Below are 71186 nucleotides of genomic sequence, written 5' to 3' on the forward strand. Positions count from 1 at the left end.
CAAATGAACTAAATAATTTCAACATGTTTAGTATGAAGATTTAGCAAATGAACTAAATAACTTCAACATGTTTAGACTGAAGTTTCGGATAAAATTCATGATAAACTGTAGACTGCAGTATAAATAACTTCAGCATGAACTAGCATGAAGTTTTAGCTTCAACATGAAACAACTTCATGCTACATTTAGCATGAAGTTGTAGTTTCAAGGTGAAATAACTTCATGCAAGTGTGATTCTGAAGATGAATTTAGACGAGTTTCTGATTTTTTTATAAAGTTGCTGAGAGGAGAGGATGAGATCGTTTTTATATCTTTTGTTATGGGTGTAATTGTCATATTATTACAGATTTTTTTATGAAGATGACTATCAAATCAATAATTTTTAAAAATATGGTACAAGTTAAAATGTGGCACAAATATAGGGTATAACTGCAAACCCCGAGACAATGGGGTGGGCTTGAATCCATGATTTAATATAGGGCTCAAACTAAATATTCTTGGCCCAAAGCGTATCTAGGGCAACCCTTTACCCTAAAAACCCTACGTATATCATCTCCTTTGCATCATTTCCTCGTCTCCTCCGGCGAGAGAGAGAGAGAGAGAGACGGCGAAATGGGTCGTGTAATCAGAGCACAACGTAAGGGAGCAGGGTCCGTTTTCAAATCCCACACTCACCACCGTAAAGGTCCGGCCCGATTCCGTACCCTCGATTTCGGCGAACGTAACGGTTACCTAAAGGGAGTAATCACAGAAGTGATTCACGATCCCGGTAGAGGAGCACCACTCGCGCGCGTGACATTCCGTCATCCGTTCCGTTACAAGCACCAAAAAGAGTTGTTCGTTGCTGCTGAAGGGATGTACACTGGTCAGTTCGTTTACTGCGGTAAAAAAGCTACTCTTATGGTCGGCAATGTATTGCCGCTCAGATCTATACCAGAAGGAGCTGTTGTATGTAATGTGGAGCATAAAGTGGGAGATCGTGGTGTTTTTGCTAGATGCTCTGGTGATTATGCCATTGTTATCAGCCACAACCCTGATAATGGTACCACTAGGTATATTGTTAATCGTTTTCTGAAACAAATTATAGTTTTGTTTGATTTTTGTTAACTGTTATTTTTGTTTGTGTATAACTGTTTGGAGCCTTATAAATGCTTTCTAATATGATTGAAAATGTTATTTTTAGTCGACCCAACTAGTGTGGGGTTGATAAGTGGTAGTTGATTAATCAGATAACTTGAAATTAGCTTGTATAGATATGATTAATTCATGGGTTGATAATTGCTGAACAAGTAGCTGAGTCAAGATAATGGTTAAATTTGTGGTAAAGATGATTTAGTTTTGACCAGTCTTACTGCAATGACACCTATAAGCAGAAATATAGTTTGCTGGTGTAACTAGGCAAAGTTTGGACTTTTGCAGCTGGTTGCTATCCCGAGTTATCTGATCTAATGTTGCATTTGTATTTAATATGTGGATTAGACCACTTTAATGTGAAGTATGAGCTGTTGGAGTTGAGGAAGGAGGTTAATTGTGCCATTATATTGTCTTTGTGATGAAGCTTTATGTGAAAAAGGGCATCTTTTTGCTAAATTATATCCATTGCTATTATGCTTGTTTGGGATATTTAGCCTTACGGTGCGAATAAGTTTGTTACTGAGGTTCATTGCTGTGGTGGTGAAGAAAGAGTGGGAAGTGTTTTCTGTAATCTTATTTTGTATGTATGTGCTGTATCTGGAAAAGATTGCACTTAGTAACATGTTTTTTGGTTTGGTAAACTTACCTTGTTACATGTTGACCCAAATTACTTGAATTTCCACATGTTATTTCGTTAGCTCTTTTTTTCTGTGATGAGTTGGTTTAAAAACATTCAATTTAGCTCTTCTTGTGATTGTTACGATGTCAGTTTACATTTTCAGGCTTTGTCCCATGCTTTTATCCAGTACTCTAAACAGATTTGATATACATGTTGTGATGATATTATGGCCATTCTGTCGTTTGCAAGTATGTTCAGATGTTTACTGTAATGTGCTTCATCAAATTTTGATTTTTTTGATCAGGGTTAAGCTTCCATCAGGAGCCAAAAAGATTGTGCCAAGTGGATGTCGTGCCATGATTGGTCAAGTTGCTGGAGGAGGACGTACCGAGAAACCAATGCTCAAAGCTGGTAATGCTTACCACAAGTACCGGGTGAAGAGGAACTGCTGGCCTAAGGTCCGTGGTGTTGCTATGAATCCTGTGGAGCATCCTCATGGTGGTGGTAACCATCAACATATTGGTCATGCCAGCACAGTCCGTCGTGATGCACCTCCTGGGCAGAAGGTCGGTCTTATTGCTGCAAGGAGGACTGGTCGTCTCCGTGGTCAAGCTGCCGCCACTGCTGCCAAGGCTGACAAGGCTTAAGACAATTTGCTTGTTAGTACTTTTTATCTTGTCATTGTGTCCTGTTCAATTTTTGAGTATTCAGCTACACAACAATCTGGTAGTAAAGTAAGTAACATGCTAAATTTTGTTGGCATGTTTAGTAAGTTTTGTTTTCATGATCTTTCGGTGGTGCATTTTACTTTTATCAATGTCATTCAGTTACCTAAACCTTTCGCTCATCCATTCTGCCCGTCCAGACGCGGCGCCCTTTCTCATTATCATCTACCGCCCTTTCGATGCAGCGGGGACGAGACGACGTGACATACCACGATCACATACAAAAGTGTTGTCCTTTGTCTCTGGAACCTCTCAACAGCTCCCGGTCTTTTATGGGATCCTATCGGGATAGAGGTAGCCCCCTATCTATAGTAAGGGGGCCTTTCTTGCTCGTTAGAGCTGTTTTTTGATTCTGTAGTGCAATTCGTTTGCTTGTTTGTGCACCAATTTGGAACAAAGGGCGAATATTTCATGCTTTACCGAATAGCTCAAGGTGGAAGGAAAGAAAAAGTTTTTCAAAGCAAATTCATGGATGCAAGACTTAATCAATAATATCAACAACATAATTAGGGACTAAGATTGTGGCTAAGATTACTTTAATAAAATTAATGATCACTAAATAGATCTGAATATGTGCAAATTCTGATATCACCACTCTAGTATCAGTACCAACGGTAAACGTGTAATGTTCAGCGTACAAGTGTAAATTGAGACTTTCTACTTGTCAGACTAAGATCGCGAAATTCCAATTGCTCTAAGCTAAGCAAATCTGCAAATACTTCTGCAAGTTATTTCAAGTAGCAACAGCAAACCACGACATTAATAACTTATTTGGTAGTACTATTTATTTATTTATTTATTTATTCTGCCTTGTAATTACTTTGACTTGTTTATGTTAAGCAAATCAATTTTAAGTACTTTTAAGCCAAAATAGCTTTAAAGTCATTTTGTAGTGTTTGAATAAAGTAAAAAAAAAAGTGATTTGAAGCACTTGTTTTTAAGCTGAAATGAAGGAAAAAAAATAAGTCAAAAGTTAGAATTTCTAATTTATGACTTAAAAACTATTTTGACTTAAAAGTTATTTAAAATAAGCTCATCCAAACGGGTTCTGCCACCGGACAAAGTGCCAATGATGTTGTTTGTTAATGTACTTATATGGTATAGGTGGTTAAAACGTCTTTGAAAATCCAAGCATAAACCATTTAGGAGATGAAAAGATTTAGACATGTTTATTTCGTATTGGTTGGCGATAATATTGGACATCCACTAACTCACACAAATTAGAATCTTGCCCCTTTATTCAATTAATTAACTGTTATTATTTTTCCTGTTAGCCGGCAAGTTGATATATAATTGGAGAAACGTTATAATACTATTATTTGTAACGTTAAACAAATTAGCGTGCCTTGCGTGTGACATTTTAAATTTAACATTATTGTTTCACATTCTAATTCCTAAGAGTGAATCATGCTTTTGAAATTGGGAAACGAATTTACAATATACTAAGATCGATGGAGAAAATAAAAGATTGATTTCTATCTATTGATAAGACTTTTGACACGCTCACTGAAATTTGAATTAATTCAATAGAAAAGCTTTAATCTCATTATCAGTATAATTTGAAACTTTAGTTATTGGTTACTAAACTTCGTTTATTTTCTTAAGTGTCTCTTCCTTAAAAACTTACTCATACTCGATGTTTACACAAATCTAATAAATACATGATACATATTTCACATATATAGTCAGAGGTGGGACCTATAGCGCATGCTTTTTATGCGTTATAGGTCTTTGGATAAGGCCAACCTCCCTTAGAGTTGGTAGTTAGCCCAGAGACCTATTGTGCACAAGGGGCTAGCGCTATAGGTAATCTTGTTTTGTTTTTTTTTGCCATTATTTTTGTCGCTTGGGTCGAATTGTGCATTACTTTGGTTCTGGACTCATCAAAGGTAGAGGTAGAATTTGAAGCTTATGGGTGTGAGATTCCAGTAGCCTTAAGTTATTGAGTTCTAAATTAATAATTTGTACATATTCAATGAATTTCTTAAGACAAATATAAAGTTTAGACCAAAACTATTGGATTTGGTGGAACTCATAACCGAAAGGCTGACTCCGTTCTTGTACATAATTATCACTAAATCATACTAGTTAATTAATACACGTTCTCACCTCAATTTATCACACGGATAAGTATTTACCAATGTGATTGTAGACAAATTTACACCATAGGTGGATAAGCTCTTTTGGGAATGGATAAAACGTCAAACTCGAAAACAATAAAGGACAATAATGTTTCCACTGTCCGTACTGCTCGCAAAACCTCTTACCCCAATCTACAATAAAGAGCTTCAAAATCCGGCAGAAAGAGATAGACAGCTGTAGAGAGTCGGAGAAAAACAGAGATGTGTAGATAGAAAAAAAAAAAACCAAACTACTTCTATCATACACATTTTATCAAACACCTTTCATACAATCTTTATTTTTCTGAACGTGACTCTCCTATCCTAACATTAGTTATATATATCTAGAGAAAAACAAACCACCTCTATCACACATTTTATCAAACACCTTTCGTACAATCTTTATTTTTCTTAAGAGAGAGATCAAACCACTTCTATCATAGACATTTTATCAAACACCTTTCGTCCAATCTTTATTTTTCTAAACGAGACTATATATACGTTGCATACCCGGTAAATATGAAGTTTTTTGTTGAATTGGTGGCCTGCTGTGGCTGTTCTTCATATCGTGTGCGACAGGTTGAAGCAGAGGAGATGGGACCTCTTGTACCTGCAGCTGCTGAAACGTCGTCTGATAATAATAATAATAATAATATTATGTATAAAAGGAGGAAGCAAGGGAGACGAGTGAAAGCGAGATCGGCTGGTTCATTTCCTGATTGGAAACCGTCTCTTTCGTCTATATCAGAAGATCATGATGCTTTGCCTACAAGAATGGCTCTTAATTCCAACAGGAATCTGAAGAAGAACGCAACTGCTTCTCGTCATCATCATCGTGATAAAATCAGGTACTCCCTCGTATCATTTTATGTATTGAGTTTAGTAATGTAGAAAAAGCTTTTGATCTTGCAATATGAAACTAAAATGGGCATACAGTGGCACACAAATTCGGAGACAGGATTTAAAGTTTGTGGTTTCTGAATTTGTCGTAAAATTCATAGCTCATCTTAGTTCACAATCAAGTATTTATATATATTTAATAAATTTCTTAAAACAAATACAAAGTTTAAGCAAAAGTTATTAGGTTCGGCCGAATTCGTATAAAAAAGCCTAGCTCTCCTTGGATACACATCAATAATTTAAAGTTTATGGGTTCATACAATAGTGATTAAGTTCACAGTAAAATATTTATAGATATTTTAGAAATATCTTATATATATATATATATATATATATATATATATATATATATATATATATATATATATATATATATATATATATATAGAGAGAGAGAGAGAGAGAGAGAGAGAGAGAGAGAGAGGGGATCTGGGCAATGTGTCCGTCATAGCCGTCTTAACAATATTGGGGGTCTAAAGCCAAATTTCACATAGAAGCCCTAAGTAAGAATATCAAGGAGTGTACGCAGACCGTACCTCTACCTTGGGAGACAGAGAGATTGTTTCCGAAAGACTCTCGGCTCAAGAAAAAGCATGGCAAAGAAAAGGTTAGATAAGGACAATCAATTCAATGCAGTATGAAAATGAAAGTAACCAAGGCGAATAAGTCATGATAAAGCAGTCTAAAAAGGAACAGTAGCTATCACACATAAATAAGATAATCAAAGTACAAGAAACAATAGATAGAAACTATAGAGCAAGATAAGTTGATATAATGATATCGAAAAGTGTTGCATTGCTTCAATATAATGATTGCTTGTTGTAATGCTTGATATTTTGAAGAAGACAACTTGTAAGCCGCGGTAAGTTGCCGATTGAGAGTCTTTTCAATAGTGAGAATAGTAAAAGAGAAAATGAATAAGGTAAATATATTATTAGTTGTTAAGATATAAATGAGGCAAAAATATAGCTACCCTACCCCCGTAGGAAACCATTCTCTAATTATTACAACAATCCTCACATTAAAGTTATTGTACTTTTGCTCCAAAAATTCTTTTTAAATTTAAATGTACACACATTTTTTTTAATAATACATATACAATAATAAATCCTTAAGGAAAAAAGGGGCCTCCAAAAAGTTGGGGTCCAAGTGATTGCTTTACTGACCTATAGTCGAGTCATCCATGGTGCCCGTCGTCAATACTGTGGATCTGTCACTGTGTGCATAACAGATCAAAAACATCGACGAATGTAGTGTTACGACATCAAGTTCATCTCACTCCAGTATTTTTGATGCGAAGAAAAGATTTGTGTTAAAGTCCACAAATATTGCAACAAATATGTAGATATAAACCTATAATTTAAAAAATACAATAAATTCAATACCAAGAACCTCAATCGTTAAAGCTATAAAGCTTAAAATGGATCCCCCTCTATTTGGCTATGTGAATTCAACTAAATATCATATTGAAAAACAAAATATATATATACACATAATAAGATCCCGCTTTTTTTCTTAACTAATTCGCTTCCGTTTGGCTAAATCTTGCTTCCTCTTTGAAAATTCGGATTCAGAATTTCTTTTCTTTTTCCTTTTATGCATGTTTTTTCTTTTAAATTTGTTTATTAATTACTGTTTATGCGGATAAATATACATGTTTGCTTGGTCATAAAAGCTACTCCCTTCGTCTCAACACTTAAACTACAAGGTCCAAGTATTGTGAAATTAGATACTATTCCTGTTAGATTTATCAAGTTTTCCTAAAGAAATTTTATATATGTAAAAGCTACGTAAAATTATTACTGAGTTAATATAAATTCTTAATAAAAATGTTTATTCAAATGTTTAAAATTCATATCAATTTAAATGTTTAAAAGTTTCAAAAGTTTCCTCGTAAATATTGTGTGTCAAAATGAGTTCACATAAATTAAAACACATGAAGTATCATAATAAAGAATGTATTATTCCTTAGTGGGTTCATTCGGTACGAGTGAAAATTAATCGCACCAATGAATTTGGATATCGAATTACAACGTTAACACTAGACATTTCTGCATGCTTCTTCGTGTTTTTTTTTTTACCTTTGCCCAGGAGCTCCTTGCTTTTGACTTTACTCTTTAGTGACTCAAACCCGCAACCTTAGAATTGAAGGTGGAGAGTATTTACTGTTTACAACTTAAGCAACCCTCTTTTGTTACTTTCCAAATCCACAATCTCATAATTAAAGGTCGAGAGTGCTCACCATTTGAGCAATCATTTTTTGTTTCCTTTTTGTTTTTTGGTCTCCTGCTTTCATTGGTATAATTGTTTTTTTTTTATGTTCTACAGGATAGCCTGCTTTTCTGCAATGGGTCCAGCATTTGCTCCCACTCCTTTCTTGATTTGATGTTGGGACTAATCCAAATTACCATCCTGCTCTCTTTTGTTTTGTAAATTTAAATTCTGTATATCGTGTAAAGTTTTTTTTTTCTTTTTTCATTTCTCTTCAATTTCCATTATGTTCTCTCTCCCTATCTGTATTAATGCAAGGACTGTAATATTTGTAAAAATGAAAAGGAAAAAAAAATACTCCAAAACTATATTAAGTGTATATGGATAAACTTATTGAGAATGTTTGTTTAATAAGTACTGAATTGTGGATCTATGACACTTCTGAAAAATCCATAATGGACTTTGTCCCTTCGCCTATAGACGGCGGCTTGGCTTTGCTATCGCTAAGACTTGGTACAGAGTCGTGTAGTCATTTGTTTTTATCATCAGAATACCTATGAGATAGAGATCGGCCTTATAAAACTTGCTAAGCCTCACTTCCATCTCCCCTTCTCTTGTTAAGTGGAAAACGATGTGACCTCAGATGCTTAAACATGAAAGATACTTTGTGATGTATGGAATTTAGGTTAAAATGTTCTATATGGCGATTAATTTCTTGTTTTTTCCTCGGTATTTCGAAACTCACTTTGAGACTTGACTAATCCAGACTTGTATTTCAGATAATGGAACTATACAACTAAGTAGCAAAAAAAATGTTGAGAGAGACTAGACTGGGACATTAACAATACAACAAAAATAATTACGCTTCAATCCCAAATTGTTGACGTTGGACCTCGACAATAAACTAAATAAAATTGACAGTAGAAGGGCAATTGTATACGAGTTAAACTAATGCTACTTGTTAATATACTTGGAAAGTATCATATTTGGAAAATTACTATATTTGGATATACTTTAAGTTTAAATTTCTCGTTTTACTCTCAACGATATGATTTTGTAGTCACAAATGTCATACTATATTTAAGACCTAAGTTCCAAAAGTTATTCTATATCTATCTATCATCTATATTTATATTGTATTAGAAGAGCAAAGATCCTTAGTGTCACACCTCTTTTTTCCGAGGAAACGAGTTTTTCCAATTAAAATGACATTATTTGAAAAGAGATTGATTTATTTATTTTAAGAGTCGCCACTTGGAATTATTTATTTAGGGTGTTCCAAGTCACCAATTTTGAAATCCCAATTCAAGGAAGTTTGACTCTATTTACGGTCCGCGAACACAGAAGACCGGTTAAAGAATTCTGTTAACCCGGGAGAAGGTGTGAGGCACTCCCGGATTCTGTGGTTTTAGCACAGTCGCTTAATAAATTACACTCGGCTTAATTGTCCAATTATAACATGTTTTAGACATATTGTGCATTTTTGCCCTTTTACCGCTTTTAGCAAATATATTGGCCATTTTAATTATTTATGGAATTTATCTGAACAAGTTACGATGTCGTACACTTGTCGTTTTGTACACATCGCAAATCGTGTTGCGTAAAACGCACCCGCAATTTACGACATTATTTATTCTATTATTATTTGAAGTTCGGGTCAAGTCACGCGAACGTGCACTTGAAATTGGGGGTTACGTATCATGACTATGCCACGAAAACCGTACCCATAGTCATGATGATTTAATATTAATCGCGTCTAAAGTAAGCTACGAGGTTTATGAATGACTTAATCTAAGGTTTGAGGTTGATTGTAAAGGTCTGTGAGTTATGAAATTCTATTGTGCAAAAGGATATAAATTAGTTATGGAAAAATGGACTAGCTTATGAATTTTTCCTTTGCTAAACAAACAAATTTAAAACAAAAGGCTCAAATATTCGAGTAAACCATCTACTAACTTAGTGCATAAAGAGATGTAGCGATCAAGAAAGAACCTTCATTTGCGTAAATTTTACGAGTCATCATCACATGTGCTTATGAAAGTAGTAGTTGAATAAACAAACAATGGAAAAATGAACCTCAAACCAATTCATTTAACTTTTGTATATGTGTTACCAAAAAGCCATTCCTCCTAAGATCAATTGCTCAAATCTCGATTTAGTCCGTCCGGATGCAGAACTTCATAAACAAGCTTAACAATATTATCACTTTTAGCTTGAACAAAATTAACTCAAGTCAAACTTACTTAATCAGAACATATCTATCCTATGGAATCATTTATTTAAGGTTAAGATGAGAAGTCTTATACAATTGCATCAAGTAAATAAAACAAAAGTTCAAAACAAAACTTCAACAGCACACAAACAATAATGTATTCCAGTCATATAGGAATTTATTCCCATTTGATTAAAAGCACCTAAACAGGTTATGTACATGAGGCAACTTCATCAAACATTTACAAATTAAAGAAAAGGAAGAAAGAACCTTTGTGCAGAAAACTTCGACGGAATCAACGGACCTCCAAACTCGCCGGAAACTCTGGAAAACTCGACGATAAAACAGATTCGTACCTTTTACTTTGTTATTGGGGTGATGATTTAGTGGTTTATCACTACTAGAAAACGGCCTAAAATCGTCCAGAAATACCGACCGAAATCGATCGGAAAACTGAAAAAACCGACTGATTTCTGACCGACTTTAATCCGTCGAAATTAAGTTGGTCGGTAAAAAATAGCGACCGAAGTCAGTCGGTAATTAATTTTTACAAACGACCCAAAAAGAAAAATCTGCCGAATTCGGTCGGTATATTTAATTATGCAATTAAAAAATGCACCGTTTGGGATTCAACCAGGGTTTGTACTATGGCACGATACAATTCTACCACTAGACTATTGGTACATTTTGGTTTATAACCGCGGTCGGTTTTATTAAAAATATAAAACTATTGACCGAAGTTGGTCGATTTTTTAAAATGACTGGCTGAAACAATCGACCGATTTCGGTCGATTTTTTGAATATTAATTTTAATGTATTTTATATGAAAAAAAATAAATTTCGCGGGATGCTAAAATAGTTTTCCGTATTTTTTGCCCCAAAAACCAACCGAAGTCGGTCGGTTTCGTAAAAAAAATAAAAATATATACAACAACAACCTAGTATAATCCCACTAGTGGGGTCTGGGGAGGATAGTGTGTACGCAGACCTTACCTTTACCCTTGGGTAGAGAGGCTGTTTCCGATAGACACTCAGCTCCCTCCCTCCAAGAACTCCCCACCTTGCTCTTGGGTGACTCGAACTCACAACCTCTTGGTTGGAAGTGGAGGGTGTTCATCACCAGAGCAACCCACTATTGTAAAAAAGAATGGAATATAAGTAATTATATTTGAAGGAGGTCAAGCATCACCAGTGAAATTAGGTGCTCACACTTAGCGAAATTGTCACGACTCGAAATTCTCACCTTCGAGACCGTGATGCCGCCTAACATTTCACTTACTAGGTAAGCCAGCATTAGAATAATATTAGCCATTTTAAAATAATTTTAAACTAATCAATAACAAAGAAACAAATGTGAAAGTAAGGTCTGAAATGTAGTGAATAATCCATAATAATAGCGATGTCTAAATACCATCCTAGAACTAGAGTCACAAGTACACGAGTTTCTAGAATAATATAAATAAAGGTCTGAATAAAATTTAAATTGTTTGAAATATAATACACAACTGAGATAATATAGAAGAGAACTTTAGAACTGCGAACATTGTGCAGTTATACCTCTAGTCTCCACTGGTAGCTGTATCCGGGCAAATCTACAGTACGCCGTTGGGACCAACTCCGAAATCTGCACAAGAAGTGCAGAGTGAAGTATCAGTACAATCGACCTTATGTACTGGTAAGTGTCGAGCCTAACCTCGACGAAATAGTGACGAGGCTATGACAAGATACGTATGTAAACCACTTGTACAAGTATATACAAATACAAAGTAACAATAATACAACAAATAATAATTTATAAATTGGGAGGGAACATGCGAAAGGGAAGGATATAATAATTTCAGCAGGAGGAGTGTTACTTAGCAGCCAATTAATTTATCAACAATAAAATGAGCAAATGATAATATGAAAATGGCACAGCACCACCCTTCGTGCTTTTACTCTCATTTGACACGGCATCACCCTTCGTACTTTTACACTCTCAAATGGCACGTCAACACCCTTCATGCTCTTACACTCACAAATGGCACAACAACACCCTTCGTGCTCTTACACTCACAAATGACACGGCAACACCCTTCGTGTTTTTACACTCTTCCTTATCATAAAAATAATAATATAAATTCGGAAGAGTTTTTAAGTGCGGGGATATACACTTATCAATCAATTCAATACCAAATACCGACTTCACCTTCCAAATATTCAACAATAATTAAATGAATAATAATTTCACGAATAATGATCAAATAATGAATAATAAACTTAAGCGGGAATATCTTAATTAAATAAATAATTATTCACAATCAAAAAAAAAATTCACTCGCATGCTTTGACTCAAACACAACGTATAAGTACTCGTCACCTCACATATACGTTGTACCCGTGCATTAAATCATGTAGCAAATAGATAATTAAGTCTTACTCCCTCAAGTCAAGGTTAACCACGACACTTACATCGCTTTGCAACCAAATTTTAAGAATCCAATAAACCTTTGCCTCGTGAATTCGTGTCTGAAATCCTCAAATCTAGTCATAAACAATTCAATATACTCAATACAAATCGTAGGAATAAATTCCATATGAATTTAAAAATTTTTCAGATAAAAATCTGAAATTCATTTTAAAATTCAATAGTGGGACCCACATCTCGAATCTCGAAAAAACTCATGAAATCCGAACACCCATTTTGATACGAGTTCAACCATACAAAAATTATCGAATTCCGACATCTGATCGGCTTTCAAATCTTCATTTTACATTTTTGGAAAATTTTATAAAAATCTGATTTTTCTTCCATAAATTCACGGGTTCATGATGTAAATGAGTATGGAATCATAAAATATAATCAATATAGGATCAGGAACACTTACCCCACTGTTTTCCCGTAAAAATCGTCCAAAAATTATTTTACCCGAACTAAAAATCGAAAATGGTGGAAAATTAGTCAAAATCCCATTTCAAGAACTTAAGTTATATTTACCCAGATTTTACTCATCGCGATCGCGAACATTCACACGCGATTGCGAAGAATAATTTTTTCACTGCCCAAATTAACTCTACACGATCGCAGACACATTCACGCGATCGCGGAGCACATGATTCCAACTCTACGCGATCGCAGCCCTCATAGCGTGTTCGCGAGTCACAAACTCCTAGAGCTACGCGATCGCATCCCTCTTCACGCGATCGCATAGAACAAATTCAGCAGCCCCCCAGTTAACCCTACGCGATAGCGAATATCCCCACGCGATCGCATAGATCAAAACTCCACTGCCCAACTAAGCCTACGCAATTGCAGACACATTCACACGATCACGTAGAAGAAAAACAGAATTAGATATCAGAAAATTCCAACGGTTGTTCAAGTCCAAATTTTTGATCCGTTAACCACCTAAAACTCACCCGAGCCCTCGGGGCTCCAAACAAAACATGCACACAAGTCCAAAAATTTCATACAAACTCGCTCGCGTGATCAAAATACAATTTAACACCTAGAATTACGAATCAGATACCAAATCAAATGAAATTTTTAAGAAAACTTTAAAACTTCTATTTTCACAATCGAACGTCTGAATCACGTCAAATCAACTCTGTTTCTCACCAAATTCTACAGACAAGTCATAAATGACATAACAGACCTATAAAAATTTTCAGAACTCGAATCCAACCCCGATATCAATAAAAGTTAATTTGTAGGCAAATATTGAAATCTTTAAGCCTTTAGGCTTCTAGTTTTCGCCAACTGGCGATAATTCAAGTTAGGGACCTCCAAATTAAATTTTAGGCATACACCCAAGTCCCAAATCACGATACGGGCCTACCGGAACTGTCAAAATACTGATCCGAGTCCGTTGCTCAGAATGTTGACCAAAGTCAACTCAATTGAGTTTTAAGGCTCTGTTTCACATTTTAGTCAATTTTTCATATAAAACTTTCCGAAAAATTATACGGACTGCGCATGCAAGTCGAGGAATGATAAATAGTGATTTTTGAGGTATTAGATCATAGATATAATTATTAAATTTAAAGATAACCTTTTAGATCATCACATTCTCCACCTCTAAAACAAAACGGAGTTAGAAAAAGTACGTGGGCTGGTGAAAAGGTGTGGACATTTACTCCGCATGTCCGACTCGGACTCCCAGGTAGATGCTTCTATGGTTGACCTCTCCACTACACTCGAACTGAAGGGTAGCTCTTAGACCTCAACTGTCGGACCTGCCGGGGTAGAATAACTACTAGCTCCTCTTCAGAAGTCAAATCTTTGTCCAATTGGACTGAGCTGAAATCTAACACATGGGACAGATCACCATGATATTTCTGAAGCATAGACACATGGAACACCGGATGAACCACTGATAAACTAGATGGTAATGCAAGCTTGTAGGATACTTCACCCACCCTTTCAAGAATTTCAAAGGGTCCAATATACCTAGGGCTCAACTTACCCTTCTTTCCGAACCCCATTACACCTTTCATAGGTGAAACCCGGAGCAATATTCTTTCTCCAACCATAAATGCAATATCATGAACCTTATGGTCAGCATAACTCATGAACCTTATCCAGAGCATCTTGTACCAAATCGGTACCCAACAACCGAGCCTCTTCCGGTTCAAACCATCCAACTGGCGAACGACATCGCCTTTCGTATAATGCCTCATATGGAGCCATATGAATGCTCGACCGGTAGCTATTATTATAAGCAAACTCTGCAAGTGGCAAGAATTGATCCCAAGAACCTCCAAAGTTTATAACACAAATGTGTAGCATATCTTCTAATATCTGAATAGTGCGCTCTGATTGTCCGTCTGTCTGTGGATGAAATGTTGTACTCAACTCAACCCACGTGCCTAACTCATGTTGTACAACCCTTCAGAAGTGTGAGGTAAATTGCATACCTCGATCTGAAATAATAGACACGGGCACACCGTGAAGGCGGACAATCTCACGAATGTAAATTTTAACTAACCGCTCTGAAGAATAGGTAACTGCCACCGGAATGAAATGTGCTGACTTGGTTAACCTGTCCACAATAACCTAAAACTGTGTTAAATTTTCTCTGAGTCCGTGGGAGCCAAACAACAAAATCCATAGTGATACGCTCCCACTTTCACTCAGGAATTTCTAACTTCTGAAGCGAACTACCAAGTCTCTGATGCTCGTACTTAACTTGCTGACAATTCAGACATCTAGCTATATACGCAACTATATCCTTCTTCATTCTCCTCCACCAATAATGTTTCCACAAATCTTGATATATTTTGGCGGTACATGGATGAATAGAATGCCTGGAACTGTGGGCTTATTCCAGAATTAATTCATGAAGTCCATCCACATTAGGCACACAAATACGACCTGCATTCACAGAACTCTATCTTCCCCTACAACAACCTGTTTGGTATCACCGTGCCGAACCGTGTCCTTGAGGACAAGTAAATGAGGATTATCATACTACCACCCTCTGATGCGCTCATATAAAGAAGACCGAGCGACTATGCAAGCTAAAACCTTACTGGGCTCCGAAACATCTAACCTCACAAACTGATTAGCCAAAGTCTGGACATCTATAGCTAACGGTCTCTCACCAACCAGAATATAAGCAAGGCTGCCCATACTCACATCCTTTCTACTCAAAGCATCGGCCACCACATTAGCCTTTCCGGGATGATACAAAATGGTGATATCATAATCTTTCAACAACTCCAACCATCTTCTCTGCCTCAAGTTGAGATATTTTTGACTGAATAGATACTGCAGGCTACGATGATCAGTAAATACCTCACACGAGACACCGTAAAGGTAATGTCTCCAAATCTTCAAAGCGTGGACAATGGCTACCAATTCTAAGTCATGAACAAGATAATTCTTCTCATGAACTTTCAACTGTCGCGACGCATATGCAATCACCCTGCCATCTTGAATCAATATTGTACCAAGCCCAACGTAAGATGCATCACAATACACCGTATAAGATCCTGAACCTGTGAGTAATACCAACACTGGTGCCGTAGTCAAAGCAGTCTTGAGTTTCTGAAAGCTCAACTCACACTCATCTGACCATCTGAATGGAATACCTTTCTGGGTTAGTCTGGTCATTTGGCTTGCTATAGATAAAAATCCCTTCATGAATCGACGATAATAACCTGCCAAACCCGGAAAACTCCGGATCTCTGTAACTGAAGTAGGTCTAGGATAATTCTGAACAACCTCAATCTTCTTAGGATCCACTTTTATGCCTTCTGCCGATATAACATGCCCCAAAAAGGCAACTGAGTCTAACCAAAATTCATATTATGAAAATTTGGCATATAACTGATTATTCTTCAAAGTCTGAAGCACACTCCGAAGATGCTGCTCATGCTCCTCTCGACTGCTGGAGTAAATCAAGATATCATCAATGAATACAACCACAAAATAATCCAAACATGGTTTGAATACCCGATTCATCAAATCCATAAATGTTGCTGGGGCATTTGTCAACCCAAATGACATCACTAGGAATTCGTAATGCCCATACCGAGTCCGAAAAGCTATCTTAAGGACATCAGATGCCCTAACCTTCAATTGATGGTAATAATACCTCAAATCGATCTTTGAAAATACCTGGTCACCTTGAAGTTGATCAAATAAGTCATCAATTCTTGGCAACGGATATTTGTTTTTGATAGTGGTCTTGTTCAACTGTCGATAATCTATACACATCCGCGTAGAGCTATCTTTCTTCTTTACAAACAGTACTGGTGCACCCCAGGGCGAGACACTGGTCTATTGAATCCTTGATCAAGCAAGTCTTGTAAATTCTCCTTCAATTATTTCAACTCCGGCGGGGCCATACGGTATGGTGGGATAGAAATGGGCTGAGTGCCCAGAGCCAAATCAATACAAAAGTCAATATCTCTGTCGGGTGGCATTCCCGACAAATCTGCAGGAAATATTTCTGGAAATTCATGAACCACTGGTACTGAGTCCATAGAAGGAATCGCGAATATAAGCCAAATAGGCTAGACATCCTTTCTCGACCATACGTCGAGCCTTCATATAAGAAATAACCTTGCTGGTAGAATGACCAAGAGTTCCTTTCCACTCTAATTGATATAACCCCGGCATGGATAGGGTCACCGTCTTAGCATGATAATCCAATATAGCCTGATAAGGTGACAATCAATCCATTCCCAAGATGACATCAAAATCTACCATATCAAGAAGTAGAAGATCCACACTAGTCTCAAGACTCCTAATAGTAACCACAAATGAATGATAGACATGATCTATCATGATAGAATCTCCAACCGGAGTGGACACACACACAGGAGCACTCAGAATCACGAGGAATCACCAAATATGAAGCAAAATAAGAGGACACATAGGAATAAGTAGATCCTGGATCAAATATAACTGAAACATCTCTATGGCAAACTGGAACAATACATATAATCACGGCATCGGATGATTCGGCCTCAGGCCTAGCTGGAAAAGCATAAAATTGGGGCTGGGCCCCACCACTCTAAATTGTGTCCCTGGGACGACCTCTAACTGACTGGCCTCCACCTCTAACGGTCTGACCTCCACCTCTAGCTTCCTGACCCCTACCTCTAGCTAGATGAGCAGGCGGTGAAGCAACCGGTGCTGGAACCATAACACGAGAACCCTGTTGCTGCATGCTGCCCTGAGACATGGGGCAGAATCTAGCAATGTACCTCAGATCACTACAAGTATAACAGGACCCGACTGCTGTGACTACTGACCCAAACGGGCCGAATAACCATTGTAGTAACTCTGGAGTGGTGGTGCACTTATAGGAGCTGAATGTGCACTAATAGGGCCGTGACTCCCTGAAGCACTGAGAGATGCCTGAAGTGCTGAATGAAACAGTATGGGAGGATGATCCCTACCAAAATTACCCCTGCCTCCATACGAGGCACCACTGAAACCACCGAACTGATGAGGCCTCTTATCAGACCTCTGCCCTCTCTCATGTGCAAGAACCATCTCGATCCTCCTTGTGACATTAGCAGCCGCCTGAAAGGAAATCGCACTTCCGGCCTCCTTGGCCATCTGAAGCCTAATAGGGTGAGTGAGTCCCTCAATAAACCTCATCCCTCTCTCTCCCTCAGTAGGTAGTAAAAGAACAACATGACCAGCTAAATCCACAAAACGGGATTTATAATGAGTAACAGTCATACTGCCCTACTGTAGATACTCAAATTGCCTGCGGTAATCCTTTCTCAATGTGATAGGGAGAAACTTCTATAGAAATAGCCGTGAGAACTGTTCCCAGGTCAATGCAGGCAATCCAACGGGTCTGGTCAATGTATAATCTCTCCACCACCTCTTGGTGGAACCCGTCATCTAAAATACAACAAAATCGACCTCATTGGTCTCAACTATACCCATGTTCCGCAGCACCTCATTGCAACAGTCAAGATAATCCTGTGGGCCCTCAGAAGGTGTACCACTAAAGTGAACTGGAAAGAGCTTAGTAAACTTATCTAGTCTCAATAAGGCCTCAGAAGATATGGCGGGCCTATCATCGGCCTGTGCCACAACAACTGGCTGAACTACCTCAACTGGCGGGATTGCTGGAGCCTAATTCTGGGGGGCCATCTGCTCCGGAGCGGGAGTAGTGGGAGTCGGTGCTCCTCCCCCAGCATGTGAGATGGCTGGTGCCACTGGATATGTACCATTATGGGCCACGCCCTCCATAAGACTCACCAAATGGACTAGAGCGTCCTGAAGCACTAGAGTAGCTATAAATCCTTCTGGGACTTGAACTGGTCTAACCGGTACAGTCTGAACGGGAACCTCCTCCTGAAGATCCACCTGAAGTTCTACAACAGGTGTTGCTGCTCGAGCTCTAGACTTAGCTCTACCTCTGCCTCGGCCTCTAGCACGACCTCGGCCTCGACCTCTAACCCTACCCCTGGCCATAGTTGTCACTGGGGGCTCTGGTCCCTGTCCGTTGGTAGATGTATTACGTGTTCTCGCCATCTGCGAGAGAATAAGAATAGAATGGTTCAATTATCGATTATAGAATAAGATTGCACGACAGGATATGAAAGAAGTGATATTGTTCCTAAACTTCATAGCCTCTGAGAGATAAGTACAGACGTCTCTGTACCGATCCTTCATACTCCATAAACTTACCCGTGACTCGTGAGACCTATGTAACCTAGTGCTATGATACCTATTGTCACGACCCGAAATTCCACCTTCGGGACCGTGATGGCGCCTAACATTTCACTTGCTAGGCAAGCCAACGTTAGAATAATATTAGTCATTTTAAAACAAGTTTAAACTAATTAATAACAAAGAAACAAATGCGAAAGTAGGTTATGAAATGTAGTGAATAATCCATAATAATAGAAATGTCTAAATACCATCCCAGAACTAGAGTCACAAGTGCACGAGCTTCTAGAATAATACAAATAAAGGTCTGAATAAAATTCAAGCTGTTTGAAATAATACACAACTGAGATAATATAGAAGGGGACTTCAGAACTGCGAACGTTGTGCAGCTATACCTCAAGTCTCCACTGGTAGCTGTATCCGGAAAAATCTACAGTACGCCGCTGGGACCAACTTCGAAATCTGCACAAGAAGTGCGGAGTGTAGTATCAGTACAACCGACCCCATGTACTGGTAAGTGCCGAGCCTAACCTCGACGAAGTAGTGACGAGGCTATGACAAGACACGTATGTAAACCACCTGTACAAGTATATACAAAATACAAAGTAACAATAATACAACAAATAACAATTTATAAATTGGGAGAGAATATGCGAAGGTGAAGGATATAATAATTTCAGCATGAGGAATGTTACTTAGCAATCAATTAATTTATCAACAATAAAATGAGCAAGTGATAATATGAAAATGGCACGGCACCACCTTTCGTGCTTTTACTCTCATTTGACACGGCATCACTCTTCGTGCTTTTACACTCTCAAATGGTACAGTAACACCCTTCGTGCTTTTACACTCACAAATGGCACGATAACACCCTTCGTGCTCTTATACTCACAAATGGCACGGCAACACCCTTCGTGCTTTTACACTATTCCTTATCATGAAAATAATAATATAAATTCGAAAGAGTTTAAGTGCGGGGATATACACTTATCAACCAATTCATGCCAAATACCGACTTCACCTTCCAAAATATTCAACAATAATTAAATGAATAATAATTTCATGAATAATGATCAAATAATGAATAATAAACTTAAGCAGGAATATCTTAATTAAATAGACAATTATTCACAATAAACAAATTCTATTCGCATGCTTTGACTCAACCACAACGCATAAGTACTCGTCACCTCACATATACCATGTATCCGCATATTAAATCATGTAGCAAATAGACAATTAAGTCATACTCCCTTAAGTCAAGGTTAACCACAATACTTACCTCGCTTTGCAACCAAAATTCAAGAATCCAATAAACCTTTGCCTCGCGAATTCATGTCTGAAATCCTCAAATCTAGCCATAAACAATTCAATATACTCAATATAAATTGTAGGAATTAGTTCCATATGAATTTACAAATTTTTCGGATAAAAATACGAAATTTATTTTAAAAATCAACAGTGGAACCCACGTCTCGAATCCTAGAAAAACTCATGAAATCCAAACACCCGTTCCGATACGAGTTCAACCATACAAAAATTATCGAATTCCGACATTGGATTGACTTTCAAATCTTCATTTTACATTTTTGGAAGATTTTATAAAAATCTGATTTTTCTTCCATAAATTCACGGATTCATGATGTAAATGAGTATGGAATCATGAAATATAATCAATAGAGGATAAGGAACACTTATCCCAATGTTTTTCCGTGAAAATCGCCCAAAAATCATTTTATCCGAGCTCCAAATCGAAAATGGTGGAAAATGGGTCGAAATCCCATTTCTAGAACTTAAGTTCTGTTTGCCTAGATTTTTACTCATCGCGATCGCGAACATTCACACGTGATCGCGAAGAACAATTTTTCCACTGCCCAAATTAACTCCACACGATCGCAGACACATTCACGCGATCATGAAGCACACAATTCCAACTCTACACGATCGCAGCCCCCATCACACGTTCGCGAGTCACAAACTCCCAGAGCTACGCGATCACATCCCACTTCACGCGATCGCATATATTAAATTCAGTACCCCCCCCCCAGTTAACCCTACACGATCGTGAATATCCCCACGCGATCGCATAAAACAAAACTCCACTGCCCAACTAAGCCTACGCGATCGCAGACATATTCACGCGATCGCGTAGAAGAAAAACAGAATCAGATATCAAAAAATTCCAGCAGCTGTTCAAGTCCAAATTTTTGATCCGTTAACCATCCGATACTCACTCGAGCCCTTTATGTTCCAAACCAAACATGCACACAAATCCAAAACCCTCATACGAACTCGCTCGAGCGATCAAAATTTTAAAATTTTTATTTTCACAACCGAACGTCCGAATCACGTCAAATTAACTCTGTTTCTCACCAAATTCGACAGACAAGTCATAAATGACGTAACAAACCTATAAAAAAATTTAATACTCGAATCCGACCCCGATATCAATAAAAGTTAATTTGTAGTCAAACTTTAAAATCTTTAAGCCTTTAGACTTCTAGTTTTCGCCAACTGGCTATAATTCAAGTTAGGGACCTCCAAATTAAATTCGGGCATACGCCCAAGTCCCAAATCACGATACGGACCTACCGGAACTGTCAAAATATTGATCCGAGTCCTTTTGCTCAGAATGTTGACCAATGTCAACTCAGTTGAGTTTTAAGGCTCTATTTCACATTTTAGTAAATTTTTCATATAAAACTTTTTGAAAAATTATACGGACTGCGCACGCAAGTAGAAGAATGATAAATAGTACTTTTCGAGGTCTTAGATCACATAAATAATTATTAAATTTAAAGATGACCTTTTGAGTCATCACAGAAATGTCGTTCTCATTTTTATCCTTTAAGAGTATATTTTATATTGGACAGAGTAGTAATTTTTGTTATTTTCCTAAGGGATCTTTACAAAAATAGCCGGCCATAATCATTGTTTACCTTTTCTAGCCATATACATAGATTATACATTGATTATATACAATTATACACATATAATACATAAATTATGCAAATATTATACATCCAACGGCTATTTTTAGTTTAAGTGTTTGGATGTGTAGCTATTTGGGTTAAATCTTCTTTTCCCAATACGTAGGAATAGTCATTAATTAGTTTTCTAATATTTAGGGATAATCATTTAATTAATAACCTAATATTTAGGACTTTGATATGAAAAATCATATAATTATCGTTTTGTTGTAAAATATTTATTTAAGAGTCCTTGACGAGCTTCTTTTTTTTGTTAAAAAGTTTTAGGTTTAGTATTGTTTATTTTCTTTTTCTTTTTCAGAACTCCTTTTCTTCGTATAATTTATGTAATTTGATTATACAATGAGATACAATAATTTATTCTTTTTCTGACATGTTGAAAATAATTCATATAATATTTATTATTATTTAAAAATAAATAAATTGTATTTTATTCTTGAAAAAAATTATTATTTTCTATCAAGTTGTTAATCCTGTTTGTGTCTCTAAAATGAACAAGGGAATAACCTTTCAAAAAAAAAAATCAAAAAAGTCATTAAGTTTTGAAGGATTATATGTGACTGCTGAAATTAAAAAGAAGCACGATAACTTATGAATTTAAAGCGATTGAATTAACAATTTAAATAAATTTTTAGTTAAATATATTGACTGATACTTGAGAACTTGTATGAAGATTAATAATTTTAGGAAAAATTAACTTTTATTTTATCACTCAAATATAATATTTATATAGTATTTTAAAATTCTTTCTTATTGAGATAATGTACACGCGCAATGCGCGGTTCATAAGACTAGTTCATATAAAATGATATGGAGGGAGTAATATGGAATATTCTCTTCCAAAAAAGAAGAAAAAAGGAAAAAAGAGAAATGTATATTTTTAAATCTAATCGACGTATGTTTCGGCTTATATTCCTACTACTGTAATAATCTTCACCACTTCCTTTTTGATTGTATCGAAAGGCCCAATGAATTAGCATTTAAATATGTAATATTTTATATATATTTTGGTTAGTGAATGAAATTAGTTTTGGTTGGTCGGTCAATTTGTATTTTGCAAAAAAAAAAAAAAAAAAAAAAAAGAATTTCTTGAATTATTTTGGCAACATGGAAGCTAAAACTTGGGTCGGGTCAACCCGTCCAAGGTCCAATAAAATTGGATTGGCAGATTCCAGACAAAGAAATTACTGTGGAAAAAGAAAAGTGCTGCTTCTAACTCTATCCTCTTCCCCTCATCGTCTATTGCGAAAGCTTTCTTCTGTGAAGCAAATGGCGACAATGGCAGCTCTGCAGAGCTCGTTTACATCTCTTTCGATCTCCTCCAACTCATTCTTGGGCCAACCTTTTTCTCCTCCTCTCTTCCCTCCTCTGGTACCATGCTTTACTTACCACTCTTTTAAATTTCCTTCTATTTTTACTTACTGTTGTCCATTGATAGTCTCCTAGTATTATTTTTTTTTAAAATATTGGTTTCTCAAATAATGTGCTTTGTGAATTTGGGTTGTTAATGGTTGCTTTATTCGTATAAGACTTGGTACATGTTATTTTGCTGGAATTGTCTTGCAATTCGTGGAAACAGGAGCCTTGTCGTAACTAGTAAAGTTGTTGCTATGTGACCAGGAGGTCACGGGTTCGAGTGAAAACAACCTCTGCATTAGCAGGGGTAAGGCTACCCCTGCGTACGATAGACTCATAGACCCATGTGGTCCGGCCCTTCCTCGGACCCGCGCATAGCGGGAGCTTACGGTGATAGAAACTCTATACACCAAGGTGCATTTGGTATAGAGTAAGATGTTTATTTTCGGGTATAAAAGTTGGTGACATATATGTATTTCAATAATAATGTCTAAGTATTTATTAGAACATGTGAGGTTAATTAAGAGTTGAAAATTTTATTAAAAGGAAAATGATCATCAGGGCTTTGGTTCAACTATAGAGGTAGCACAACATGATGTGTGGTAGGAAAGGAATGGGTCATGGATTCGATCCTGACTGGTGAATGAGATCTGGTATTTAAGTAGAAAAGGGTTGAGCCTTGGGGTTTGCTCCCTTTCAAGGTCTCAAGTTCGAAATCCACTGGGTGCAAACAATTTCTGAGGGTCATCGGACTGGGTAAAACCTGAATTAACCGTGGTGCACTTGCGGGAAACTCCTTGCCGAGGCCCTGTGCACCCCCGGGATTAGTCGGGGCTCAAAGAGACTCGGACACCCGGTGCAAAATCAAAAAAGTAGAAAAGGGTAGAGGGACTAACACATCCATCTAGTTTTGAAGCTGGAAATAGCAGTTTTCTCCATTATGTAATTTATGTATGTGTGTATATAAAGAAAAGTGACTTCCGCCCAAGTGTGATATAATTCATTTTTCTCGTTTCTGCGGAAAGGATTTTCCTTGAGGAAAACATTATCAAATTTCAAGGCAAGGAAGCACTTGAAAACATTTTCCTTGAGGAAATATATCTCGCGTACCAAACACACCAACTAGACTATGGATGAGATTGGTGCAAAGCTAGATCAAAGATTCTTTGTCAGCGGGTGCGAAATACCACTGCACTTGTAACTACTACTATGTGATAGTGGGTTTGAACTTAGTGTGTGTCTGTATTTTAAGTTGCTCATACTTTAAGTTGAGGTGGCGCGGTTGCCATACCACATCTTCCCTGGGGTTAATGTGAGTTTCACCGATTACTTTAAATGTAGTTCATTCTGTATGTTTGATGCTTTTGTTTGCGAGTTTCAAAGTGAACTGTCTTTGTTTTGGTCTTGCATCGACTTAATTAAGAGGAAGATATGCTATTGAAGAATTGATTTCTACCTGTAGATATGTAACTGCTCTTCCAAGGTGCTAACTGTGGCCAAATTCTTGATCATTTTAGAGGCTCTCAATGTTTCAAGTTCTGATTTTGATCTATCTGTTGTTCAACATAACTGGACAAATAACTTGTTGATAGCAAAAGAGCTGTATTCGCGGTTTAGCATGTAAAGACACTTAAATTCCATAGGATGAGTCCTCCATATTTATTAATAAATATGAATGAGTAGTTGAAGAGAACAATTTTATGTGGAAATCAACTCTCCAGAGTGTACATCATAATAAGTTCTTAAATGAAGCTTCTAGACATCTTCAACATGAGGGATTAAAAACACCCGTTACATGATAAGCAGTTGAAGCAAAATATTGATTTCTGAATATCTTCTTCAAAATATGGACTTGCTGTATTTAGGTTGATGCTCCTTACTACAACTGTTTACTAGTCCTCTTATATTGTCCTGCTTGCGTGACTTGTCTTTTTCACGCGTCAAATTGCAACAAGATAAATTTTTGTTCAATTAACGACAGTCTTCAAATGATACTTTGCAGGTCAAATCAACACAAAGTCCAGGTCCCATTGTAGCCAAGGTTGGTATCTTAGATCTATTTTTGGTATTTTCTCTGCTATCAGGTTGTGTACTTTTTCCATGACCCAAAAAAGAAGATTTTCTTGTAAGGTGCTTAGACTAACTTAATAGCAGTTCGGAACAACTGCCAGAAAATGTTATCTGTTGGTGACTCAAGGCACACATTCTTGTAGTTGGAAGAAATGAAAATGAAGAGCAGATAAAATGTTATGCTCTTCCAAGGTGCAACTGTTGGTGATTCAAGGCACACATTCTTGTAAAAACGTTCTTCATTTTCATTTCTTCTGCAGCTTAAGCGATGGGAGCGTAAGAAGTGTAAGCCAAACAGCCTTCCGGTGCTACACAAAATGCATGTGAAATTGGGAGATACAGTAAAAGTGATATCCGGCCACGACAAAGGTAAGATTGGAGAGATCACTGAGATTATCAAGCACAACAGCAAAGTCGTCGTAAGTGAGATAAACTTGAAAACCAAGCATGTGAAGAGTAGAGATGAGAATGAACCGGGCCAAATAATCAAGGTTTTCAATTTCTTTCCTTCTCACTGTATCTAACTTTCCTATAAGTTAATCTCATGTTTCTCTTTTGTTATGGCTCCAACTTATTCAGGACTGAGGCATAGTTGTTGTCGTTCTCTTTTGTTATGGATAAGGCTAACATAAACTAATCAGTCTTCATGAGAAAATAACTTTTTAAGTCTGGTGCTTTCAGATTGAAGCTCCTATTCACAGCTCGAACGTGATGCTTTACTCGAAAGAGCAGAAGGTAGCCAGTCGGGTGGGTCATAAAACACTCGACAACGGGAAAAGGGTCAGGTACCTCGTAAAAACCGGAGAAATTATTGATAGTGCAGAGAACTGGAAGAGAGCTGTCAAAGAGAAGGAAAAAACAACAGAAGCAGTGGCTGCTACTTCTTAGAAGGCTGGCTAGTGAAATCTAGTTGTTGTACTTTCTTCAATTCTCCATTAATGTGTTATCTGTATGTATTTATTTGTAGCCACTCCTTTAACCATTCCTACAAAAAAGGTTGTTCAATGCAGAAGGGAAAAGGTACACTAACAATTTTGTATTTGTATTTATTGTAAAAGTTCCATACCTCAAAAGATGGTATATTTGGCTCAATCTTAATGCAAGACCAACATGAATGTTACCGAATTAGATTTAATTCTTTTTTTTTTTGTTGAGAAAGAAGCTAGTAAGGTAAAGTTATCTCTGTGTGATCTGCAAGTCACGGGTTCGAGTCGTGAAAGCAGCCACAACTGCTTGTATTAGGGTAGATTGTTTAAATCATACCCTTAGGAATACGGTCATTTCCTGAATCCTGCGTAAATGCGGGATGCTTTATGCAACAGACTGTCTTTTTATCATTCATCAATTAGCTGGGGTGGTATGAGAGAACTTGCACAACTTTGAATTAGTAAAAACAACGAATCAAAATATAGTATATATATGAAAATTGACAAGTGAGCAAATTCACAACTTCTGGCTCGAGTTGCATAAATGTGTTTCTATATATAATCAAAAGAATGTAACAATAAGAAAAAATTAATAGTTCTAGTCATCCACCTTTATATTATTAAAATAAGGGAAAATTTTACATAAAAATAACTGTGCTCCCTACTTTTCAATTTTATAACTCATATTTCAATTTACAACCAACTAGCCCAAAACATAATAGGTTAAGATTTAACATCCAACTCTAATAGGTTCTCGAAATTACTATTCAATTTTTCAAAAAGATTGCTCAAGCTTTTAAGTTAATTTTCGAATCAGTAACTGTGACTCAAATAGTAGTTCAACAAACCAAATCCATTTGGGTGGTGAAAATTAGATTTTTAACAAGCTTAAATATGTTGGTTTAAATTTTGAATTTGATTTTGTGAGAAATTTGGAGTAAGTGTTATTTAGACTTGATAGAAATAGTATAAGGAGGTTGTATATAAAATTTGAAGTTATTTAATGGAGATTTGGACTGATTTTGAACAAGAATTGCAACTGAAAATCGTGGAAAAAGTCCGTTTACGACGCTTGTATAAAGGTGTATAAGATGTGTTTATACACTCATATACACTATTATACAAGATTATACATAATTATACAAAAAATTGACTTCGTCTTCTTCCTTGCGTCTTTTCTGAAATTTAACTCAAATCTACTCCAAATCAATTCAAATTTAAATTTTGAACTCCTTTTGATATTTTCAATCAATTGGAACAACACCTAATCCAAACAACTAACAAACTCAAAAAATTATATTTTCGAAAGCGAAGCTTTGAATGGCCTTCAATGGTGGACTTCTACTCTTTAATTTTATTACATTGCAACCAGGTGACACAAGGGGAGAATCAGTAATGGAGGACGGGACCTTGGAGCATATGTAGAAGATGTGAGAAGAAAAGAGAGTGAAAGACAAAAAAAATAAATGAATTAGCGTTACTAATTTACTATGGGCTAATGGCAATGGGTGCAAAAAAAAATTTAAAATATGTATAACCTCGGCCAAACCAGGTTAGAGCTTCAAATATGGGTCATTTACGGATGAGCTATAGGCCCAAGTGATATTTGATATAATTTTGTCTTTAAATTCTAGATCTATTTTCTATTATATAGAAGAGTCAGGAAGCAAGTAGGTTATAGTCGACTCGCCCCTTCTCACAGAATATTAGTAGAAAAATATAGCACAGGAGATCGATAAATGAAAAACAAAAGATTTTTACGAGTTTATTTATTTCATTTTTTTCTATATAAATTGAAGTGGTCATAGGTACAAAAGATTTTTACGAGTTTATTTATTTCAATTTTTTTCTATATAAATTGTAAATGGTCATAGGTGAGGTGACTCTGCTTGCCAACGAGGGGATATATGGACATTTCATAGATACTCCTTTGTGTGCTTGTGCAAGTTTTTTTTTTTTTTTTTTTGGTTAATTGGACTATTATATATATTATATTACCAACTAAAGTAAAGCATTAGCATTGTTTATAGGGAGATCTTAGATCTCCCCTGCGCTATGATCAAGAGTGTTAATATTACAGTACAAAAATATTTTGGCCATCTCCAAACCACCTCCATTTTGGAGTCAAAATTGGAGAAATTTTGCTCTAATCCACCTGCAAATTTTCTCCATTTTGGAGGATGAACAGTCTCACTCCAAATTTATTTTACACTATTCATCCATTCTATCATTATTCTCTATTATTTTATTATTTTTTATTATTATTTAATCTTTTTAATTTATTGTATTATATATACCTAATTATGTTTATGTAATATCTTTATAATATTAATTTTACATCTTAATTTTGGCGTATAATTTTGATAAAATAATTTTTGTGCATATATTATTTTTATGTAAAATTGTAAGTTAATTTTATTATAAGTTATAATTGTATAAAAAATATATAACCATCACAAAAATGAAAGTTGCAAATATAAAATACAAGATGTTGCTAAAATTGAAAGTGAAAATTGAAAATACATTAAATTAAAAATACATAAATTTGAAACTACATTAAATAACATAATAATTTAGTAGAGAGGTAAGTCGTTTCCAGATACACCAAAATCATTAAAGAATTAAGTAAATGAGGTAAAGGATTATTGTGTTTGTGGCTGTGGAAATTGTTGATTTCTTTTATCCATTATTCATTTTTGTTCTTGTCGCAAAAATTTACGATGATTCGTATCGACAATAGAATTCACATCGATGAGTAAATTTTATTTACTTCTTTGAGTTCTTTTAGTCTCAAAGCTTCTTTTTTTTGCCTTTAAAGCTTCTTTTTGTCTCATTTGAATCTTTCATCACCTCACCAATTTGACTATTTTCTGATTGGACCATTTTTATATAATCTTCATCTATTTTTTCTTTATTTTTGCTTTCTTCACCCCACTAGGTCGTTGTCATGATGTGGAATCACTTGCAACATCCTCATTTAAAATAATTTTATTTTAAATGGTTATATTATAAAGAAATATAAATTATATGGTATGAATATGTAAAAAAGGAAAAAAGATTGGATTTGTTTAATGGAAATAAAAAAATAAAATTTAAATAAAAAATAATAATATAATATAGCAGAGACAGAAGAATATAAAAAGAAATATTCTTTTCTTTGGAATAAATAAAGAGTAAATGTTTGAGTTAGTTTACTCCATTTTGGAGTAAAGATATGAAGTGAAGGGTTGTAGATGGCCTTAGGGTTGTTTGATTAGTATTCATTACTAGAAAATCGTAAATTTCTGACGGAAAAAATTATCGAAAATTTCAGACGGAATTGGTTGGAATTATAAAAAAAATATCAATTATATTTTAAAAAAATATTTTGACCATATTTCCGACCAAATCGGTCGTATGTTTTGGCGCAAACGCCCGGAAAGTTATTTCCGACCGAATCTGCCGGTATTGAATTTTTAGAATTCGACTGGTTGACTCATTTGACTTTAATAGCGACCAAATCGGTCGAAAATTATATTTAAAAAAAAAAGAAATATTTAATTAAATTTAAGATCGAATCAGTCAGAATTGTTTTAAAACTCTACCCAACCCCCGTTCCCCAAAAACATAACACACTTTTTCCTTTCTTCCTCCTTCTTCTCTCATCCTCCTCCTCTCTCCCTCTCGTCCTTCTTCGCCATCTTACTCCTTCTAGGTAATGTATTTTCTCTATCTCTCTCTCGTTTCCTCCTCCCTTCTCCCTCTCCCTCCCTTTTCCCCTTAATTTTTTAACTTTTTTTTCGTTTTTCAGCAGTGGTTCTGCGGCGGCATCAAGCATCTTTCCTCTCCGGTATTTTTTCCGGCGAGATAAGTACTTCATTGATATATATATATATATATATATATATATATATATATATATATATATATATATATATATATATATATATATATATCTTTTTTTTATTGTTAACGACTTATTCAAATTAGACTTATATAATTTAGAATAGGGAGTAATGTGAGATTTCGAGTGTTAAAAAATATTAATTTAAAAAATAAAATATATCAATTAAAGTGCTTTGACACAATGATACATATATATATATCTAAAAGGAACCTTTGAAAGAGTAAAACTTTGTATATATATAAGGAACCTTTGAAAGAGTGTAACTTTGTAATCAGTTTAAATAAATCAAATTGTTTTAAACATCTCATTTCTAGATTCCTATTTGTGTATATGGAATTTGTGCATCATAGATGGATGTATAATAAGAATCATCCTAATCGTGCGGGGTTGAGGGATGAAATTTATTGAAGGGGTTGCTGAATTTATTGCTAAGTCTCAAACACTTGATGGTTTTCTTATTGGAGGAAGGATTAGGTGCTCTTGTGTGAAATGTAAGTGTGTTAAGTTATTGAAAATAGACGAAGTTAAAGTTCACCTCTACAAGAAAGGGTATGCAAAAAATTATTATATATGGACTGTTCTCGGGGAGAATCATGCTAGTTTAGATGATGTTAACTTTCAGAATTCTTTTAGGGGTGAGGGTAGCCCCACAATGGAGCATAATGTTGAAAATATATATACAATGAAATGATGAGGGATGCTTTGGGATGTTTCCTGGGGTTCAATCCGAACCAAATAATGAGGCTAATCGTTTCTATGAACAGTTAGAGGAAGTTAGTCATCCATTGTATGAAGGCTTGGTGCATTCCAAGTTGTCTGTTGCAGTTAGATTGCTAAATATTAAATCGGATAGTTTTATTTCCCAAGCGGGAATGGATTCTATTATTGGGCTTATGAATGAACTTAATCAGAGTAACATTGACTTACCAAAAAATTTCTACACTGCTAATACATTGATTTCAAAGCTGGGCCTTTCATCAGAGAGAATTGATTGTTGTGAGAAAGGCTGCATGTTATTTATAAGGATGACGCATCTATAGAGAACTGTAAATATTGTAATCAACCTCGTTTTAAGGAAGTCATATATGCCAATACAAAAAAGAAGATTTCAGTTAAAGCGATGCATTACTTACCTCTTATACCTAGGTTAAAGAGGTTGTATGCATCAATGAGCTATGCTCCTCATATGAGATGGCACTATGAACATAGAAGGCCACCCGATATTCTATGTCATTCGTTATATGGTGCCACGCATAACTGGACTAAACAAAGCATATTTTGGGAGTTACCTTACTAGGATTGATAACCAAATCATCTTTTATTGGATGCTCTTTTTCGTTTCTGACACGAAGCAAGAAGACATTGAATACTGGATTTGTTCTTACTTTATATTTCTTCTCAGTTGAATCTTTTTCATTTGAGGCCAGAAGTATAACCTTGGCAAGCTAGCTTTTACAGTCTCTATTTTTGTCGAATTTGGAACTCCGGGCAATTATTTAGATCATTTGACACTTTGTCATAAGTGTTTCATCCTATATTATCAATTTTACTTTCCTTATAAATTTAGCATCATTGCGCTATTTGATATATTTGTGATGATTATTTAAGTTGTTTGAAGAGGTATATCAAATCTAAAGTGGGTGGCCTCACAATACAATCGTTGTTGGTACACCACTTGGTATTATTACTAACAATGTCATGCCTATCATTTTTCTAAATGAATTTGGACAATATAATACATTCTCAAATTTAATTAGTAATAGGACATTATAATACGTTTTCGAATTAAATTAGTAATAGAATTTTTTAAGAAGTATATTCTAAAAGTAATAGGATTACATGACTAATGATATTTACTTATTTAATTTTATATGAATTGGTCAGCCGAAAAGTAATTATACTAATAGGATTACTGAATGTAATCATGTAGGATTGCTAACATTTAGTTTTATGTCCTAAAACTAATAAGATTATAAGGCTAATATCTAGAATTTCGGTTATATTATTTTATTATGAGCTATTATGCTTAATATTATAAATTTATTTTTATAAATTATTGTATTCATACTTTTATAATAATATAGATATGTAAAAACTTTTAAAAAAATTCTTTACTTTTTAAAAATATATCTCCTAAATTGAAACGGAGAAACTAATTAAAAAACAGTAAGGATATATTACTCGTGGCAAAACTCGTAAATACTTGAAGCGGTTAAAGCCGTCGGCATCTTTATCATCTCACCGTTAATATCTATCTTATCCAGCGGCTTAAAATCACGATCCGTGTGATCTACTCTAATTGGTCCAATTTAAAATCCCTCCACCTCTATATAAAATCATCAAAACCCAGTAGATTTGTTCAGTTTTTGCTTTCATCATTTCTTTAGAGTTCAAATTTCAAAACAAAATTCTTCTCTTTTACAGTAAGCAATAATGGCTGGTAGAGGAAAAACCCTAGGTTCAGGAGCTGCAAAGAAGGCTACATCCCGTAGTAGCAAAGCCGGTCTTCAATTTCCGGTCGGTCGTATCGCCCGTTTTCTTAAAGCCGGCAAGTATGCCGAGCGTGTCGGCGCCGGAGCTCCGGTTTACCTCGCTGCTGTCCTTGAATACCTTGCTGCTGAGGTTAATTTCGTCATTCACCTCTTTAATTATTTCATTTTTGCATAATTCAGTTTCTTTGAGTTTCAAATGCTAGGGTTTACAATTCTCTGTTATTAGTTAAGACTTTCGCTAATAATTTTTTTATTTAGAAATTTTCCGTATTTTTAAACAAAAAAAATATGAAGTGATTTGGAGTACTAGGTCAAGTTCTCTAATTTGTAGCTAGATCCGATATTAATCTCTTCATGCTTTATATTAAAGTTTATATGCAGATAATATTTATTATAAAATACAGTGCTCAAATAAAATCGAAAATTTCATCGTTAAAAGGAAGAAAGGGTTTGAGGAGCCAAAGAATTGAGGTCAAATAAAAAATCATAGTTTTGTAAAGTGAAGTCTATAATGACGGGGTTAATATCTCAGAAATGTTTGAAAGATCCATTATCAAAGGAAAAAAAATGTTCGCGCTTCAAATACACATGGCCTTAAATACTATGATATTGGAGGATTAATTAAAAAATGTAATTACTATGTTTCTGATTTTTGGAGGTGAATTTTGGGGGTGTTGTGTAGGTAACATGGTGTTAAATAAAAATGATTTTGGTGGAGTTATTCAAAATTTTTATTACTATGTATCTGATTTTGGGGGGGTGAATTTTGATGTTATATAGGTGCTAGAATTGGCTGGAAATGCAGCGCGAGACAACAAGAAGACGAGAATAGTTCCAAGGCATATTCAATTGGCAGTGAGAAATGACGAGGAACTCAGCAAACTCCTTGGAGATGTTACAATTGCAAATGGTGGAGTCATGCCCAACATTCACAACCTTTTGCTCCCTAAGAAATCTGGTGCTTCCTCTAAGCCCTCTGTTGATGAAGATTAGACTTGGTTTCATAGTAGCTGTTCTTTGTTTTAGAATTTAAGATCTTAGGTTTTGTTTAGTGTTTTCTAAGTTATTGTTTTTTAATATTGTTTGGTTAATTAGTTGGTAGGGGTTTATGTTGGTTTGTGAATACAAATGAAACAATGAACGAAGACCTGTGTCTATTTTCTTATTTTCTTCTCGTTGAACTCAGTATCTCCTTACTGTGAGATTGAAATCAATCTATGTTAATGGAAAATACCTTCCTTAAATATGGAAACTTACAGTGTTAGAGCTAAACTATAGACTATATGCTGAGAGGACTGTTGCCTCTCATGTACATTTGAAATGCTGATCATTATTAAGCTCTAAAGAATACAGTAAAGAAAAGAGTACATTTCATTAGCTTTCAGTAAAATGTGATACTGATTGGTCTAGCTCTAAAACCTGGGAGTTGCATTCTGTCCATCAGTATGTATACCTTATTACCTTGGTTTTTGAGGAATTAACTGTTCAGCTGTTCTCTTTGGCTAAGCTCCTCTTTGGTCAAAAGTAACTTTTTGTTTTCCCTTTTAAAGTTAGGTGCTTGCTTAAAAGCACTAAATAAGTTCATTTTAGAAGCTAGGCCAAACATGCTACAAGTCAGCAAACAATATGTTTATGAGGAATTTTTAGAGATGCATTGAATCTTCTATTTATGTCCTTCGTCTTGGATAATTTTGCTGACGGGAGGGAGTACCAACTAAAGAGTAAGGGGATCCGGAGGAAATAAGAAGTTTGTTGATACAAAATTGAGTGTTTGGTAGTTAATTCCTGCTCTTAGCCCGATTCCAAGACCTGACCATGTTTGAAAGTTCAAGCAGCCTTGATCAACTATAGGAAAGTACCAGTTTTCCACAGTGACAAGGACTTCGTGCGAAAGCATTGCCTCGAGTCATGTCTTTTGGAATTTAACTTTTGAAATAATAATAATAATCATTAATTATTATGATTAAATGCAAAATACAAGGACTCTTCTTAAAGTCTCAGTTAAATATAATGCAGAGACAAAAGAAAATTTGAAACACTTGAAACTTTCAATTTGTCCCATGAAAAGTTTCTGGCTCTGCTTTGCCAGAAATTGGCTGTGAAACATGGTTTACCAAATATTAGTTGGACTATGCGTGGCTTGAATTTAATTTGGCTATGCAGCGCCATTTTCAAATTCTCTAATAGTACCAAGTCCCAAGTCATTTTTTCTCAAAGTCTCCAAATCATTTTTCATTTCAATATGATAAACTACACAACACATTTGCTAATGTAATTGATTAAGTTCTATGGCACTATCCTTAATTTTATTAGTTTTCCATCGGGTGTACCGCACTAGGATCCGGCTAAATTGGCTTCACGCCGGGAAGTTCCACATTTGGGGATAAAAGTGCTCCCTAGTAAAGACGATTCCATACCCAGGATTCGAACTCAAGATCTTACCACGACCCTTGCTGGTATTCTATCCTTTTACTTTTAGTTAACAATGTCATAAAGATCTAAGGTAAAAGCAAGAATATTTCTTTTCCTGCATTCTATCTCTCTGTACAATGTCAGCAGGAAATATCTAAGGCCTACACATTTTTCACTTTCCTTGCAAGACAATATTGTATGGTCATGAGGTTATACCCTTATTATCTGGTCAAGTGGATATTTCAAAAATCCACTATACACGTGGCTATTTTGGGTTGGCTGTAAGAGGAAATCTTCGATGGGTTGGATTTTTTAAACATAATGTATCTAAAAGAATCTAGTCATGCTTAACGGTGCTGAACTTTGCCAAATGGACAAGAAACCAAAAAATAAAAATATAGCAAATTGTCATTCACCAATTATAAAACAGATGATCATATTCTAGGATGAGGACTTTGGTCCTACTGAGTCATTTATATACAGTTGATGCAAGCCCATTAAACTCAAGCCATAAATCAAAAACTCTTTCTGTGTAGTAGCTGTATTCAAGAGACAAGAGTATTTCACTTTATTTCTACAATGGCAGCTGCTACAATGGCTCTCTCTTCCTCTTCTTTTGCCGGAAAGGCGGTGAAACTCTCACCATCTTCCTCTGAGATCACCGGAAATGGAAAAGTCACCATGAGGAAGACTGTTACCAAGGCCAAGCCAGTCTCTTCTGGCAGCCCGTGGTATGGTCCTGATCGTGTCAAGTACTTGGGCCCATTCTCTGGTGAATCTCCAAGTTACTTGACTGGTGAGTTCCCCGGTGATTACGGGTGGGACACTGCTGGACTTTCAGCTGATCCAGAAACTTTTGCTAAGAACCGTGAGCTAGAGGTGATCCACTGTAGATGGGCCATGCTTGGAGCTCTTGGTTGTGTCTTCCCCGAGCTCTTGGCCCGTAATGGTGTCAAATTCGGTGAGGCTGTATGGTTCAAGGCTGGATCCCAGATTTTCAGCGAGGGTGGTCTTGACTACTTGGGCAACCCAAGTTTGGTTCATGCACAAAGCATCTTGGCCATTTGGGCTTGTCAAGTCGTGTTGATGGGAGCCGTTGAGGGTTACCGTGTTGCTGGTGGACCTCTTGGTGAGGTTGTCGACCCACTCTACCCTGGTGGTAGCTTTGACCCATTAGGCCTTGCTGATGACCCAGAGGCTTTTGCTGAGCTCAAGGTGAAGGAGATCAAGAATGGTAGACTTGCTATGTTCTCCATGTTTGGATTCTTTGTTCAGGCTATCGTCACCGGAAAAGGTCCATTGGAGAACCTTGCCGACCATCTTGCTGACCCAGTTAACAACAATGCCTGGTCCTATGCCACAAACTTTGTCCCCGGAAAGTGAAGTTCTTAAAAATGTGTCTCCTGTGGTATCACTTTTTTTTTTTAATGGAGCTTGTAAAGCTATTGTAAATTAGTGAAGATTCTATGTGAATTTTGTTTAATTGTGTAGTTCTCAGTTACATGTTATGTGCTTTCCATGAATTAAATATACATGTTAAAGGGGGGAAAGTTGGCATTTCAGAGTTTACTATTACAAATACTCTATAATAGTAACAACAAATCGTTTTAATGTTCAAATAAGAAATTGCAGAGCAAAGAAAATTGATATTGAAAGTGAAAGTGGGCAATGATTTTTCTTCCAGATCTATGCAAACAAGTTATTTAGGCATTGTTCTACTTATATACACACACCTATATTCTTGCTTCTAAACATTATGAAAAGTATTTACAAACAACATATATATTTGATTCACAATTTTTTAAACTAAAAAAGTAACATATTGTTCAGATATGTTGGCATTTCAAAGTTACTATAACAAATACTCCATAATAGTAACAACAAAGCCTTTTAATGTTCAAATAAAAATTTGCAGAGCAAAGAAAGTTGATACTGAAAGTGAAAAGTAACTCTGAAGTTGGCATTTCAGAGTTACTATAACAAATACTCCATAATAGTAACCAGAGGCGGACCCAGGACTTGAGCATAGCGGGGGCACCATCTTTAGTATACCAAGTACTAGTTAGCGATAAAGTTCGATGTTCAAGTCTATAAAAACTTAATGATTATGATAACTATCATCAAAATATAAACTTCGATATTATCGAATATTAATTTGGTATTAATATAACATAAGTACATCGTACTCTCATATCAGGGTCGGGATTATGTGCTTCCACATCAAACTCATCTATAAAAGTTGTAGGAGACAGGATTCGAACTTGGGACATCATCAAGGAAGTGAAGGCACTTTGAGCACTTTCTTAAGTCCACCTTTTGTGATTAGGGGGTACACTTAAAATATTTACGGGATCCTCACTGTATATACATATAGATATAAAATATATATATATTGTATTTTTGCCGAGATTAACGGGTTCCGATGACCCCCCACCTCCCAACGTAGGTCCGCCTCTGATAGTAACAACAAAGCGTTTTAATGTTCAAATAAGAATTTGCAGAGCAAAGAAAATTGATACTGAAAGTGAAAAGTGAGGACAATAATTTTCTTCCAGATCTATGCAAACAAGTTATTTAGGCATTGTTCTACTTATATACACACAACTATATTCTTGCTTCTAAACATTATGAAAGTATTTACAAACAACATATATATATTTGATTCACAATTTTTTAAAACTAAAAAAGTAACATATTGTATACATTACAAAAATTCATTGCCCAAGAGACCAGTGTGCAAAACAGGCTGAGCGCCTCGCCTCACTTGAAAGAGCTTCAATCAATCACCATCCATTGACACTAAACGATAAACATCTCACTATTTTAACATCTTTAAATTCCTTTGTCCTTATTACTGTTATTGGTGCAATTGAATTATTACTCCTAAATTATAGATATAATACTTTGCGCCCTTTTTCATTAAAGCCTGCGCCCCCAATAGGCGCCAACGCTTTTTATCTTTGACAACACTGCATTAGACATAACTCATTATGAAATGGACCACTTTCTGAGACACCATATGTAATAATCAACAGAACTACTTTGTTCAATTACATTGAAACAAAGAATTACAAGCTAAATAATGAATGAGAATTTTCCTAACTACTTATAAGTTTTAACTACAAGTAGGAGCTTTAGGAAAGGAAATATTGATATAGAACCATGTAATAGGTCGAATTTGTAAGCACATCTTCTGTCTGATCTCTCTCTGCTACAACTGAATCTTCTCTCTAAAATGAATATTTAAACAATCTTTCTTCGTTCCCTCCGAACGCTTCGCCAACCGGACAAAGAAGTAATCTTAGTATATTATCTAGGCATATCTGGCAAAAGATAGAAAATTAACAAAAAGAATAATGCTTACTAAAAGACTCTTAGTATATTACAATATTATTATTAGAGTATATTAGAGAAACCCTAGCGTGACATAAAGTATGAATTGAAATATTATGAACCAAAATGAAGAATTTATGGCCAACCCCGACTAATTATATAACTTGGGATTGAGGCGCAGTTGTGGTGTAATGGTTTTATTTTTTTCATTCTAGAAAACACGAGATCGATTTTTTCCCGGATTAATTCATGTTTTTAGCTACAAAAGGAATAACAAATGACTCGTAGAGGTTCGAGTACATCATGAAGTAGAAGTCATAAATTCTTAGGGCTATCAACACATTGTATACTTGAAGGTATACTAATCAATGCAACATTTATATTTTAATCACTTACTCTGTTTTTAAGATTTTTATGTTTTAATAGGTCTGCAATTTAAGGTAAAAATTACCCTATTTTATGAATTGTTTAGTAAATGCATCACTTTTAAGCTTGCAGTATATATCTATTCAATAGCAATTTGTAGATAATTGATGTATCATGAACTAAAAAGTGATTATTAAATACAATAAATCAGTGATTTTACCCTTCTAGACACCTCAATTGCATGTCTGCAAAAGAAAGTGAACGACTATTTTATATCCTATTTTTATACATTTTTTAAGTCATGAAATTAGAATGAATAGAGCCGGTGTCTCCTAAAGCAGACAAAATTGAAGCAAGCAAATGAAGAAAAACACAAAACCAGTTTCATTTTAATGAAACCTTACCTTAAGCAGTATCATCATCTGAACTAGAATCATCAATTCTCCGGTCGGCGATAGCTGGAAAAAGCTTCTGACGGAGATCGAGGGACGGTAAATTGGTGGACTCTGAAGTTTTACCTGCCAAATTCTCTTTCTTTGGCGTGCCATTTAGCTTTCTCTGAGCATTTTTCACCTCTATGCATACCTTATCTAAAATTACCAGAAAATCCCGAACAATAACAAACAATCGCAAACCTTCATCTTTCCCTGAATTTCCGTGGAAATAATCACCCGTGCTCTTAACTAGAGCCATAATTCTTTTTTCTTCCTCGAGTAACCACATGATGTCAACCTCAGCATTCTGCACAAAACTCTTTAGGGTCTGGTGAAACCTGTTTTCATCATCTACGTTCTTCATTTCTGAATTTAGGAAATCCCGTGATTTTTTTAGTGCATGACCAAGCTTGGACATTGTGCCTGTTAAGCTATCTGCATCTAAAATTGCAGCTTTTTTCACATTTTCAAGTTCACTACTCAAACCTGAAACGACCTGTAGACCAGTACTTCGATAGTACTCCTCCGAGTCCTGAGACTGACCCTCGGGTAGATCATCGGACTTGATGCTCGACATGCTGCCTCGCTCCCTGGAACGGGCAGCTCGTACACCTTCTGAACGGATTATCTCTTGAACAACAAAATGCAACAATGTAGTTTTCCCATCTATCCCTTTTACATCGGATAGTTTCAGAAGCGTGTCAAGTTTAAATGCTTGAGCACCACCACGAAATGTTCCATCATTCATACGATTGCCAGTTTTCAAAACAGCCTCAAGGAGCTTGTGAAACAGCCTGCTTTTTCGGAGTTCCGTGCAAGCAGCCTGGAGCATAAAATGAAGATGCAGCAAACACCAATGTGAGTATATCCATAGAAGACAAAAGAACGTTAAGGTTATCAATGTAAGATGCAAGAGAGATGCCGCAAAGATAGAAGCTTCTGCCTTCTATTTTGACAATGGTATGAAATACATCACTGAATCTACCCGTTAGAACAGACTCGGTTGTTGGATGGGAGGTTATTTGAGGAAATTGTAATATATGTCACGCAAGCAGATGATATGTTGTAAATCAAACTTTAGCAACAACACGCTTCATGGAGGAAGAACAGCATGTAGCGACACATTGGAAGCAATGAAATCCCTACAACTCATTGGTTCATCTGACAAGTTGACCAAGACTAAACTTTCAAGTACCACTCAACCAAATCCAGAGTAGTTTAGTGTACTTCAACCATAAAAAAATTAAAACAAAAAATAAAAAACAAAAAAATAAAACCAATATGAAACAACTACTAAAAGTTAGGAATATTTACTCATAATCCAACAGTTCATCATGATCAAGAACATTTATCTCACCTCCAAAGTGGCAAATGATTCTTTAACCATTGATGCCTCCTCCTGAAGACTGCACATAAAAAGCAAGGATTCTAGCCTCTTGAAGGCAAATGGAATATCAACCAAGACTTTCAAGAACCGCTCCGCAGGCCCAAGCCGAGAGAGATCCCCACTATAGAGCCTCAGTTTCAATTCTTCATCAGTAGTTGGTGCCATCTTAAGCAAAGTTTGAAGGAGTTCAGAAGGCAGCTCATTTCCTGAGTCAGTATAAAACATTAGTCACTGCTTTGGTAGATGCAAATGTACAACAACCAATATTTCCATTTCCAAGAAATAGCACCCAATTAAAATACAAGTATACTAAACTTTCTCCAAAAAAAGTAAAAAATTAAAGACGAATAATGGGTAAGCATCAAATACTTTTTTCATGAAATATAATTTATCTTTTTAGGATAAGGACGAATAATGTAAGTAGAATCACTAAAGAATCATTTTTTATAACGGTGGTGTCCAGACCACCTTGCGTGCAGCCGTGCACCTTAACTATTCCACCGTGTACCTATCACCCATCGAGTAACTCTGTCCGCCCGGACTTAGGCAGATGGAAAGCAATCACATACTCCCTCCGTTTCAATTTAGATGAGGTAGTTTGGCTCGGCACGGAGTTTAAGAAGAAAAAAAAAAGACTTTTGAAACTTGTGGTCTTAAAAGCTTAAGGGGTAAAAACTTTGTGGGGACGTGATATTTGTGTGGTTATAAAAACTTCTCATTAAGGGTAAAAAGGATAAAATGAAGAGTTTAAAGTTGAATTATTTCTAAATTTAAAAATGTGTCATTTATTTTGGAACAGACTAACTAAAAAGGAAAGTACCTCGTCTAATTTGAAACGGAGGGAGTAGTATTTTTGTCTCTGCTGGAAATCACTAGAAAATCATGATATACTAATATAAACAAATTTTATAGGACCTACAAACAATTTTCTTTCTTATCAGAGGGGGATAGACAATTAAAAGCAGCTGAACATGATGCTTTCATTGAGTAGCCAAGTAAGAGAATGGCGAGGCGATCAGTGAAAAACAAAAGAAAATTAGCAGAAAACATCTTAAATTGCTTTCCTTTGAGTAAACAGCTTATTTTTGTACTAAACCTAAAAAGTTTCTACCTTTCATTTGATTGCACATGATAATTAAAGACTATAGTACTCTTTCAGTTCTCAGGTTGATCTCAATCCCAATTAATCACAATAACACCCACATGCGCGAGATGTACCTTTGGGTGGAGGGGGACAATAACATATGTTTTCCAATAAGGTTACAAAGACTATTAATTTTAGTAGTTTCTCGATCTTGATAGGAGAGAAAGAAAGAAAGAAAGGAACAGAAGATCACCTTCTTTGAGAGCATCACAAACTTCTTCAGTTGTCACGTTTAAGGCTTTAAGAAGAATAGATAAATTTTGTGCCTTCCTTTGATCAATAATTTGAACAAATTGTTTGGAAGCATCTTGGGACGTAGAGTCCTTTGAACCATTCTTGTTTTTGTCAGCAGGAGCATATCCAAAGAGACTCTCTATCATCTCTTCGTCAAATCTGTCAAACGATATGCACTGCTCATTAAGCAACCTTACTCAATCAAAACAATCGTAGAGCAACATCAAGCAAGAAAAAAGTACACTTACTGGAAAGATCCTGATTTGATTTGATGCCAAACCATTGAATGGTCAGGGTTGGCTAGAACCTTATCCCAGAAGAAAGGCTTTAGCTTAGTTTTAGAAGCATCAGTCCCTGATCCCTCAGCTGAAGCACTAGAGGATGCATTTGATCCAAGAGGTGAAGGTCGAGGCGGCTTCAACCCCGTGGGAGGAGGACGAGGTGGAGTAGCACCAGGACCTGGAGGTGGTGGTGGCCGAGGACCAGCCTTCGCACGAGTTGGTATAGGTGGTGGTGGAGGAGCCCCTGGTGCAGGAGGGCGTGGACCGCTAGATGTAGGTTTCTGTGGTGGTGGAGGTGGCGGCGGAGCAGCTAAATTGGCTGGCTTGGCAGGAGACAGTGGGTCTTCAAAAGGATTCACCCTACCGGGAGGAGGTTTAAGCGGAGGCAGTCCATGTGTCCCGATCCTTCCGGGCGGTACCTGTGCAGAATCCCCTGCTGCAGCCACAGCAATGCCGGTAACAGTTCCTAAAGGGATCTCAGTTTTGGAAACATTAAGACCGTTCGGCTCCATGTAGAAACTTTTACCCATTTTATCGTCGGAATTGTCACTGACTGAATGATTACCAGCATTACTCATCGAAGCTCCTAAAACAGATGACTTGTGTAATGAAGCTGAAAGATTGAAGTCTCAGAAACATCAGTACACCAAAAGCCAAAATCAATACGTACACATATTTATATATACAAGAGAAATAAGGAACAGTGTATATACCAACAGAATAGTCACTCATGCTTAAGCTAAGAAGAGGCCTCTCGTCATTCCTTCCTTTTCTGGATCCAGCCCCACAAACCTTGCAATAGCATATAAAAAAGAGTGCAACAACAACAAATGTGACAGCAGCAGTCACAAGAACTGCAACAAGAACTGTTTTCCTGTTGCTTTTTCGCTTATTTGAGTGTACATCTGAAGTAGCATTTTGACTAGTAGAAGAATGATCACTAGGTGCAGAGCTTTTGCTTGAATCATTGTAGTCTCGAGGGAAAAATGGCTTTGAAGGAGGACGGGCAGGTGGCGTAGAATTCGGAGTTTCAGAACTGGAAGTTTTTGCTGAATTAGGTGAAGGAGCAGGAGCAGGAGCATCTCCAAACTGAAGCAATTCACGCCGTGTAGGTGCACTGTACCAAGAAAAGAGAAAGTCGGTGCACCTGGTATACCATGTAGGTGGATGCTTCTCCTCTCCGGAAATAAGAAACAGGAGATTTTTCTTCACCATACATCCCATAAGGGCTTCCTTAGTGAGTGGATGCAAGATATTGACATGTTTCTCTTTATTTTTAGTTGACGATCTTCTATTAGAAAGGGTTTTGTGGCTCCCACTTGATTCTTCAAGATCTTCAACAGCACCATTAGCATGTAATAACTCTAGCCTACAGTTCAACCATAACAGTTCAGCCTGCAGCAGAAGATTACAATCAGAATTGCTTATGAATACTTATTCTCAAAGACGTACAAATGAAAATACTACCTATAAGGCTATAAATATGTAAGAGGAGAGAGAGCTGTTGATGCTGGTCCGAATTAAAAAACTTGGAAGTACGGAAAATTGAGGGGAAACATTTGGAACTTCTGATGAAAGAGTGACTGTTTGGATCAATATATAGGAAAATTGGTAGCAGGTAAGTGAAAGGAAACTATAGACCAGTAGAATGTAGCGTTGCCAATAGCGAAAAGCATAAGAAGTACCTCGCTATAAGGGCTGGCTGGTCAAGAGAACAACACGACAATCACCTAGTTGATCTAAGGAATGAACTCAAGATTCCATCTAAATGAAGTGATGCATAGATTGCTCCATTCTTTCACAAAATGGCATATCAAATGCTTCACAAATTAAAAAGTGATGCTAAAAGCAAGAAAATTATTACACAGTACAAAGTTTGTGAACATGGATACGGAAACATATGCTCATTATGACGAAATACTGCTACATATTTCTCAAAAGTGGCGGGATCAAATAATGTTAATTTTTCATCGAACTGCTCCATAGGAGCAATCCATGACATTCATTCTATCCCTTTCCAAACACACTATTTTTCTAATTACAAATTAGGTAAACCAAAGAAACCTATTAAAACTTCACAAAGCAAAAAAAATATTCAAGCATTGTGTAAAAATAAATCAGCTAAAGAAGAAAGTTGTTAGTACCAATTCTTGGTTGATCTCCCCGGAACTGATTTGATTGACCAGCAAATGTTCCACCGACTTCTTGCTATCAGTTGCTGCTACTATAATAAAAAGAGTACTGATAAAAAAACACAATTGGGCTACTCCTCTTACACCCATTTCCTTTTGAATCAGCATAAACAAAGCAACCAATACTTATCATGAATAACTCAACATACCCCCAAACCCCAAACCCCTGCTCAAATCTCACAAAAGGCCAAGTCTTTGCAGCATTTACCACTAACCCTATGGAAATCTTCTGAAGAACACCTTTCAAATATCCAAATCACAAACTTCTCAAATAAAAACTCACTGACCAACTTCCTATTTTCATGCAAGAACTCAAAACAGTGGCATCAAACACACTGTATAAACCAATAAACCAAAAGGGATTTCACTCCCTCCTAAAAATCCCACTATAGGTCAAGTCTTTACTGCATTTACCACCAACACTATCGAATTCTTCTCAAGAAAACCTCTCGAATATCAAATTCACAAACTTTTCAACAAAAATCTCACTGACCCACCTCAGATTTTCATTCAAAAACTCAAAAACAGTGGCATCAAACACCTGTATAAACCAATAAATCAAAAGGGATTTCACCCCTCCTAAAAATCACACAAAAGGTCAAGTCTTTACTGCAAAATCCCACTAAAGGTCAAGTCTTTACTGCATTTACCACCAACCCCTTTGCAGTTTTCTGAAGAACACCTCTCAAATATCTAAATCACAAACTTTTCAACAAAAATCTCAGCGACCCACCTCAGTTTTTTCAAGCAAGAACTCAAAACAGTGGCATCAAACATACACTAAATAAACCATAAAATAGAAAGAAAAAAAAACTCAGCTTTAACACAAAAGACCAACTGACTGAATCAAGAAGTAGTCAATTCAAGAAGGCAATATTGTCAAAAACAAACTAGAATAATTCCAATGAATTGGTCATCAAAGCCAAATTCTTTAACTTGTGTTTTTATCAGATCGAGCAAAAAGAAGCTAAAAATACAAAGAATAAAGAATTGTAAAGGGTGAGTTTAGGGAAGGCGCGTGAGTTGACCAGAGAAATTTCTTTTGTGTAAGGCAGCCGTGTCTGAACGCAGATGACAATGTTTTTACTATCTTTAATGCTGTTTCTTGCTCTGTTCAATTTATCTAGAAGTGTACAATTTAGATATTTTGTTCACTTCATTTCCCTGTATTTTTTTTTCTTTTCTGTTCGACTAGTAATTGAGTTTAATATTTACACACCACTAGGTGTAAAAGATATTTATGGTATCATATTATTTAAATGTCAGATATATATTATGATTCATCGGAAGTGTACATGATCGTTTGGTTTAAAAACAAATCATGTTTGAATTAATTATACTGAAATTAATTAAACTGTATTTGATAGTAAATATTTTTTATGTGGAATAATCGGTTAAACTGTATTCAGAAAACAAAATGATATAAAATAATCAGCTGAACTGTATTTGATAGTGACTTTTTTTTTCTTTTTTGAATTCTAATACTAGACACACTTTTAGTTTCCGTTGAAAAATTAGTATTTATTATTATCATAGAAATAAACAAGAAAATGACTCGCGTCGGAAAGGTATAATTTCGCATGTTGGATATTGGGGAAAATATACTACTACTTGTATTATCATGGACTTTTTTGTTTTCTCATGATACTCCTTTCGTTTTATATCACTTGCACAATTTTCAAGAATTTAAATTTATTATCTTTTCAATAATTGCTTTTTTACTAACGTGCTTTTTTTCATCATCTATATATATTATTCCTTGCGTCTCATATTAACAGTCGTGATTACAAAAAAAAATTATCTCAAATTATTTGTCATTTTAGAAGTTCAGGACAAAATTAATTATATATTTTTTTTATCCTTAATAATAATTATCCTAAAAAACTACAAACACCATAATTATGAATAATTTTATTCAAATACCAAGAAATCAACCTTATTATCTTAAATATTTTAATCATGTTTACACTAATGCAATCAATATTGTAAATACCGAAATTCTTTAAACTCTGAAAGACAAACGGGAATTGCCCACAAATATTAAGAAAATGAAGTTTGTCATTTAAGTTGCGTCGCGAAGCTAGATTGCCGAGAACGAGAACGGGTTCGGACGAGCCCAATAGCTTTGGTTCGAATCCCTGTATTTATTTTAGAAACTCATTAAATATATATAAATTATTAATTTAGACCCCATTAACTTAAAAGGATTATAATCCCGAACCCATAAGTTTGAAATCCTAACTCCGCCTCTACATCTCAACAATGACTTCAACAAGACCTTGAGAAAAGGTTTTCAATTTTCGGAAGGTTGACAAGATTTACCATTTCTAAAAATGATTCTTTTTCAGCTTTCGAAATTTATTGGATTCGATTAATTCACATTGAGTAGGCCTATTAAGGACGGTAAAGCATGTCTTGCGGAATTTTTCATTTTTAAGTTTAAACCAAATATACGTCTAAATATGATTCGTATCGGATAGACCTTAAGGGGGTAAAGCATGCCTTACAAAAAAAAAAATCTTTATTTTTAAAATCTAAATTCTAACTTAAAGAAGTAATGGTTCTTATAATGATTAGATTACATAGAATCCTGCCTTTTACTTTTAAATTTCCTATCCATATGCTACTTTTTCTTCTGTTTCTCTATTTAATTTTTGGTTGACAGGGGAAAGGTACAAAATGGACAGTAAAAGTGGTAAAAAGAACAGCCGTTGGTTTTCCGTTTTCCCTTTTCATTTGCTTTTACTTCTTCTTTTATGGGCAAGGAAAGTAAAGGGATAGGTGTAAAGGACTATATTAAAGTAATTATTAAATTGAGTCCCATTAATTAAATTACATAGTTATAAAGCTGAGGGTAAAGAAGCACTAGTCTTAAATTATGTTATCCTATTCTGCGGAAATAAAGTTTTTAAATTTTCGGTTAGGTCGGTTATTTTATAAAATTTGTACCATATTAATTTTTCGGTTATTCTATTATGTATAACCAAAATTAGATTTTTCGAAACCGTCTCAATCATGTCGGTTTCTCTTCGGTGTCGGTACGGTTCGGTTAATTTTCGGTATTTTTTAAAATGTCATGTAAAAGTCACAAGTAGAACTAGAATACAATAACATATGTTCTTTTATACGACTTAACAAAACTCCCTGGACATTTTTACTGTTTAAATGATAATGAATTAAAAAAACATAAAAGATGGCCAGAGTATAGATCCATCAACTATTCTACAGCAACGTAAAAGAAATCAAGCCAAGACAAAGAAAATATAAATCACATGGGTGGAAAGATATTAACCAAGATGTGACTCGAGAATAAAGTCTATAGAAGATTAAATATTTAAAAAGATAAATCTAGATTATATGAAAGGAAACATATTCAATACATTGTAGTTTGCTACTCATAATCACTGAAATACTGTGTCTTGCTAATGAAGATGCGGGAAATAACTTAGTTTAAGTAGGAGTAGCATAATAGGTTTTAGAAATTAATATTTTGAGTTAAATTGGTTGACTTATAACAATTTTCATAATTCCAAGGTCCAAAGAAAAATTTAATGCTTTATTATTTTTAAACTTACGATATAAATATATTTTTCACATGTAAAATTTATTAGGTACGGTTTGATATTTTTTCGATTTATTTTTGTAAAATAAAAAACCTACCCTAATTATCGGTACGGTTATAGATTTATATAAAAACCTACGATTGTTTTTAAAAAAATCTAAAAATCGGTTCGGTTCGATCGATTTTTAAATATCCATTGACACCTTTACCTTAGAGGTAGATGCAATAATTTATATAAGGGGATTTAAAAGAATTTAGTATTTTATAGTTGAGATTTGAACCTATTACCAAGAATAACTATTGAACACCGCACTAAAATTTTGTTCAAAATTCAACAACTTACATATAACCAAAAAAAATTATTTTTTACTCTATTTGCGCATATAATTTTACCAAGATAATATTCAGTTAAACCCTTTTCTTCTACTCAATTCTGCCACTGCTAGCGAGTATTGTTATTTTCATGAAAAAATTACATTTATCACCAATAAAGTTTTGTGGTAGAATAGTTTTCATTAGTTTCATGAAAAATTGACACTAACCACCACTAAATTGACAATAAAGGTTTGGTGTTTGAATCCTGAATGTCGGGCCGACTCCAACCTTATGTGGAGTAAGGCTTGTATCTAATGCCTTCAAATTTAGGGGGCCCTATTTTTTAAAAATAACAGGTTCATATATATTTAAAAAATAATATTTAGTATTTTAAATATAAAACTAGAGTTTTTAATATAAAGGAAAGAAAACTTTTTATATATACAAATAAAATAATAATTTGACTTGCTTAAAAATGATGAATAGTTTTCGTCACTTTTAGTTTTTCATTTTTTACTCCATTAAAAAAATTGCTCTCTTCCTTAATTTGTCCAAGTCAATTTTTTTTTTCCAATCTTTTTATATTTCAGAAAATCCTACATATTTTTTATGTTTCTCTTTGATATTCTTACTCACTTCTTTCTCTAATATTTTATTACTCACCTTCTTTCTCCAACTTTTAAGCTTCCAATAGTTATATACTTCTATTGCTTTGAAAAATCTTATCTAAGATCAATAATATCTCAAGAAAGATTAAATAAATTGGTTATATTATTAATTGAGCAAGAATTATTAGAGAAAATCAATTATAAAAAAAATTTATTAACAACTTTATATCTCAAAAAGTTAGAAGAATAGACTTCAAATAAAAACATATCTTATAACTTTTTTAAAAAAAATTTAGGTCTCATATTAAATTTTGGCTTTAAGCCCCGTACGTGCTTGAGCCGACCTTGCCCAAATGGAAACGCTTTTGGTAGAAAGCACTTTACCCTCGTAAGAATTTTCGGTACAAATTCGAACTAAATGGACCCTAATACAACTACTGAATAAACCGAATAAAAAATGAGAATAAGAAAAAAGACACTTACCAAATGCTACCACAAAAACATTGCTCTTTCTCCATTAAGTTCAAACTTATTCCAGATGGTTTTTTTAAAGAAAACCCAAAGAAAAATATTGGTGCAAGCATGGGTTTGTAGGGATAATTTTGCATATGATCATTTAACTTTTAATTTATTGAACCAAGTCATAATATTAATTTTTGTAATGAAAAATAACTCAATAATGACTACATTGCACAAAAGATAAAAAACGCCGAAAATGTTAAATCTTGTTCTGAAAACACAAATAGGTTACCACTTTAGTAACTCACCTTACATGCCATCCTCAACATGTGGTGCTGTGGAGGAGGTTGGTCTTCCCTTAGCTAGAGGTTTCGGGTCCGAACTTTAAGTATGAAAAAATTCTTGGCAGAGAGTGTTTTCTCCAAATAGGGCATTACGCGGCGCAAATCCGGATATAGTCGGACCCTAATATGGGTACCGAATACCGGACACCGGATAAGAAATAAAAAAAACAACTCATTTTCTGACCTACTATAACAAAAAGTTCCATGAAGTGTAACATGGTGAAATACAATATTTGACGATCATCTGAACCCAACAACTTTTGTCCGATCATGTATAAATATTAAGAAATTTACTTTTAAAAAAAATATTTGGTGTACAAAGTATCTCGCATTTACACAGATTTCAAGTAAGGACTGCACCCTAATAAATTCACTAAATATTTTATTTTGAAACCTATCTTATTTTAAATTAACTTAAAGTCGTTGTAAGAACTCATAAAAATAAAATCATGGATCTGACTCAAGATGTTCATGGACATAAGGTAGGAATGAGTGTTTTGAAGTCTTAATATATATCCAGTGCACTGCTTTCAAAAGGGGATGTAGCTCAGATGGTAGAGCGCTCGCTTAGCATGCGAGAGGTACGGGGATCGATACCCCGCATCTCCACTCACTTGTCCTTTTTCTATTTTTCTCAGAAAGGTAAAAGGACAGAACCTCTCTTTTAATGTGTTGCTTTTTTGTTACTCTCTTTTACTTGTTCTGCAATGAAAAAGGAAATCAATTGAAATTCCAACAAAGTTCCAAAATTTACTAGTAGCATTTCTCTTGCTGTAAGAAAATTACTACTTCCATATGTTTCATTCATTTTGAATCTACAGAATGACAATAGAATCCAAGTATATGTAATTTAACCCATTTTTTCCATGACTTCTTGTAGAATTGTAGTTGTTTCTTGATAACATGTTTGTGTTTGAGGCAAGTTCTTTTGCTTCACAGCATCTTCAAGCTGCATAAAAAATGGAGCAAAACAACAACGAGGTTATTAGAAAGCTGCTATTCCTACATATATCAGAATTACGTTGCTCAAACTCTTCAAAAATACTATCAGCCGCTAGTAACGGAGTCAGAATTTTTAATATGGGGTGCCAATATTTAAAGAAGTAAATACACGAATAAGTCAATGAGATTCAATACATAGGATATATACATAAAAAAAAATATTTACCTACCTACAACAATAACAACACATCCAGTATAATCCGACAAGTGGGGTCCCGGGAGTATAGTGAGTACGCAGACCTTACCCCTATAGTGAGTGTAGAGAATTTGTTTCCAGTAGACTCTCGGCACGAGAAAAGATGATTTTTTAAACCTATCTAAACAATATATTTTCCGATGAAGGGTGTCAGTTGAGATCCATTGGTGCGTTAAGGATCAGATCCAACACGTACACAATAATATTTTTGAAGGGTTTGAACAACATTATATCATGCAAATGAAAATCAACATGTGAACTGATACTACCTTTTCAACATTGTCAAATAATCGATTGGCGAGGTCAGTGAGAGGTTGCTTATCATTCACTTGAGCAGCTGAGATCACTTCATCAAAATCAAAGTACATGAATGTTGACTTAATGCACAAATACTTCCTTACATAATTCCAGGCATCTGATCCTATCAAATCTCCCAATGCCAAGAGATCAAAGGCATATCTTTTCAGCCTATACATTCTCCCTTTTGTTCCAATGTTGGCAATGTAGATTCCTTTCTTCAGAAATGATCGCGTACCCGTCTCCTTGTTTATAATGTCTATGTCAAAGGTTAAACATTTTCAACATATATGCAAAGCGGAGTGAAATTATGAATAGACGACTCGATTCTTGATCTCTTATCGTATGCAAGAACTAAGGCTCGACTCATGAACATCATAAGAAAAGGTGTAAAAGGGTCAAATCTGCTCCTGTACTATTCGAAATTAAGCAATTTTTGTCTAATGTTACCTCGCCGTTAGGAAAAAGTCTTATTTTTGCCCTTGACTCCTAATGGAGTCCGGCTTGAGGGTAAATTTAAACCATACTAAAAACTTCAGGAGTAAATTTGGACCTTTTTTTCTCAAATAATTTGGACACGTGTAGCAAAGTGAAATTATGAACGAATGACTCGATTCTTGATCTCTTATTATATGCAAGGACTACGACTCGACATATGAACATCATAAGAGAAGGGTAAAATGGTCAAATTTGCTCATGTACCATTCGAAATTAAGCAATTTTGTCTAATGTTACCTCGCCGTTAGGAAAAAGTCTTATTTTTGCCCTTTACTTCTAATGGAGTCCGTCCTGAGGGTAAATTTAAACCATATTAAATATGTAGGGGTAAATTTGAACTTTTTCTCTCGAATAACTTGGATACGTGGAGTCGTCTTATTTCAAGCTTGAACTCTATTAACGAAAATGACAGATACGAGACGATTTGCTAATGGCAAGTGTATGAATAGACCAAAAGTATAACGGATCAGAAAAATCGTATCCAAAGGTGAAATGAAGGCTTACTGTTGGATGCTGAGGGGACTGGCAAAGGACCATTGATAAAAAATCCATTATTATCTTCAGCTAGAGATTTTCCAATGCCAGAATTTGCAAATAAAGCAATTGAAGCAAGGCCTAATGCTAGTCTTCTTGTAGTCTTTGCTGGTAAGTTTTCTTGAATTTCTTCTGTCTTTTTGCTAAAAAAGCTAACTGGTTTTGTTTTCTTCTGAATTTTCTCAATACCATGAAGTTTGGGAATGAGGGAAAGAGCTTCAAATATGCAGTTCAAATTTGTTGTGTTAGCCATAATTGGTGTTGAAACAAGAAGAGAAATGATAGGCCATTGCACTTTTTGCACTTATATCCATTTGAAGAGTGTTGTTAACTACTGACCACCAGAAGGATATCCCAATAGAGGGCAATTCTGTAATTCTGTATGTACTTTTATTCGTTTTTATCTTATTTTATATATATATATATATACCCCAAGGGCTTAGCCTAATACTAAAGAGTCATTTGGTAAGATGTATAAGAATAGTATTGAATTAGGTATATTAGTAATGCTGAAATTAGTAATACTGGAATTAGTTATGCTGTGATTATTTCTTATCGACTGTTTGGTTTGGTGTATTAAAGGTTTTGAAATACCAGTTCTATCTTTATGCATGCTTATCCATGTAGTAAAAATCATGGTGTTACTAATGTCATAGTTTGCTATATATGTGTGTGTGTGTGTGTATGTGTGTGTATATGTGAATAGTACTGAATCAGTAAGGTATATAACTAATACAAAAATACTACTAAATAAGGGATTAATAATACCAAAGCTTAATTACCAAAAACAATAATACCAAAACTTATACATGTATTATTTTTTCTAATACATCCCATCAAACGACCTCACAATGTGTGGATTTTAGGCATGTGTTAGAACCCTATCATAGATAGAACCTTAATATTTAAGTAGAGAAGGGTAGAAAGACGAGCGCATTATCCATCCAGATTTGAATCGGCCACCCGAGGAAAATTTTCTCAGTAATCAAATGAATATATGTTAGCAGTAAGGAAGAATTGTCAAACCCCAAATTTATGTGTCTACAAGTAATTCTTTTACTTAATATAAACAGTGTTTTCTAACAAGCAAAAGTTTTATGAATTATGATATTTTTTTTAAAGTAAAAGCAGGCTCAAAACTAATAACGTTCGTGTGCCAAAAAGTTGTAAACAAATTATTATATTTTGTAAAATTCATATAATTGTTTTATTCTAAGAATTAGTTCATTTGGCCCAAAAAAGAGAGACAGGTTAAAATAGGGCCAAATTTTATCTGACAAAAAAATTGGTGGTAACTCCATTTATTATACAATAGAGATATAGATCGTTTCGCAATTTCAAACATATTAATACTTTTGCGGTTTGAGCTTTAAATAATTAAAGAACTTTCATGTGCACAAGTAATAGATTAAATATATGATTTATTGCACTAGTGGTAATGCAGTGTAATTGACAACCATAGGATACAAAAAAGGAGATAGAATAATATTGTAAAAAATCAAGCCACTAGTTTATGTTGACTTTTGTTGGTTTTCTACTCGATGTCCGATACTTGTTTTCGGACTCAGGCTAATTTGAACTCGTGTCGTGTAAGACTCATTGAAAGGGGAATCATTTCTTATGAGGAATTTTTTATTTTCTAGATCTCGAACACAAGACCTCTAATTAAAAAAAACAATACCAATACTCTTTCTCTTCGATTTTATAAGACGTTGTTTGATTGGATTTCATATATTAATTTTATTTATGTATTATTTTAGCCGAAGGAGAAGAAAACATTAAAGTAATGAGTGTAAATTTAATTTTGCAGAGAAAACATTACATTGAAGTTTAGAATTCAATTGATTTAATGAATTTGATCATGACACTAATAATAAATAATGTTACAATTGAATTCCATCAAATTATATGTTAGAACATCCTAAAATGAAAACAGTGTTACATATTTTAAAATGAATATAGCAGTTTTCAGGTACATATTGCTTTCCGCCATTTAAATAAAAACTAACGGACAAGACGTCATAGGAACAGAAAGTAAATGAGATAATGAATATTTTCTTCGTAGAAGAATTAATTTAAAAAGCTGTTTCCCGAATCGCTTAATTAAAAATAGTTAGGCGGACTAAAAGTAAACTGTAAATTTGGCCGGTTATTCATGTGAAAATTCCTATTTTGTAAGCACTAAGGTGTCCAATACATGTATTAATAGATCCCAACTCGTTTTAAACTTTTAATTCTTTTCACTAGTAAAGTTTTTCTTTCAAATCAATTATACACATGGGGATTTCTTTATTTTACTAAATTGCGTGACTTTTAATTAGCATATAGAAATAAGAGCATATGGCAAACTTAACTGTATACGGTCGAGATCGAGTTCGCCTACGACATGAAAGGACGGGCTCGGAACACGACAATGCAAGACTAAAGATCGGCCTCGAGTCACGTCAAACTAGAACCCGAGGTTAGAATACCTGTCTTTGAGAACATTGAGTCCGAGACCCCGGAGTTGACCCTAGCCCTGAATGATTTCAGAGAAATATTGTTAGCATAACCAACGAAAGACTGAAATATCCATAACCGGGCAGATGTTGCGGCGGAAATCTCGGCGCGTATCAGTGAGGAACTGACAATCAACAAATCAAGGGATTTTTATCTTTTATAGAATTGTGCCTAAAGTAGGATTCCTCTACTGTATAAAGAGGGATCTGATAATTCATTGGGCACATTGTAAACACGCATTCCAAAGCAATACATCATTATTATTTCTCTTTACGATCTCGTTCTTCTGTGTCCTGGCATCGATCGAAGCGTACCTGGCTCGAGAGTGATTAATCTTCTAAGGCTAAGATTGTTTAATTCATGTGATTTGCATTTACTTTATCATTATTTATTTCAACTGCAATCTAATTTATCGTTTTGTGTCAAGTTAGTTCACATATCCTTAAAACCACTTACAAATTCAATTGTTATCCAATTTTGAGGGTAAATAGTTTGGCGCCTACCGTGAGACTAAAGATAATAATGGTTATTTGATACCAATCTCCATAACACACACTACTTTACACTTGTTCTTTGAAATGTCTCTAATTGTAGGCAAAAACTCAAAATGTCGAACTCTCAATCAGCCCCTACATGTTGACAATGAGTCTGGTCATCACGGTGAAAATAACAACATAGCGCCCGGTGACGAGGTACCGCCTGTTGATCCCATCAGAATTCCGTCTGCGGACCCGATTAATGCTAATTCACATGTGGCTATCGGTACAAACCTGCATACCGACCCTGAGAATAGCATCTGTAGTGGAGCCCAATCGGCAGCTCAAAATACACAAAATATTGGAGGAGACGGGATCATTTTACGAGTGATCTTCGAAATGCTGTAGGCTCAATAGTCAGCGATAGCTCAGTTACAGAACCAAAGCCGTGCACCGAGCATAGTTGAACCCGATCTACCCCGGGAAGTCACCCGCACGGATGAACCGATCACATAAAGTTCAAATGAAAACGAATCGGGGGCTAACCCTGAGATCATAAAGATGCTCGAAGAACTGACAAAACGAGTAGAATCAGGGGAGAAGAAAATCGAAGCTAATGACAAAAAGGTAGAAACCTACAATTCCAGGGTAGACCAAATCCTAGGAGCACTGCCGATATTAAAAGGCTTGGATTCCAAGAAGTTCGTGCAAAAACCTTTTTCTCTGAGTGCGGCTCCAAAGCCGATCCCTAAGAAATTTCGCATGCCCCAGATTTCTAAGTATAACGGAACGACCGACCCAAATGAGCATGAAACCTCTTACACATGTGCCATCAAAGGGAACAACTTGGAGGATGATGAGATCGAGTCTGTCCTGTTGAAGAAGCTCAGAGAGACCCTTTCAAAAGGAGTTATGATATGGTATCACAACTTACCTCCTAATTCTATTGACTCATTTTCTATGCTTGTGGATTCTTTTGTGAAAGCACACGCCGGGGCCATCAAGGTCGAGACCAGAAAATCGGACCTTTTCAAAGTAAAGTAGAAGGATAACGAGATGCTCATAGAGTTCATGTCCCGGTTTCAAATGGAACGAATGGACCTGTCACCGGTCGCTGATGATTGGGCCGTTCAGGCTTTCCCCCAAGTGCTCAATATTCGAAGCTCGGTGGCTTCACATCAGTTAAAACAAAACTTGATAGAATATCCGACCGTTACTTGGGCCGACGTGCATAACCAGTATTAGTCGAAAATCAGAGTCGGAGATGATCAACTCGGGGACCATTCGGGGTCCGTTTATCCCGTCAAAACCATCGACAGAGTCAAGAGAGACATTGATTGTGAACCGAGATCAAACAGAGATCGGTATCGGCCGTATAATGGAGACCGAATAACCAGTGGGTCCGGGCGAAAAACTATGAGAAATGAAAGGAGAAGTGATCGAGGTCAGAGCAACCAGGGACTCATGAGCAAAAACAACTTCGACAGGCCCATCGGGCCTAAAGAAGCACCAAGGTTATCGGAATACAACTTTAACGTCAATTCTACCGCCATTATATCATCTATCGGACGCATCAAAGATACCAAATGGCCTCGACCTCTACAATCCGATCCAACCCAAAGGGATCCTAACCAGAAGTGTAAATATCACGACACTCACAACCACAGAACGGAGGATTGCCGACAGTTGAGAGAAAAAGTAGCACGACTATTCAACAACCGGCATCTTCGAGATTTCCTGAGTGACCGAGCCAAGAATCATTTCAGGAATAAGGATTCTAACAAACAGACCGAACAAGAAGAGCCTCAACACGTCATTAACATGATCATTGGTAGGGTCGGTGTCCCTCAGGGGCCGATGTTGACGCGCACCAAAGTGTCCATCACGAGGGAAAAACAGACTCGAGATTACATATTGGAAGGAACCTTGTCTTTCAATGTCGAGGACGCGGAAGGGATCATGCAGCCCCGTAATGATGCACTGGTAATATTTTTGCTCGTAAATAAATTTTGAGTTAAGCGTGTGTTAATTGATTCAGGTAGCTCGGCCAACATCATCCGATCGAGGGTCGTGGAGCAGCTCGGTCTACAAGATCAAATCGTGCCTGTAGTCCGAGTACTAAACGGATTCAACATGGCATGTGAAACCACTAAGGGGGAGATAACATTATCGGTGAACACCGTCGGGACCATCCAGGAAGCTACGTTTTATGTGATCGAAGGAGACATGAGGTACAACGCTTTGTTCGGGAGGCCATGGATCCACAACATGAGGGCAGTGCCCTCGACTCTGCACTAAGTGTTAAAATTCCCAACACCAGGTGGGATTAAAATAATCTACGGAGAACAGCCAGCCGCAAAGGAGATATTTGCTGTCGAAGAGGCGATTCCGATATCCGCACTTGTAATGATAAAGGGGCCGGGTTCAGTCGCAAAGCAAGAAGCTAAATAGCAATTACTGACACCAGCTCTGACTCGACCGAAGAAATAGGGGACTGATGAAGATGATGATTACGGGGTCCCCAGATCTTTCATAGCCCCCGATGACTCCGACGCTACAAAATCACCGGTCGAAGAACTGGAACAAGTCGCATTGAGCGAACACTTACCCGATCGAAAGGTATACCTGGGCACGGGGTTAAGCCCCGAGCTCAGGAAAAAACTCATTCAATTTCTTATAGCTAATGAAAATTGTTTCTCTTGGTCCTACCTTAATATGATAGGGATCCCGCCGGAGATAACCACTCACAAACTTAGCTTGGACCCGAAGTTCTATCCGGTCAAGTAGAAGAGGATGCCCCAATCCGAGGTCAAACATGCTTTCATCAAGGACGAGGTATCTAAACTTCTTAAAATAGGGTCTATTCGGGAGGTTAAATACCCGAATTGGTTAGCAAATGTAGTGGTAGTCCCTTAAGAAGGGAATAAATTAAGAATGTGTGTAGACCATAAGGATTTGAATAAGGCATGTCCCAAGGACTCCCTCCCTTTCCCCAACATCGATCGCATGATCGATGCCCCACGAGATTCTCAGTTTTCTCGATGCCTACTCCGGGTACAACTAAATACGGATGAACCCAGATAATCAGGAAAAAACCTCTTTCATCACTAAGTACGGCACATATTGCTATAACGTGATGCCATTCTGATTAAAAAATGCCGGTGCCACTTACCAACGCCTAGTAAACCGGATGTTCGAGGAACAAATAGAAAAATCAATGGAGGTTTACATTGAAGATATGTTGGTTAAGTCCCTGCGAGCATAGGAGCATTTAAAAAATTTGTAGGAAACCTTCAGCATATTGAAGAAATACAATATGAAGCTGAACCAAGAGAAATGTACGTTTGGAGTTGGATCAGGTAAATTCCTCGGGTTCATGGTATCCAACCGAGGAATCGAGATCAACCCCGACAAGATATAAGCCATCAAAGATATCATGGTTGTGGACAACGTGAAGGCCGTGCAAAGATTAACCGGGCGCACAGCCGCCCTTGGGCGATTCATCTCGAGGTCCTCCGACAAGAGCCACAGGTTCTTCATACTATTGAAGAAAAAGAATAACTTCTCATGGACCTCGGAGTACCAACAGGCCTTAGAGAAACTCAAGTGGTATCTATCGAGCCCACCATTGCTTCACACGCCAAAGACAGACGAACAACTATACTTGTACTTGACAATATCGGAGATAACAGTAAGTGGAGTCCTGGTTCGGGAAGAGAAAGATACGCAATTTCCAATTTACTATGTTAACAGGACCCTAGGCGAGGCCGAAACTAGGTACCCTTACCTATAAAAGCTGGCGCTCGCTTTACTAAGCGCCTCTAGAAAGCTAAAACCATACTTCCAGTGTCACCCCATATGTGTCGTGACTACTTACCCATTGAGGAATGTTATGCATAAGCCCGAGCTCTCGGGCCGGTTGGCCAAATGGGCCGTGGAAATTAGTGGGTACGATATTGAATATCAACTTCGAACTGCCATTAAATCTCAAATTTTGGCATACTTTGTGGCCGACTTTACACCGGCCCTAATACCTGAGGTCGAAAGAGAGTTATTAATCAACTCAGGGACCTCCTCGGGGATCTGGACCCTCTTTACGGACGGTACCTTTAACGCAAAAGGGTCGGGACTTGGCATCATATTGAAGCCACCGATAGGCGATATAGTTAGACAATCTATTAGGACTGTGAAATTGAATAACAACGAGAACGAATATGAGGCCATGATTGCAGGTCTCGAACTAGCCAAAAGCTTGGGGGAAGAGGTGATCGAAGCCAAGTGCGACTCCCTCCTCGTGGTGAACCAAGTTAATGGGATGTTCGAGGTCAGATAAGAACAAATGCAAAGGTACCTGGATAAGTTGCAGGTAAGATCGCATCAGTTCAAAGAATGGACGATGCAACACGTATTTCGGGATCAAAACAATGAGGCCGATGCCCTTGCTAGCTTAGGATCATCGGTCAAGGACGATGACTTGAACTTGGGGACAGTCATACAACTTATGAGATCAGTAGTGGAAGAAGTTCATGCCGAGATTAACTCAACGAGCCTATCTTGGGACTGGAGAAATAAATATATAGAATATTTGAAGACCGAAAAACTGCCCTCGGATACAAAAAAATTGAAGGCCTTGCGTACAAAGGCAGCCTGGTTTAGTCTGTCCGAAGATGGAACCATGTTCAGAAGAACATTCGATGTCCTACTCTTGATATGTCTAGGACCAGGGGATACTGAGTACGTTTTGAGGGAAATTCACGAAGGCACCCATGGAAATCATTCAGACGCCGAATCATTAGTTCGAAAAATAATCAGAGCCGGCTACTACTGGATCGATATGGAAAAGGACACGAAGGAGTTCGTACAAAAATGTGATAAATGTTAAAGGCACGCTCCAATGATTCATCAGCCCGGGGAGCTGCTGTATTCGGTTTTGTCACCATGGCCGTTCATGAAGTGGGGAATGGATATCATTGTCCCCCTTCCATGGGAACCCGGTATGGCTCAATTTATATTATTTATGACTGACTATTTTTCTAAGTGGGTCGAAGTCCAGGCATACTAAAAGGTCAGGGAGAAAGAATCCATCGATTTCATTTGAGACCACATCATATGCCGGTTCGGAATGTCGACCGAGATCGTATGCGACAACGGGAAACAATTCATCGGCAACAAAGTAAGCAAGTTTCTGGAAGATCATAAGATCAAAAGGATCCTATCGAGACCCTACCACCCTAGTTAAAACGGACAAGGAGAATCAACCAAAAAAAACCATACTCCAAAACCTCAAAAAGAGGTTGGCCGACAAGTCAAAACCCCGAGCATGAATCTTTTCGAGGACCTCCCTTCGGGATTGCCGCTTCGCATGTTCGATGATATCTTTCATTCAGACCTGGGACACCTCGACATTGGCCTTATATTGGGCCACCATTTCATCGGCATTGGCTTTAACAACAACGATCACCAACTTGGTCGTTTTCAGCTCCTTGGCAAGATTTCCCATCGGAGACGGCTACACTTAGTTGAGACTGGAGCTCCCCAAACCTTTTGGCCTGCACCTCGGCATTTTATTTTGCCTCTCGAAGCTGGGCCTCAGCTGAAACCAACTGTGCCTAAGCAGTCTCCTTTTTCGAGGCCAGACGGTCCATCCTGCCCCTCCATTCGTCGGTCTCGGCCTTGATAGCATCCATCTCAGCTCACAGTTGATTGATTCGATCCATTTTTTGTTAGACTTGTGGATTCCGACCGTTAGTCACCGAGCCTAGCTTATCATCACTAATCGCAAATATGTTTACTAGCCCGATCAAATCGGCATGCGCCTTCCGAGCCACCTCCCGCTCAGCTCGGAGGCTCTTAGCCTCCCCCTCATGCTGCTCGCTGAGAAGTTTGTAAGAATTTCTCTTCTCAGTAAGCCCTCAGACCTCGGCCTCAAGCTGGTTTAGCTCATCCCGATAGCATAGAAAGGCCTCATGATGAATCACCGAAGCCTGCAGACACAAAGAAAAATATTACAATAATAGTCTACGTATGAATTGAAATCATCAAGAGATATTTGAAGTTACCCGGTTTAGCGCCTGTTGTGATTTATTGAATAGGCAAGGCGTATCTACCTCATTCATCTTAGCTTGGTCCTCCTCGGTCACCAAGCGTCGAAGATAGATGGTCACCCCTACGGGGGCGGAAAGGATTTGGGCATCCTCTAAAATGGAAATGACGATCGACCATTTTTGGTCGGGATCCACACTCGGAGCTGGAAACCGGTTGACCAGCTTCGGGTTTAAAGAAGGGCCTCTTGTTCCCAAAGATAGAATTTTCTTCGGCATATCCAAGTCACCCAACCCGGTGACGTCCTCCGTGGCGGTAGAATCCACGCCATGAAAAAAACCGCAGAAAGGGTTGTCCGCTATGAGGACCCCCTCATTGGGACGTTCCTTCACCGTCTTAGCCTCATTGAACATGGACTCAGTGAATGAAGGAGACTCGGTGATGTCGACCACACCGTGTACTTCCTTTAGGGCATCGCCCACATCCCAAGAAGCTTTGGCCACGACCTCCTCCCTAACTTAAGGCAGATCGGCCTCATCTCTCTCCGGTTCGGATGCCTCTTACCCTTCGAGTCGTGACGACACTCGAGCCACCAGATTGAAGGCTTCTTCTTGTTTTCGTATTCATCCCTCAGCCGATAGAGAGAATCCGAAGATGATGCTCGAGTACTGGTGCTTTCTTTGGATTTACACACCAGCCTTCTCCTTGGCTTCTTCTTCTACGAGCTAGGAGAACTCAGAGCCCTTTTTCTTTTCTTCTCTTCACCCTGTCTCGGAGCAGGGGACTCGGTGGGGAAATCATCACTACCAGATGGGGCCCTCATTTTGACATCCTTGGATATACCTGCAAAAGGAAATAAAATAAGTGAGTACTTAATGATACAAAAGGGAAATTGAATAGTACTCGTGAAAGAGATCTCACCGTGCGAACGAGCCTCCCATCGGCCCTTTGAAAGCTCGCGCCACGAACACTGGGAATAAGGCCTTTGCAATATGAGTCGAGGAACTGCATTCGGAACCCGAGCAACAGCTGCACCACCACAGAGCATCGATAAGAAGGAAGGAAAAAAAAATGATAAATTAAATTTTGGAAGCAAAATTATACTTACGTGACATGTTCCACTTCTCAGTGAATGGCATGTGCTCGGTCGGGATCAAGTCCGAGCTCCTCACTCGGACGAAACGGCCTAGCCAACCTCGATCCCTATCTTCATCGATACTCGAGAATGGGGCTTTACTGGCCCGACGGGCGAGCTTGATCAGTCCCCCCCAGTAGAGTCGGGGATTGTATAAATGCATGAGGTGGCCGATAGTGAAAGGGCACCTTTGATCTTACTTACGAAGAAACGGAGGAGGATTACGATCCTCCAGAAAGAAGGGTGAATCTGGCCGAGGGTTACTTCGTATCTTTTACAAAAGTCGATGATAGCCGGGTCCAAGGGGCCCAGCGTGAAGTGATAAGTGTAAACACTTAAAAATCCCTCGACGTGGGTGGTGATGGGTTCATTAGGTTCAGGAACCACCACACGTTTGTCGACCCAGTTATAATCCTTTTTGACTTCGGAGAGAATATCTTCGGTGTTTGAGCAGATGTACCTCGAGACCTCCTCGCACCGTCCTGGTAGGAGGATGGATTTTCGATCTTAAAATCAGCATTGACCGGACACCTCCCCGGGATGAACATTTTCAGAGGAGGTTCCGGTACTGGTTCCTCGACAGCAGTACGCGCAACAGTCTCTTCGGTGTTCGGCCGCAAAGTAGAAGGAGTTTCTTTTTGGGGAACAGTTTTTGAAGTCTTTGCCATTTATTTGAAAATAAAGGAAAAAGGAGGAAGAAGAGGAAGTTAAAAGAGTACACTTGATAGTTTGGGATGAAGACAAAACAAAAGTTCTTATAAAAAGATCTCAAATAACTGAAATATAAGTGCCTGAAAATATTAAGATTGCTAAGGTATAGGGGTAGAAGGTTTGAATGTAAAGTTTGAATGAGCAGATGAGGGGGTATTTATAGTTTTTCAAATGACGGTTCGCATCCAGGAGTGGCCGACTAGTGACTGACAAGCATTTAATGCCATTAAGACTTGACTAACGAGACGTTTTGACTGTTTTGTCGTTTATGGCGTATGGTGTCGGTGAAAGAATCGGAAGCTCATATCGTTTCTCGTCATCTACTTTTCGAAAAATGAGGGGACTATCTATGTACTGTCGAGATCGAGTTTCCCTACGACACGAAATGATATGCTCGGAACACGATAATGCAAGACTGAAGATCGGCCTCGAGTCACGTTGGGGTAGAACTCGGGGTCAAGATACCTGCCTTCGAGAACATTGAGTCCGAGACCCCGGAGTTGACCCTAGCCCAGAACGAGCTCGGAGAAATATTATTAGCATAACCAATGAAAGACCGAAATATCCGTAACCGGGCAGATGTTGCGGTGGGAATCTCGGCGCGTATCAGTGAGGAACCGACAATTAGCAAATCAAGGAATTTTTACCTTTTATAGAATTGTACCTAAAGCAGGACTCCTCTACTATATAAGGGAGGTTTGATAATTCTTTGGACACATTGTAAACACGCATTCCAAAGTAATACATCATTATTATTTCTCTTTAAGCTCTTGTTCTTCTGTGTCCTAGCACCGATCGAAGCGTACCTGGCTCGAGGGTGATTAATCTTCCAAGTCTAAGACTGTTCAATTCGTGTGGTTTGCATTTACTTTATCATTATTTATTTCAACTGCATTCTAATTTATCGTTCTGTGTCAAGTTAGTCCACATATCCTTAAAATCACTTACAAATTCAATTATTATCCGATTTTGAGGGTAAACACTAACTTCCATAATTGGCGTAAATGCAAACTTTGTCATCAAGTTTTGGACACCTTTCGAGAATATTTATATTTAATTTGTATTTTAATAATATTATTTTAATATACTTAGTTTGAGGGGTGAAAGTGTAAAATTTTAATAATATAGGACGTGTAAGTGTTTAATTCGACAACAATGGATGTATGAGAAATTAAGTCAAATATAGGGGTGTTTAAAGTAGACTAGTATCTATAAACGTGCGTTGCACATTAATAATGGCACATGATGGTTTAAATATTTATTTATATGAAGGAACCATAAAATTTAATTAATGAGAGAAATTTTATATATAATAATACAACAATCATTTAAATACTGAAAAATATTATTACATTAGCATAATACGTGACTTCAAAATGAAAGGACATCATCAGAACTTACACAAATGATCAATTTTAGTCATGTTAAGTAAATAATTATGTATTGTAGTTTAAAGGTATCTAATGTGGTGATATCTTACCGTACACTTCTTTATAGACGATGTTTTTTTGTATATGTTTCTTTCTAATGCTTTGGTTGTTCTGCCATAACCAGAACTCTTGTTGTCGATATTGATATCTCTCTTGAAAGTGCAACATATAGTTGTTCGTGTAAGAAAATATATTATTGTAAATATAGTCCAATATTTAGGATGTTTATCCTTGTGCTTTATTTATTATAACTACAAAATATAAACATACTGAAAATTATTTTTACACAAGGTTATTCTTTAGTTTCGGAAAACGAAAGTTGAATTTGCGAATAAACACATACTTAGAAGCACATTAACCAGTATTATAAGTTCTGCATGTATGATATTATTGTCAAAACTTCTATATACCATATGTGTACTATTACATAAACTATTCAGCGTATCTAAGTTTTCAATAGCATGACAACATATTTTTCTTCAATATCAACCTATATGCAATGGAAGATCAATTTTAACTTAGTGTGTTATCTATATGGTGACATTAATATACGTAAGAAATAATGAACTTGACAACAAACATGTACGGTCCAAGGCCGTTTGGTATTAAAGTATTTAAATATTGATCATGGTAGTAATTGTTGGTATCATTTTCTGTTGAGTCAAAACTAGAAAATATTTTTTTCTTACCATAAAATTTAGCAATCAACCTTTTATTTAGTTTATCAACATATTCTATTAGCTAAAATAACTTTTTAATTTCTGTCATGTAATTTGCACAAATTATGTTTTAATCTAATGATGAAAATATTTTCCTTATTAAATATACTACTATTACCATTAGGATTGATAACCAAGTGTTCTAGAAGAACCAAATCATCTTTTATTGGATCCTCTTCTTTGTCTCCGACATGAAGCAAAAAGCCACTAAATATTGGATATGTTCTTACTTTTATATTTCTTGTCATTTGAATATTTTTCATTTGAGTCCATAAGTATAATTTTGGCAAGCTAGCTTTTACAGTTTCTGTTTTCGTCAATTTTGATACTACTAATCGTACTTGACATAAGTCACCTCCCAAACTATTACTTTTCCACCAAATGATTCATTGATATCCAATATATCTCTAAAACTCCGGGCGATTGTTTCGATCGTTTGACGCTTCGCCAAAAGCGCTTCATACCATAATATCACTTTTGCTTTCCTTATAAATTTTGCACTATTGCTCTGCTTTTGATATATCTGTGGTAGTTATTTCAGTTATTTGAAACGGTATATGATATACGGCCAAAAATGCATATTTTTCGGTGTACTTTCATCTCATAACTTGTGTGGTTACGGTAGGTTACATGAGTTTTTGTAATGAATTATACTCATTACGTGCATTCTTATGTGTAGGATCAAGTTGGACGAAAAATGAGCAAAAAAAGTTGATTCGAGACCAAAAGACAAAAGAAGGACTTTGCCCATTCACTCTCGCGTGCACACGAGAGAGTGAGCGATCTAGTTGAGGAAAAGCTTGAGAAAAAACAGCGGATTAGGGAAAAAAGGCATGGAAGTGCACGAGAGACCTAGAAGGATAAGAAAAATAGAAGAACTTCGCTGGTTCACTCTCGCGTGCGCACGAGAGAGTGAACGAGCTATCCTAAAAAGGCTATTTTGAAGTGGGCTTATATTATTTCGCCCCATGCTAACCCTATCCTATATAAATAGTCTTTACACTCACTTTTGAGAGAGGAGAGGGACATTCTTAGAGAGTATTATTGACCAAAGGAGGCAAGAACACACTAGGAGCAAGTCAGAGAATTCTTATAAGAGTTTTTCATTTCCTTCTTCCTATTTTCATTATTGGTTATGAATTCTAGTATTGTAGTTTTGCATACTATTATGAATAACTAATTCGTTATCTAGGGTTTTGATGGAACCTTTTGTAGGATGAATTCTTATTACGTTTTTATATAATTGAGCCGTTGGATTTCTCTACTTGTTCAACTACGTGTTTATTGTTGTTGATTGAATGACCATCAATTAACTGTGCCTATTTAGTACGTATATTTCTCGAGAGGGAGTACACATTTAGGTAGTTGTTGAATAACATCACTCTTAACGTATGTGAAAGATCAATACAGAGGGTTTAAAAGTGGAATTAAAGATAACGAAACCTTGGTGCGATCGTAGTGAGCGGTGAATTAGTGCCAGCTAGCGTAGTTCGAGAGAATATTTCTAATAAATTATGGTAGTTGCTCTAGAGAGAGCTACGACACCCAAAGTACTCATGATCTGTAGAGAATACTTAGGCAAAATTATAGAAGACGTAGCGGGAAGGATTCCGACAATTGGGAAAATCATAACTCTAGACCTCCTTAAGCTTGTCTCCACCCCTTTGTATCTTTAGTTGTTAGTTCACTCCTTTAATTTGTTAGTTAATTAGTTTAATATAAGAATATTTATATTTATAACTTAGGAATTGTTCAAGCTTGTCTTCTTAGTGATAGTCAACATTTGTAGTTAAACCTTAGTTCTCTGTGGGATTCGACTCCGGACTCTTAGACCGGATTATATTTGCAGCGACCGCTTATCTTTTTTATGACTAGAGTTGGGCGTGATCAAATTTTGGCGACGTTGCTGGGGAACTAACGGTGTAGCTGTAGGTGTATATATTGCTAGGTTGCAAGTTTGAACTTTTATTTTTGTTTTCTTGTATTTGATTATTTTTTTTGTTTTACTTGTTGATTTTAGAAACATGGCATCTTGGAATTATTAGAGTTTTGATGTTTGTAATTCTACTTTTGATCCTCCTTATGTATATTGTGGAGGAAACTACCCATTGTAAAATTATCAAAATATTTTCGAGAGCGGGTTATATGGACCAACTCAATCCTATGTGTGGAATGTGTGTGATATGTGTGGTGGTCAAGATGGTCACTTTCATGATTGTGCTTATATGTCTTATCCTCCCCCAACCCCTTACTATGATGGTTCTACTTTTTCTGGTGAAGTTAATAGGAACAAAGAACCCAGGGAGGCTGACCTGAAGGAGATCAAAGATATGTTAAAGTACCTCATAGAACGAAGTAATGAGAAACAAATGTAAATACAAAGGCTAGGGGATACTAACCAAAGGCAATATGATACTATCCAAAGGCAAGAGGCAACTATTCTTGACCTGGAGGCACAAGTGAGGCAATTGGTTGAGGCTTTAAATGCTCAACAAGATAATATTATGAATAGTAGCCAGGAGCAGTGTGCATTAGAGATAGAAATTAAGGTACCAATAGAGGGGTCCATAGTAGAACACCAACAATCAACCAAACTAGAATTTGAGGATGCCGATGTTGTAGAAGAGATACTAGAGTCAACCGAGGACATTGAGGATACATATTTAGTTGACTCTAGTGTCATTGGTATTGAAGCTGTTGACAGTCCCAAAGTTCATGTAGTTGAGTGCATTGGTCCACACTCCAAGCATTTTTCCATATTGTGTTTGGATGATGATATAGAGATAGAGTCATCCGAGCTATTTGAGGAGTCAAGGATGAGGAACAAGGTGCCTACATTATGGAATTCTTCTTGCAAGAAAGTCGGGATGACGCACCTCATCTAAAGGCCAAGAAGTGCAAAATACTACATTGTTTTCTCGGGCCAATTAGATTCGTTCCACCACCCAAGAGCATAATCATAAGCTTGAAGCAAAACTTGGAGCTCAATTCATAAGCTCGAGGTGGAGGCAAAAAGTGATTCGTGTCGTGCCGCGACGTTAAATCAAGCGCTTGTTGGGAGGCAACCCAGCTTTACTTCTTTTTTTATTCTTTATTTTTTTATTATTGTATTATTCTTGTAGTGTCGATTTTTGATTTTTTAGGAGCATGGAAAGCAAAGCCATTGGAAAAATGCAACAGCAAACCAGATGGTTGGAACTAAGTGTGAGGTACCCGCACGAAGGACCAAGCCAGGGAAAAGTCTGAGTACCCCATGATCTGCTAGTGCTTCGGCCTTTAGCCTACCAGAGAGTTTCTTTTAACCTCTTATTAATATGGTGTGCATTAGGGACAATGCACAATTTTAAGTGTGGGGTAGGAGAAGACTGTCTGGGTAATATCTTGTGCTATGTTATGTATGTTAAAAAAAATATTAGGTAGAAATAACCCCCTTGGTTTTTCTTATGGCCACGGTTCTTTTCCAAGGGATGACTCTTTGAACCGAGTAGTAGTTTTTTTTTTTAGGTAAAATTTTCATAAAAGTTTTTGGACTTTTCCCGACGATGGACTTCGTTGACAGTTATTTTGATGGAGTAATGTCTAAAGAAAAATGCAAAAAGATTTTCCTTTTTCTTTCTTCTGTAGAATTGATAATGGAATGGAAGAACTTGAGTATCAATACTTTTTGACATGTTTTATGCCGGGACTTAGAGTTATAATATTTGAATTAATTATTTTCTCCGTGTTCTATGTGCCCACATGCCTTGAGAATATATGTGACTTTCCTTTGATGCTTAAGTTTATTTGTTGACTCCTGTGATTACTTCCCATGTGTTGAGTTAATATGACGACTATGCTTAGTTGTTTAACTTGAGTGTCGGGTTTGAACCGTCTGGAGTGAATCATGTGCATTGTATGATGTGAGGCTTGATTACATTCTGTGCTATCCTGTGTTAGTCTAGAACTTGCACCGTGTGTTAGTCGAAGCGAAATAAGTAAGCTTTATGAGTCTAGGAGATGATGTAGGCGTTTCTTTGATTGTCCATTGAGCTAGTATGCCACCATAAATAAAATTATCCTTAGATAGACCATTTGAGCCTATAAACCTTTTCTTTGGCACCCACTTTATAGCTTGTTCCCTTTTTGTTTTTAATTAGATCTTTTTGAACCATTATCTCCGAAAGCACTTAAGTTGCTAGAAGAGTTAGGTGTGAGTTGGGGTAGGTTTTGAGTGGAACCACAGAAAGGCCAAAAGGTGCACGCATGTTTTGAAAGATCATTGGCTGAGCAACCCAAGTTTGGAGAGTGTTGGAAGAAAAAATAAATTAAAAAAATGAAAAAAGATCAAAGAAAATACAAAAAGAAAAATGAAAAAAATAGAAAATACACCTCCTATTCCTCTTATCCGAGCTAGTGAATGCATAGTTGTGCTTAAAGAAGAAGGGCAAAATTTTATATAATTTCGTGGCATTGCTTGAATTGGTCATGAAGAATATGTATTTGAAAGTTAAGTGTAGTGTATTAAAGTGCTTAGGGGGGTTAGTCACTATACCCAAATATATCCTACCCATCCCTTAGCCTACATTACAACCTGGAAAGACCTAATTGATCCTAAACTTCACAAGCTTAAATTAGTAGAGGCATAAACTACGGGCAAGCCTATGGTACGACCTCAGGATGCATATGAATTTCTTTGTGAGAGTGAGTGAATTCTTTCGATGTGTAAGTCCTTAAATTATACTTGAATTCATATTTGAGTGTGTGGACTAATTTCTCTCTTTAATTGTGGCGAGAGCACATGATTTACAAAGGATTGGTAAAGTCCAAGAAGTTTGAGTTGACACAAAAAGTGAGTCATAGTAAGGAATGTATTGGAGTCATCTTTTGAGGTTAGGATGTTAGAAGAAGTCGCACAAATATTTTAAATAGTCTTGGCATGGGTCTACTTTTGAAGAAAGATGTCAATAGTTCTTATATTGAGTTCTAAGTGTTGGCATTAGCCATTGTCATTGGTATGATACTTGAGTATATTTTGAAAATGTGTTTCTTGCCATTGTGCTTAATTTTGGAAGTTGCTCGAGGACGAGCAAGAATTTAAGTGTGGGGTGTTTATAAACGGCCAAAAATGCATATTTTTCGGTGTACTTTCATCTCATAACTTTTGTGGTTACAGTAGGTTACATGAGTTTTTGTAGCGAATTATGCTCATTACGTGCACTCTTATGTGTAGGAGCAAGTTGGACGAAAAATGAGCAAAAAAGTTGATTCGGGACCAAAAGACAAAAGAAGGACTTTGCTTGTTCACTCTCGCGTGCACACGAGAGAGTGAACGAGCTAGCTGAGGAAAAGCTTGAGAAAAAATAGCGGATTATGGCAAAAAGGCATGGAAGTGCACGAGAAACCTAGAAGGATAAGAAAAAGAGAAGAACTTTGCTGGTTCACTCTCGCGTGCGCACGAGAGAGTGAATGGGCTATCGTAAAAAGGCTATTTCGAAGTGGGCTTGTATTATTTCGCCCCATGCTAACCCTATCCCATATAAATAGTCTTTAAACTCACTTTTGAGAGAGGAGGGGGACGTTCTTAGAGAGGATTATCGACCAAAGGAGGCAAGAACACACTAGGAGCAAGCTAGAGAATTCTTCTACGAGTTTTTCACTTCCTTCTTCCTATTTTCATTATTGGTTATGAATTCTAGTATTGTAGTTTTGCATACTATTATGAATAAATAATTCATTATCTAGGATTTTGATGGAACCTTTTGTAGGATAAATTCTTATTACGTTTTTATATAATTGAGCCATTGGATTTCTCTACTTGTTCAACTAAGT

At 36.4% G+C, this 71186-nt stretch overlaps 7 protein-coding genes and 1 non-coding gene across 9 annotated transcripts; 6 read left to right on the forward strand and 2 right to left on the reverse strand.

Annotated features, from left to right (window-relative positions):
• The first annotated feature begins 503 nt into the window (after nucleotides 1–503).
• LOC104093387 (large ribosomal subunit protein uL2) lies at nucleotides 504–2589 on the forward strand. The gene is made up of 2 exons (XM_009599117.4): nucleotides 504–1052; nucleotides 2058–2589. Exons 1-2 carry the CDS (start codon nucleotides 613–615, stop codon nucleotides 2398–2400), a joined length of 783 nt encoding a protein of 260 aa, XP_009597412.1. The 5' UTR covers nucleotides 504–612; the 3' UTR covers nucleotides 2401–2589.
• A 2199-nt stretch (nucleotides 2590–4788) lies between these two features.
• Nucleotides 4789–8077, forward strand: LOC104093388 (uncharacterized). Its single transcript, XM_009599119.4, has 2 exons — nucleotides 4789–5446; nucleotides 7827–8077. Exons 1-2 carry the CDS (start codon nucleotides 5118–5120, stop codon nucleotides 7882–7884), a joined length of 387 nt encoding a protein of 128 aa, XP_009597414.1. The 5' UTR covers nucleotides 4789–5117; the 3' UTR covers nucleotides 7885–8077.
• Nucleotides 8078–23221: 15144 nt separating this feature from the next.
• LOC104093389 (large ribosomal subunit protein uL24c-like) lies at nucleotides 23222–26592 on the forward strand. Its single transcript, XM_009599120.4, has 4 exons — nucleotides 23222–23409; nucleotides 25397–25435; nucleotides 25725–25955; nucleotides 26146–26592. The coding sequence occupies exons 1-4, from the start codon at nucleotides 23308–23310 to the stop codon at nucleotides 26350–26352; spliced, it is 579 nt and encodes a 192-aa protein (XP_009597415.1). The 5' UTR covers nucleotides 23222–23307; the 3' UTR covers nucleotides 26353–26592.
• A 6027-nt stretch (nucleotides 26593–32619) lies between these two features.
• On the forward strand, nucleotides 32620–34020 carry LOC104093390 (histone H2A.6-like). Its single transcript, XM_009599121.4, has 2 exons — nucleotides 32620–32898; nucleotides 33549–34020. The coding sequence occupies exons 1-2, from the start codon at nucleotides 32710–32712 to the stop codon at nucleotides 33759–33761; spliced, it is 402 nt and encodes a 133-aa protein (XP_009597416.1). The 5' UTR covers nucleotides 32620–32709; the 3' UTR covers nucleotides 33762–34020.
• A 1622-nt stretch (nucleotides 34021–35642) lies between these two features.
• Nucleotides 35643–36670, forward strand: LOC104093391 (chlorophyll a-b binding protein 50, chloroplastic). Its single transcript, XM_009599122.4, has one exon. It carries the CDS (start codon nucleotides 35760–35762, stop codon nucleotides 36561–36563), a length of 804 nt encoding a protein of 267 aa, XP_009597417.1. The 5' UTR covers nucleotides 35643–35759; the 3' UTR covers nucleotides 36564–36670.
• Nucleotides 36671–38184: 1514 nt separating this feature from the next.
• LOC104093392 (formin-like protein 5) lies at nucleotides 38185–45646 on the reverse strand. 2 transcript variants are annotated; one of them, XM_009599124.4, is made up of 7 exons: nucleotides 44504–45646; nucleotides 43073–43754; nucleotides 42327–42972; nucleotides 42038–42237; nucleotides 40671–40906; nucleotides 39284–40136; nucleotides 38185–38454 (listed from the first exon to the last, which is right to left on the reverse strand). In XM_009599124.4, exons 1-6 carry the CDS (start codon nucleotides 44657–44659, stop codon nucleotides 39285–39287), a joined length of 2772 nt encoding a protein of 923 aa, XP_009597419.1. In that variant the 5' UTR covers nucleotides 44660–45646; the 3' UTR covers nucleotides 38185–38454; nucleotide 39284. The 2 variants fall into 2 exon arrangements, with proteins under 2 accessions (XP_009597419.1, XP_009597418.1); XM_009599123.4 differs by having other exon boundaries at nucleotides 38185–38503.
• A 4729-nt stretch (nucleotides 45647–50375) lies between these two features.
• TRNAA-AGC (transfer RNA alanine (anticodon AGC)) lies at nucleotides 50376–50448 on the forward strand. Its single transcript has one exon. It is a non-coding gene; the product is annotated as a tRNA-Ala (tRNA).
• Nucleotides 50449–50580: 132 nt separating this feature from the next.
• LOC104093393 (photosynthetic NDH subunit of lumenal location 3, chloroplastic) lies at nucleotides 50581–52668 on the reverse strand. Its single transcript, XM_009599125.4, has 3 exons — nucleotides 52337–52668; nucleotides 51307–51593; nucleotides 50581–50788 (listed from the first exon to the last, which is right to left on the reverse strand). Exons 1-3 carry the CDS (start codon nucleotides 52617–52619, stop codon nucleotides 50690–50692), a joined length of 669 nt encoding a protein of 222 aa, XP_009597420.1. The 5' UTR covers nucleotides 52620–52668; the 3' UTR covers nucleotides 50581–50689.
• Nucleotides 52669–71186: the final 18518 nt, after the last annotated feature.

This window comes from Nicotiana tomentosiformis, chromosome 8 (genome assembly GCF_000390325.3).
Source record: "Nicotiana tomentosiformis chromosome 8, ASM39032v3, whole genome shotgun sequence".
NCBI lineage: Eukaryota > Viridiplantae > Streptophyta > Magnoliopsida > Solanales > Solanaceae > Nicotiana > Nicotiana tomentosiformis.

What these genes read in the sequence shown, in the direction of transcription:
- LOC104093387 (XM_009599117.4), top strand. Translation starts at nt 613, where the DNA reads ATGGGTCGTGTAATCAGAGCACAACGTAAGGGAGCAGGGTCCGTTTTC. An exon ending in CCTGATAATGGTACCACTAG is followed by an intron (nt 1,053 to 2,057) that starts GTATATTGTTAA and finishes TTTTTTGATCAG; the next exon opens with GGTTAAGCTTCCATCAGGAG.
- LOC104093388 (XM_009599119.4), top strand. Translation starts at nt 5,118, where the DNA reads ATGAAGTTTTTTGTTGAATTGGTGGCCTGCTGTGGCTGTTCTTCATAT. An exon ending in CATCATCGTGATAAAATCAG is followed by an intron (nt 5,447 to 7,826) that starts GTACTCCCTCGT and finishes TATGTTCTACAG; the next exon opens with GATAGCCTGCTTTTCTGCAA.
- LOC104093389 (XM_009599120.4), top strand. Translation starts at nt 23,308, where the DNA reads ATGGCGACAATGGCAGCTCTGCAGAGCTCGTTTACATCTCTTTCGATC. An exon ending in CAGGTCCCATTGTAGCCAAG is followed by an intron (nt 25,436 to 25,724) that starts GTTGGTATCTTA and finishes TTTCTTCTGCAG; the next exon opens with CTTAAGCGATGGGAGCGTAA. An exon ending in AACCGGGCCAAATAATCAAG is followed by an intron (nt 25,956 to 26,145) that starts GTTTTCAATTTC and finishes TGGTGCTTTCAG; the next exon opens with ATTGAAGCTCCTATTCACAG.
- LOC104093390 (XM_009599121.4), top strand. Translation starts at nt 32,710, where the DNA reads ATGGCTGGTAGAGGAAAAACCCTAGGTTCAGGAGCTGCAAAGAAGGCT. An exon ending in TTGAATACCTTGCTGCTGAG is followed by an intron (nt 32,899 to 33,548) that starts GTTAATTTCGTC and finishes GATGTTATATAG; the next exon opens with GTGCTAGAATTGGCTGGAAA.
- LOC104093391 (XM_009599122.4), top strand. Translation starts at nt 35,760, where the DNA reads ATGGCAGCTGCTACAATGGCTCTCTCTTCCTCTTCTTTTGCCGGAAAG.
- LOC104093392 (XM_009599124.4), bottom strand. Translation starts at nt 44,659, where the DNA reads ATGCTGATTCAAAAGGAAATGGGTGTAAGAGGAGTAGCCCAATTGTGT. An exon ending in CATGAGTGACTATTCTGTTG is followed by an intron (nt 42,973 to 43,072) that starts GTATATACACTG and finishes TCAATCTTTCAG; the next exon opens with CTTCATTACACAAGTCATCT. An exon ending in TTGTGATGCTCTCAAAGAAG is followed by an intron (nt 40,907 to 42,037) that starts GTGATCTTCTGT and finishes ATACTGACTCAG; the next exon opens with GAAATGAGCTGCCTTCTGAA.
- LOC104093393 (XM_009599125.4), bottom strand. Translation starts at nt 52,619, where the DNA reads ATGGCTAACACAACAAATTTGAACTGCATATTTGAAGCTCTTTCCCTC. An exon ending in AGTCCCCTCAGCATCCAACA is followed by an intron (nt 51,594 to 52,336) that starts GTAAGCCTTCAT and finishes CCTTTGACATAG; the next exon opens with ACATTATAAACAAGGAGACG. An exon ending in TATTTGACAATGTTGAAAAG is followed by an intron (nt 50,789 to 51,306) that starts GTAGTATCAGTT and finishes TTTTTTATGCAG; the next exon opens with CTTGAAGATGCTGTGAAGCA.